General features: G+C 42.1%; 1 long non-coding RNA gene across 1 annotated transcript; it reads left to right on the top strand.

Moving 5' to 3' along the window:
* The first annotated feature begins 40,274 nt into the window (after positions 1-40,274).
* Positions 40,275-44,998, top strand: LOC116550669. Its single transcript, XR_004268527.1, has 3 exons — positions 40,275-41,952; positions 44,183-44,282; positions 44,448-44,998. It is a non-coding gene; the product is annotated as an uncharacterized LOC116550669 (long non-coding RNA).
* The last annotated feature ends 27,091 nt before the right edge of the window (positions 44,999-72,089 follow it).

The raw sequence follows: 72,089 nt of genomic DNA, 5'->3' as shown, positions 1-72,089 counted from the left end.
AACCATTACCAGGTACTGCCACCTCCAATTTCATAAAGACATAAAACATAAATTATTCAAGTACTTCATGTACACTAGCAAGCAGTGTCCCAAGCCAGCACCCTCAGGCCTCCGTGACATCACTCCAATTGTCCCTCAATTCACCTTCCAAGAAGCAACTCCACATCCCCTATTTCCTAAAACCTTTCTGTGCCAGCACCAGAAGCCATGCCTCATTCTTCTGTATGCATCCCCACCTGGGGTTCTAGGTGATAGTCAAGTGTTTTGCATTGGTTCCTGTTATTTGAATTGTCCCATCTCCCCACATAAATGATTATTCTTCCGAGGTCAGAGACTGTCTTCATCTATTGATATCCTCCTTCAGAGCACATAGGAGAGTTCCAAAAATATTACAAGCACCACTTACACCCACATAGACAGTCATCTCTTTTACCAGGGAAATGAGTTCCAGGACCCCCTGAGGATGCTCAAATCCTAAAGTTGGCCCCCTGGAGCACAAGGAGATGAAAAGTCAGCCCAGTATATCTGTGGGTTCCACGTGCTGCAAATACAGTACCTTACTTCCCTTGTGCAGTTGGTTGAATCCATGAACGTGGAACCTAGGGATGCAGAGGGACACCTGTAGTGAATCCTACTCTGATATAATCTATTTATTTAGCTGATAGAATGTGGGATGAGGACAAAGAGAAGGCTTGACTCTTGAGTTCATGGTTTCGGGTGGATGGTGGCATGGTGGACCAAGACAAGCCTTAGAGGAGGAATGCACTTAGACAGGGAAGACAATGCACTTGGACAGGTAGGAAACAGAATGTGTTTATTTCTATAATACAATGTGTGAACTGAGCACCAGACAAGCACCAGATTGCCACAGGAACTTCCTGAGGAGCCCTAGACTCTTCACTCCCAGCCTCACAAGAGTGACCCTGGAGGAGCAATGCACCATTGCAATGTCATTTCCATGTTCACCTTTTTTAATATGAATGACCCTGGCTAGCCTTTGTTCTGCTGGCTGTACCTGTCCCTAGAGGAGATGAAGGCAAAGCAGATGAACTCAGGGTTCGGGACTGAAACTCCATCAGCCCTTTGGGTCAATGGAAATCTTTTATGTTATGACGGTGACACAGGCTCATGTCTTCTTTCACTTAATTCCAGAAGCTGTCGTCTTCATGAGGCAGAACTCCATTTAGGGTCTAACCCCAAACCCTGTGGCTGTGGGGCCAGAAAGCACATGAGCAGAATAAGGGGTCTCTGTTGAGCAGACTGTGCACCGCAAGTGTCCGTAGTTACACGTGCCATGTCCTTACCCCAATGGATCCCAACCCTGCTGTCTGGGGGGAAAGCTAATTTTAAGATTTATACTAGGAATGCATACATGAAAAGAGGATTTGATCTTTTTTGGCATATCTGGTTTGTAGCTATGTGTCTGCACTGGATTGTTAATAATATCAGAAACAGATCTGAACCACCTGGAGATGTGTCTGTCTTGTCAGCACTGTCTGGAAATAGCTGTCAGGCCCGCACCAGCCAAGGCTCTCAAAGAAAGGAGAGGAGAGAGGTTACATGTTCTAACAGAAGTTATAGAAACCTATCGGTTCAAGAAGAAAGACCAAGCTGCAAAGACAGGGCTGGAAAACGAGCTGTCAGTGCTTGAGCAGTAGCCAAAATACCTGGAAACCTCAGAGAAGGAGGCCAGGACCAGTGCATAGTCCAGAGTAGTGACGGCAAATGTTCATCCAACCTTGGAGCATTTGTTTACCCATATCCTGCCTACTGCCTGACTACTGTCTACAGCTGTGGGCTCTGTGTAATTAAAGGCCACTTAGTACAATCCCCGTCTGAGGCTGACACACACCTACACTCACACACAAACTGCAGTAGACACAAGTGCCCTTCCATATTCCTGTGACCCTTCTCTTTTCAGTGCCTCTGGCCCCAATTCCAAATTCCAGCACCTGCACCTCTTTGTCAAAAGGCTTTCTCTGGCCACCAGAGCCCGATCTTCTCATAGACATTGTGGGTTAGAACTGACAGGAAATTAATGACTCCAGGACCAGCTCTTACTCAGTAACTGATGGGAGTTTGTAGGTAAACACACCCTGAGGTAGTAAAAATCTGAAATTCATATTCAATGCTGTTTACGCGAGTCCCCTGAGGGGGTGAGGCTCCAGTTTCTCACAAAAATAACTTGCTGAACTTGAATTCTTGCTTCAGAATCTGTTTCTGGGGAAACCTAAACTTGGATATTTGTATGTATATTACACACACACAAACACACACGCGCACACACACTGCTATTATAGAAAGTTTCAAATTGTACAACACCCTTTACTTATACTTACATTAACTTTGTTATTGTTCCTATCATTCCAATTTTTAAAATGAGGAAACCATCTCACAGAGGCTAATATAGATCATCAAAAGCCATACAGGAGACTCAAAGCCACTACTAGCTGCTATCAATGCTTCTGGCTTTTCTACTGCACCTGTGCTACCCCAGTGGAGGGCAAATCAGCAAAAGGACACACTTCCAAAGAGCTCACTTTTCGTCAGTGTGTCTCTTAGTGAAAGCTAAAACTGCTGGAATGGCAGAGCCAATGTAACTCTGGGGGTGAATTGATCCCTATCCATCTCCCACAAAGTCTCTCATTATCTCCTGGCACATGCTGCAAAGAATAGTAGGAGTTCAATAGATACATGATATATGGAAAGATGGATGGATGGATCATGAATGGGTGGATGGATGGATAGATGGACGAATGGACAGACAGATGAATGAATACATGGATGAATGGATGAAGAATGAGTGGAGGAATACATTAATGGATGAGGATGGATGGATAGATAAATGGATGGATGGATGAATTAATGGATGGGGATAAATGAAAGAATGATAAGTGGGTAGATGGATGAATGAATAAGTGGATCTATGGGTGGATTAATGGATGGGAATAGATGAATGGATGAATAATAAATGGGTGAAGAGATGGATAGGTGAATGAATGGATGCAAGGAGGAATGAATGGATGAAAATATGGATGGATGGATGGATGATGAATGGGTGGATGGATGGATAGATGAATGAACAAACAGATGGATGGGTACATAGATGAGTGGATGATGAATGAGTAGATGGATAGATGAATGGATGGGGATGGATGGATGGGGATAAACGAATGGATGAATGATAAATGGGTAGATGGATGAGTGAATAAGTGAATAGATGGATGAATGGATGGATGAATGAATGGGATAGATGAATGAATGAATGATAAATGGGTGGATAAATGAATGATCGAGTAGATAAATTAATGGATGAATGAATGGATGCAAGGAGGAATAAATGGATGAAAAGATGGATGGATGGATGGATGGATGGATGGATGGATGGATGGATGATGATGAATAGATCAATGACTATATCAGTCCACAATAAATGTCTGAGCCTATTGTAGCCTTAACCTTAGCAAGAACAAGGCTGAAGTTACAACTGAAATGTGATTTACATATAACTTTTGCTTATTTTATTGTCTATTATAAGCATCAAACACATCTGAGATGGTGTGTATGAAAATGTCATCTACTAATGATTTCATAACAGAAACAGTTTGAGAAAAACAAGTCAATTACTCACCAGAGGTGGGGTTTATTCTTATGTTTTAGGGAGAATGAAAACCACCTGGAAAGCTTATAAGCTTGTTAAAAATACTAATTTCCCTACCATTGATACAAGAGTCTAATTCCATGGAACTCCTTGGAATTATGTAATATCCTTGGGTAATTCACAGGGGTCGTGATGTCCTGAGCTGAGATGAAGGCATCCCCTTCAAAGAGGCATTTTCTTCCCTCCTCTAGATTACTGTCAGGATTCATCTTATTGCATCAGCATCACAAGTACACAAGTGGCTTGAAGAGGGAGTCAGAAGCGGGATATAAAAGGCATCAACCCCACCCTGGATATGCACTGAAAGTGTTATGGGCAAAATAACATAAACATCCTAGGAGGAGATAGGGGCCTAAAAACTGAACGCCAGACCCAGCATATACATCTTTTGTAATGCAGGCAACAGAACACTGGCCTCACCTTTGCTTGAACACATTCTGTTACAGGAAGTTCTCTACCTCCTGTAACTGTTCATTCGTTTTTTAATAGTTCGGCTACAAAGTTCTTAGTGGTTCTATTTCTGTTCACTGAAGCTATAAGGATGAGGTCAAGTCCCCGTGTGCCATGATACCCAGTGGAATATATAGGGATAAATGGCTTGTCGGTTCTAAGATAGGCACCCTTCTTATTTCTTCAAGTATCCATGCTATAGGGTTTGATGAACTCTTAAGCATCTGGTCGACACCTCTTGACCTATCGTTGTTTATCAATGTTTCTCTGAGGATGTGTTACTAAAGTTATTCTTCCAGCTGTACTCTAATAAAAGTAGATAGGGGCTATCACACCCTTTATTATGGACAATCCACATCCATCATCACCTTCTAGAATCACATTAGCTGATCTGGTAGTCACATCCTATTAAGCCAAAACTCAATTAAAACCTCTAGAGTCTTTTGTCACTGGAAACTTCTCTGTGTGTGGCCATTGATCCAGTTATCAGCACTCTGAATGAAGCCATTCAACCATGTTGTGAATTATCTGACTCTTCATCCTGCATTTTGGCATCTCTCCATGTACTCCACGTAGAAATAAATGCAATGCATCTTCAGCCTTTCTCTGTTCACTAGACCTGGGTAGAGCTATCAAAATCAACTGTCTCACCCCTGCTCCTGGAGGCATACCATCATGATTTTAGAGGAGAGACACTGGCATGGTATGTGGTAATAGTATCCTCATAAAGACACACCAGGTAACACTTTATTTCCTGAGAGTAGATGTATAAATAATTGTTCTTGTCATTTCAAAAATGACCACTTCCTGTGATGATACAGGGTAATGAAGAAACACAGGGCTCTCTCAGCATACTCAAGAAATGAAACTTCAGTCTGAAAGTCTGCTGTTTTTTTAAAAAAGAGTTTAATCCACTTACATTTATTCTGATTATTGATCATTAATTTGGATATATTTTTGCTATAATTTCCCTTTTTCTTTTTCCTTTCCTGCCTTCTGCTCTGTTTTAATTCTGTTTTTCTTCTCTTCTTTTGGAATTATTTTATACTTTCATTAATATGATATTAAGCATAATTTACTATTATTTTTTATAATCTGAAGCTAATCAACATCTCTACTATCTTCACAGATAAAGATTTTAGACCTCTTTAACTTGCACCCAAATTCGGCTTTTCTACCATCTGTGATATTATTGTTCAGTATCTTAATCATTTTCATTTTTAAAAACTCTTCAAATATTATTGATATTGGTATTATTCTTATAGTAGATTTGCAAAATGTTTCCCCCAGTTTCTTAACTGTCCTTGCTGCTTGCTGTCCACTGAGTCCTTCCAGCTTCCATCTCCTTCTTTTAACATTTCATTACTGCATTTGACCTTTCAGGGAGTGAGTCTCTAAGTCTTTGCATGTCTAAAAGTATCTTTGTTTTACCTTCATTCATTATGGAGCGAGGAGTGAAACTATTTTATTGAGAGGTTTTTGAGGAGACTGAAAAGAGGGGAAATGAGGAGCCTCCTTTCCAGAGGCTCTTCAGGCAACTCAGGCTCAAATCTGCTGGGGAAAGTTCTACTGCCTCTTGAGTGATCATTTAACTGAATACAGATGTGAAATTGAGAGTTTTTTTCCCTTACTGTTTAGAAAATAATATTCAATTGCCATCTGACATTTGTCTTGGCCAACAAGAAGTGTGCCATTGGTCTGAGTGCTGCTCCTTTTTTAGGTACGCTTTTTAAAGATTTTCATGTCATCTTGCATATTCTGTGGTTTCACTACAGTGTGTTAGGTGTGGGTTAATAATATGTATCCTTCTCAAGGTTTAGGATGCTGCTGAAAACTGGTCTAATGATTTTTAACTATGGAAATTCTCCACCAGTTTTTTAAAATATTGTCTCTCCCACTCGTTGCCTACATTCCTTCTGGAAATCCTGTTAGCTGTATTTCGGAGCTTCTTATTTTTATCAGTTCAATTTATCTTGTATTTGTGTATTTTTTATCTCTTGGAGCTGTAGTCCAAGTGGATTTTTCAGCTTATCTTCAGAAATATTTCTCCAATTGCATTAGCAATCTTTTGTTTCTTTTTCAAACCCACCTGCTTTTCCTTCATCTTATGCTATAAAATCTATTCCTCATGTTGTCACTTTGAACATCTACATCACGCTTATTTTCAGTTCCGTAGACTTTACTCTCATCTGCAGTTCTTGTGGAAGCTTTCGTTTGTTGTATCTGTTGGCTGTCTCTCTCAGGGGTGAATGCCTTTGTGTGTTTGTAATGCCGATAGTTACTTGCGGGAAATAAGAATGCACCGGTTTGCACAGTGTGCATGATGTAAGCTTGCCTCTGTTGTATGTTGGCTCCTGAAGAAATTCCGCCTATATGACCTGGGTTACGGGGCTGATCCCATGGGAGAGTTTAACTTTGGCTTCTGCAGGCCCCGTGGAGTCCACCAGCTCCAGATGATTTTTACATCATCTCTGTGCTAAACTAAACTGTTTTTTGTTTGCTTTGTTTTTATTTTTGAGACAGTCTTGCTCTGTCATTCAGGCTACAGTGCAGTGATGCAATCTCGGCTGATTGCAGCTGCCACCTCCCACCTTCCAGGTTCAAGCAATTCTCCTGCCTCAGCCTCTCGAGTAGCTGGGATTACAGGCACACACCATCATGGCTGGCTGATTTTTGTATTTATAGTAGAGACGGGGTTTCACCGTGTTGGCCAGGCTAGTCTTGAACTCCTGACCTCAGGTGATCCACCTGCCTTGGCCTCCCAAAGTGGTGGAATTACAGGCGTGAGCCACCGCGCCCAGCCTAAATTGGTTTTTAATGAGATGTCTTGGCTTGAGTCTGGCTATGTGCATTTAGTCTCATACTCACACATTGTGGAAGTTTGTGCATTCTGATTTCCCTCAAGTAACTCTTTTTCTGCCCAAGATATGGAATACAAAGCCCACATCTGGGGCTGGTGGGTGGAGCTTTTAATTCCCCATCTCAATGACAGGACAATCTTTATTGCTGGAAGTTCAGTCCCACCTCCTACCACTCAAGGATCTTGTAGCTTAGACTCCTTGTCAGCACAGTTATAGCCCAGATTCATGGTAGATGCCTTAACCCAGAGTCCCCGGGCCTTCTTCTACTCCAGCTCTGCCTTCCTGTTTCGGCACCTGGAGATCTTTCCTTTCCAGCCCTCCAGCTCATCTGTGGATTTTCATGTTTTTGTTATTTATGTAGTAGAAGGGGACTTTACCAATTATCTCAGTTGGCCATCTTTATCAGAAGTCTAGAGGAACTTTGGAACTTTAGAGGAATTAGTTCACAGGCAATGCTTTCCCCTCAGCCTTTAATTGGATGTTTTTCCAGCTATTCATCTCTGCATCCAAGTCCTACAAGAGCAAGCAAGTGCCTCTGTAATACTGCATCTAAGTCCTACAAGAGCAAGCAAGTGCCTTTGTAACAAGACAAAAAAAAATAAAAAAGACAAAATATTCACTAAGGCAAAAGCCTAACCTTACAGAAACTGCTCTGAAACAGAAAGCAAGTTTCGATGTGCTCAGTGAGCACTAGTCTTGGTATTTTCTATGTGTAAAATGTTAGTTAAGCAAAAGGAAAGATTCTGCCTTTGTGCCCTCAGCCCAAAAGCAAAAGAACTCATGTCATAGCAAGCACCATTTTTCTTCTAAATATAATTTGGAGAACAGGGCTCTTTCTTTGCAATTGCTCTCCTTCACCCCAACTCTGGTCAGAAACTCCGAGCAGTGGTGTGTGTATGCAAAGCTGAATGAGCCTGAAGTCAAGCTGTTCAATAATGTACAATAGAAATGTTAACTGCAGTATTGATTTTTTATTATGTTTCTATTGCCTGTTTAATTTTATTTTCCTTGCAGGAAATTTTTTAATCAAAAATCCAGTTATTGAAGAGTCCTGTAAGGCAACAGATGCTGGTGAGATTGGAGGAAGCACAGGCATTAAGCCTCTCCTGGTTATTCCCCTCTTCCACCTTCACCCACCCACAGTGAGAGTTCAAAACTGAAAGCTCCTCCAACTGAGAGTAAATGCATGTGACCTTCAGTTTCAGAGAGGTTAACCTACTCTGATTAACTTTGCCATGTTATTCCATTAAATAAAAACAGTTTTGACACCCAGAGACTAAAGCATCCTAGAGATAATACAATAACCCTATGCAATCATTTCAAATTGGATTGTAATAATTCATTTAGATGACCATACATATTTGTTATATGTAATATGAAACATCGCAAAATGAAATCAATAGAAATGTTTCTTGTTAATGAAGATATACTGGGCTGTTATGTGTGGGTTGTGGACTCAATACCCACAGAAATCTTATTTGTATTATAAATTTCAGGGTATCCTGAGAGTTACAAATGAAGATAGCATTTCTTAAAGAAGCGATGGCTGGTCATTTAGAAAATTATATCATAAATTTTACGTCATTTCTTGGTCTTTCAAGGTCTTTGCACAGCAACATAGTCTTATGATTTAGGTAAAAAATCTAGCTGAGTGATTACATTCAACTATTTGCAAATGGACTTTTGCCCAAACTTTCATTTTTAAATTCCAGATTTAAAAATAACTTAACTTTGGTAAGTCTCAAGATTTTACCTCATAACATTTTAATACACATTGTAGAATATTTTATTCCTCTTAACATAAAAACTGGAGACACAGAGGCAGCAATAGGTAGGTATAGGCATAGGTTATAGATATTGGTATAGGTATAAATATATAACTATATACATAGGTACAAGCCAATTAATGAGACTATGATGGGGTTTCACTGGAATGCTACCTTTAACTTCACATATGAAATATAACATAATAAATAGTAGACTGTATGTGTTTATTTATTTATATAAATAAAATAAGATTTTTAAATTTTGCATTAAGTAAACTCATATCATGTTTTAAAGGCACATTTTAATAAGTTCTTCTGCATTTTGAATGATATTACCGTGAGAATTCACTATGGTAAATATCTGCAGCAGGAACATACCACTGGAATTCTCAATTTTAAAGAACTGCAAATTTACTTTTAAATAAAGCCAATTCTTAACCTGCCTTCACTGATTCAATAATTTCATCTGAAATCTAGTTCTACCTGCCTCCCTCATGAGCCTGCTGGATTTGGGTGGTGCCCGTTCCACATCCACTAAAGGGCTGTGCACATGGAGGAGGACTGGGCTTGCCTTTATCTTTATCTCCTGATTTCTCAGTCTCTTAAATATTTTGAGACTCAGGTCTTCAGGCTGTGTTGCCCTCTAACTTTCCTGTGTTCTGTTTTCTACCCTCCTCTCCTTAATTCACTCACATTCACTACAGACTTTGGTTTCGGTGTTTGGATCCTGAAGTGTCCACATGTACAAGTCACCGCTCCTTGGGTTTCTTCACACGCTTTCTACAAACCACACCTGAAACTTTCACCAACAGGAGCTGCTCTGCCTCTGCCACTGGAAACTCTGAGATTCTCTTTGTTTTCATCCCCTACTTCACTGGCTCTCACCTGTGCTTCCTATCTGTTACGAGGGGTCTTCAAAAAGTTTCTAGAAAATGCATACTATGAGAAATCTATGGATGGATTTCAAACCATATTTTGCGCTGAAATAAACTGATACTAACATGTTACAGCATGTCTGAGCAGAATCAGGTTTGGGACACTAAGAATAAGATATCATTTTGAAAAAAGTCCCTTTCAGAGCAATATGAATTCTGCTAAAATTGAAGCAAGAACAAACATTAAATTTATGGTGAATGTTGGTGGAAGAATGGTAAAATCTTCCATTCTTTACAAAAAGTTTATGAAGACAATACCACCAAAGAAATCATCAGTTTACATATGGATAACTTGTTTCAGGGAGGAGTGAGACAACATTGAAGAGGAAGCCCACAGCAGCAAATTATTCACACCCAACTGCAAAAAAATAAAATTAAATTAATCTTGTTCAGGCCCTAATTGCAAAGAAGTGACAATTAACAGCAGAAACAACAGCCAACACTATGGACATCTCAAATGGTTCCACTTTTAAACAAAAAAAATTAAATTTTGTTCAAAATTTTGAACAAACAATTAAACATAAGCAAGCTTTCCAATCAATGAGTGCCAAAACTATGGTGCTCAGATCAGCTGCAGCAGACCAGAGCAGAAAATTGGAAATTTTTTTTCAGTGGAAATTTTAAACAAGTGGGATCAAGATCCTGAAACGTTTCTTCAAAGAATTGTTACAAAAGAGGAAACATGGCTTTATACATACAATCCTGAATGCAAAGCAGAATCAAAGCAATGGCTACCAACAAGTGGACATGGTCCAGTCAAAGCAAGAGTGCACCAGTGAAGAGCAAGGGTCATAGCAACAGTTTTTGAGATGCTGAAGGCATTTCGCTTGTTGACTTTCTGAAGGGCCAAAGAGCAATGATATCTGCTTATTATGAGACTGTTTTGAGAAAGTTGGCCAAGGTTTTGGCAAAAATAAATTAAAAATCAGAGAAAGCATCACCAGACAGTCCTTCTCCACCACAACAATGCTCATGCTCACCAAACACGGACAATTCTGGGAGAGTTTTACTGGGAAATCATTAGGCATCCACCTTATAATACTGCTTTGGTCCTTTCTGGCTTCCTTTTGTTTTCTAATCTTAAACACATCTGTAAAATACACCCATTTATCTTCAGTTAATAATGTAAACAAGAGGGCAGCAACATGGTTACATTCCCAGGACCCTCGGTTCTTTAGGAATAGACTGAATGTCTGGTATCATCACTTTAAATAGAATCTTGAATTTGATGGAGCTTATGTTGAGAAATAAGGTTTTTATTTTTACTTTTATCTCTTAATTTCATTTTTTCATGACCTTTTTTGAAGTTCTCTCACATTTCCACCTTTTCAAGGGCTATTTTGTATCACAGATATCCAGAATCTCACCCTTTCTCCTGGCTCTGCCCTTATCCTGACAACATGTCCAAGCTCTACCTTAAAAAACAAAGGCAATTCCCTGGGCTCCCATTTCCATCTCTCTCATTCCCTTCTCAGTGAAATTTCTTGAATAAATAGCTTACACTTCTCTCTGCTTCTGACCCTCCCTCTCACTGCTCAGTTTTACCACCACCACATAAAACTGCTCTGGCCAAAGTTCCCAGTGTCTCATTAATTTCCAAATGCTATTGAATATCCCTCTCTGTATTTATCTCTGTCCCCTGTGGCTATGAATTCCCATTTTTGTAACATTTTCACTCCATGAACTCCCAACTCCATGAAACGTTTCTCTTTTTTCCATCTGTTCTTTTTTTTTTTTTTTTTTTTTTTGAGTTTAAATGAACTCTTTAAAACGTTCGCAAGAGCAGAGAACAGTGTGTTCATTTCTGTCTTACTTTCTCATCGTCTGTTGTCTTACTTTCTTACCCTCTATAATCGCCCTTGGTAACCTCGACCACTGTTTTCTGCCCTCTACCCTTAACAGTGTTCACTGCAGGGCCATCCCCACATCTGATCTGTGGGTCTCCCTAGCCTGCTCCTTCCGGCCACCCCCACTGCGTGTGCCACTGGCTGTTCCACACAGCTGACCTTTTTGCCACCCACCAGCCTGCTCTCCTCCTTCATTGTTTGTGCTGACCAAGTCAGAACCATATTCGCCCTTCTCGCAAAGTCCTGTGATTGCATCTTGGAAATGTCTTTACACTCTGTCCCCTTCTCCTACCTGCCCCCACAAATCCCTCTGAACATGGCTTTAATTCAGGTTTTTGTCCTCCTCATTGCCTTTGGTGTAACTTTCTCCTCATTAGCCTGCTCTCTACAGTCTTACCCCACCACCCTCCATTTCATTCTCTACCCATTGCTGCACACATCTTTTTTCTTTTTAAAATTAAAATCCTGTCATGTCCTTCCATACTTAGAAGACACTGGGGACCCTTCCTGAACTCACCATAAAATCCAGACTGTAACATAGGATACCAGCTCCTACTTAATTCCTGCCTCCCTCTCACAAACCCTCTGTTGCTCCAGGCTAGACCACCTGCCCTTCCCAGAATGCCATGCTCAGGTCCTCCCTTGGCCACAGGGCTAGCTCTGTCTTCCTTCAGGGCTCCTCGAGTATGCTTCCTTCTCTGGGTGGCTTTGCCCGTGTCTCAGGTCTGGGATGATACTGCCCCTTGGCACACACCTCTGCCATTGCTCTTACTACGCTGCAGCTACTGTTGGCATATTTGTCTCCCTGGCCCATCTGTGCAAGTTCAGAAAGCAGGGACTGTTCTGACCAGAATTTAGTGCATTTCCCGCATCTAGTAACTGCTCAATAAGTACCCGACATATCCTGACTCACACACTCGTTCATATGCATAGAGATGGTATACTGGGACTTACTAGAAAATCAGCAACACAGCAAAGGATTGTAAAAAACCCACTAAGGACACAGTGTTCAGGATAACTTAAACATTTCAATTCAAGAGCCATACTTTAAAGCAAGTCAAAAGAAGTTAGCATCGTAAATTACTCCCATGTCCTCTAAAGCTATTACTTGGTAACCCATAGGTAATCAAATGTTCACTTGAAAGGTTGAATCCTTGTCTAATCACAGAAAACTGGAGCCTGATTTCTATCCATGAGGTGATGTGCCAATGACAAACCTTTATACCAGAGCATGACTCTGAAATTGTTCACACTGTGTTGCTGTGTGACTATGGAAAGAAATGGGGACTTGGCTATTTAGGGGAGAAGGAGGAAGAAGGGCAGGATCTACATCTAAGAGCCCCTGCCCCTAACTGGCTAAGAATGAGAGTTAAGCCAACTACCTTATCCCTAGAGTCTGGAGAAGCAAAGGCTTCTCTTTCCCCATCAAAGAAGATATATTTACATCCCCCTACTAACTTGCCAATTAGAGTAACTGCATCACACTAAGAAAACTTGTTTCCTTTTCTTTGATTAATAAGCTCAAGCTTATAATGTATTAAAAGTGAATCGATTATTGTGTATTCTCTAGAGATAGATTCCCATGCAACCTGGTTATTCTTTCTTTCTTCCCCCAACAAGTCAAATTCTCTGCTCTTTTCTTCCATGTTTAGTATCCCAGGAGTCTAGCTCCAGAAATGTCACCAATGAGCCTCCTTGCTCTGAGGCTTCTAGTTGGGCTCAGCCAATGGGAGGCACTGTGAGGAGATTGGGAGTGGAGGGAAAGGCCAGGGCACTTATTCCGGCCACATCCTCTGTGCCAACCCTCAGTTTTGCCCCTGGCTGCGCTTTTCTGCCTGTAGCCCCAAGTGCCATCAGGAGAGGCCTTTCCCATCGATCTCATGTACTCACTCTGTCCCTTCAGGCCCCAGGGCGCTAACAGGTTTCACTGATGCTCCCCACTGGGCTCACCACCACCTTGATTCCTTTACCCCTTGACCTCTGAAATAGTTTCTTCAACAAACTCCTGGAATGAGCCATCTCTTTCCTGCCAGGAATCTGCTGGGGAAATCCTCCCAAGTGACTTCCCATTCCATGAGTCTCACTGTAGAAGCCACACACACACAGCAAGATAGTAGCCCTTCATGCCGTGGTCCATGGACAAGCAGATTTTTACCATGGTCTGTATTAGCCCTGAAGTCCCTTCCCTCTTTGTTTTAGTCAGAGTGCTCCTGAGAAAGAAAACCAACAGGATGGTTTAGGAAATTGGTTTATGCAACTGTGGGGGCTGGCAAGTCTAAAATCCTAAGGCAAGCCAACGGGCTTAGGTAAGAGTTGATGTTGCCGTCTTGAGTTCAAAAGCTAGAAACGCAGGCAGAATTTCAATGTTGCAGTCTGAAGACAGAATTTCTTCCTCTTCAGGGAATCTTGGTCTTTGTTCTTATGAACAAAGACTCTTTATAGAAGGAAATATGCTTTACCTAAAGTCAATTGATGTAAATGTTAACTATATCTAAAATATAACTTCACAACAACATCTGGACTCATGTTTAACCAAACAACTATTCTCTAGCCAGCTAACACATAAAATTAATGATTATACCCATCCACTACATGGATTCAGTTCCCTTTGGGGCAAGGAGGTTTCTCTTTTCTTCAAAAGCTAATAAGGGCTTGGAATTCACTTATGCTGATACAGTTTGTTCTCACTTGTGTTCTCTGACACGGGAGGTAAGGAAAAGAAATGCCTAATTAAACAACAAAAACAACCACCTTCATACCACTGAAGGAAACCACCCAAAACGCCATCAGAGTCTGCACAGAGTGTGACCCTGTCTTTTTCCTTTTTTTTCCTCTTTTTTTTCTTATTGACACTGATTGTCTTGTGCTTGCAACTGCCCAAGAAATTTAGAAATATAGGCAATAGAATTAGAAGGAGTTTGAACTATGACCCCAGAGATCAAACCCTGACAACTCAGTATGTTAAACTGTATTAAAATGTATAGCTTTGAAGGAAGGGATCAATATGTTTTTCTCTGTTTGTGAAGAGCCTGCACCAAATGATATTGAGAAACAAGCAGACCAAGAACACAAACGCAGCTGGAGGATTTCCACAGCTTGGGCTCACTCAACTTGTCTATCTCCATCCAAAGGGAAAATGTGATGTGCTTCCAGAAAGAACAGCTGAGATATTTGCTCAGTGGTTTATCTGCAAACCAAGAAAGCAGTTTCTAGTTGCTTATGACTTTAAAAACACCACTCCCACTTTGGGCCTGACCCAAGATGCTATTTTAACTTATAGTGAAATATGACTGAAAACCCAGCTTCTCTTAGCCTGTGTTCCACGGGAGGTCCAGTAGGAGACTGAAGGGTTTTCAGTGGCTGTTGTCCTCTGCTTGTTGTCACAACTCCCACCAAGGTCCCTCTCCCCAAGGTCCACCCTTCCTCCCCCACCCCTTCAGAACTAAGGGAAGCACCAACTTCCCAAAAGCCCCTGACTGCATTTTCATCCCTTCTTATGAAACCTAATCAACAGTTTCATAGATAATTTTTTGGATAAACATAGAAATAGAAATTGACCATTCTGGTCTTAAAGCTTGAAACGTACATTTATTTTTGTTTTTGTTTTTTGAGATGGAGTCTCTCTCTGTCACCTAGGCTGGAGTGAAATGGTGTGGTCTTGGCTCACTGCAACCTCTGCCTCCCTGGTTCAAGTGATTCTCCTGCCTCAGCCTCCCAAGTAGCTGGGATTATAGGCATCTGCCACCATGCCCCACTAATATTTGTATTTTTAGTAGAGACAGGATTTCACCATATTGGCCAGGCTGGTCTCAAACTCCTTACCTCATGATCCACCCACCTTGGCCTCCCAAAGTGCTGGGATTGCACGCATGAGCCACCGTGCCCAGCCAAAACTTACATTTGTTTCATCTGAGTTCCTTCTTCAGAAAATGACCTTCAGTCCTCTCAAAGAAGTATTAAAGGGCCAGGCGTAGTGGCTCATGCCTGTAACCCCAGAACTTTGGGAGGCCAAAGCAGATGGATCACTTGAGGCCAGGAGTTCAAGAACAGGCTGACCAACATGGTCAAACCCTGTCTCTACAGAAAATATAAAAATTAGCCAGGCATGGTAGAGCATGCCTATAATCCCAACCACTCTGGAGGTTGAGGCACAAGAATCGCTTGAGCCTGGGAGGCAGAGGTTGTAGTGAGCTGAGGTCATACCATTGTACTTGTCTGGGTAGCAGAGTGAGACTCTGTCTCCAAAAAAAAAAGAGTATCAAAGAACAGAAAAACAACAGATTATCGCATACAGACAATGAGATGTGGGGGCCCTCATTCATCATGACTGCTTCCTAGTTTCTATTTTCTTACACATTGTTTCATTTCTCATCTGCTATATAGACCCCTAGCTTTAGTCTCTCAGGGAGATGAATTTGAGACCGAGCTCCCTCCTCCTCAGCTGCAGCACCTGATTAAAGCCTTCTTTCTTGGCAACACTTGTCACCTCAGTGATTGGCTTTCTGTGCAGCGAGCAGCAGGGCCTAGACCAAACCCCTGGTGTTTCAATAACATTTGCAACCAACAGATGAGAAACCACATGCCAAAAATGAAAAACCACTTAAATCCTGGGAGAAAAATCAGTGCCATTAATCCAAGAAATCTTTGTACCATCTTCCCACAAAAATTACTCTTTAAAACAGTTCACAAGGAGTTATGGGGTGGCTTTTTCATAGTGTCCTCTCCAAATCATGATGTCATTTCCTTTTCACTTGCTCTTGTCTCTACCTGCATTATTTTCTTTTTTTTTTTTTTTAAGACTGCTTTCTGACTCTGTGGTCATCTTCCTTTTTTACTATTCTCCCTCCCTTTCTCTCTCTCTCTCTCTCTCTCTCTCTCTCTCTCTCTCTCTCTCTCCCTCTCTCCAGAGAAGCATGCTTTCTTAATGGAAAAGGCTACTCAAATGCAGAGGACCTCTTTACCATGTATATCTGTTGCAATATCACCAACTGGGGTATCCAATTATAACAAAAGGAATTCAACAGAATTATTATCCTAATAGAGGTAACACTCCTCCAATAAACATCCACATGAGCCCAAGACCTAGATTCTCTCATCCTTGCACCAGAAAAAATGACGTTTTTAATAAGAAGCAAACATAAGGAAGCCGCCAGATGTATTAAATGCAAGTGGTTTGCTTTCGGGCTGTAATTCCTTAGATAAATAGATCTCAAAACGTCCTTCTGGAATTCCAGAGCTTTCCTTTCTCTGTGTAAGGTTTCCTTTTGTTATAAAGATGGCTCTGCACGGTTTTCAGCTTGCTCGGTCATTTTTATGGTTTCACACCACCAGGGAAAACGAGGACAGCCTGTACCTACAGTGTTGGGGCCATCATGAGAACAAGATGGACTTTTCTTTCCTCCCTTTATGAAATCTCTGCAAGCACTTGCTAGAAAGGAGCCAACAGGAGAGAGATGTTGGAAACACAGGGAGAAATGCTAAAGAGCACTTTGGAACAGATACTTTTCCTTCTCTTCATGCAGAGAAGCCATCCACTGCACATTGCCGGATAATGGCTTGTGCAAATCGCCATCACTGGGGAGATCATGGCTACTGGGTCCAGATGGCTTAGATGCAGCCAGCAGGACTCAAAGATTAATATTTTTCTTTCACAAAGAGGATACCGGGATTCTGATAAGGGATTTCTCCAGTGATACACAGCTGGTGGGGACAGTCAGTGGCTGGCACATCCCCCTCAAGACCTGACAGCAGTGTGAGTTAGGGACCCCACCTCTGCCCTGAATGTCAGTCATTCTTGGGTTGCAGCTCCCAGACTCCACACTGACATGGTTGCTTTATTCTCTGCCTGCCCGTCCAGGCTGTGAGCCACTAAAGTGGGAGCAGGTGTCCTTCTCTCCTGAGGACCCTTTGGCCTACCGCAGGGCCTGGCTCAGCAAAGGCAAAAGCGAGTAGTCCAGGAATGGGTCTCTGCCCCAGCTAAATCTGGGCATCTGTCTGACCCTGTACCCATGACTTCTGTAAGCCAAAGGCGTCTGTAGATCCCTCTGTGCCCTGTCCCCTGAAAACCTGGCTTCTTAGCAAGGAAGGGTATTCCTTGCTAAACCCCTACAGTGTGCTCTTCCCTGGATTGTTGCTCCTGGGGCATCCCTTCAATTCTCAGCAGCCAGAAATGCATTCCTCATGCTCATTCCACACCTGCCTCCACCCTTCAGAAGGGAGACTTGGCCACAGCCACAGCCACGGCTGATGTGAGGAAGGTTCAAGCCCATCAGGGCATGCTCCTCACACTCACACATCATTGACGGATGCCTTCTCTGGGTACCCTATGCCATCGGCCTCACACTGACTCTGTCCTGTGCCCTTGCTCCTTTAGCATTTGGAACGTACAGTAGCTTTGGAGCTGCTGCGCCTCCTCCTTCCCCTTCCACCCTGGTACACGTCTGTAACCACCTTCTCATGTATGTTCCCACAAATGCCACTCAAGGGCACCTTGGGCACAGGGCAGACTCCATCCCACAGTCCCCCAAGGTCTGCCTCCTGATTCATTCTTTTTCCGATCACTTAATCCCTCTACCTGGAGAATTTAATAACATTCTGCACAGAGCATTTACTTTTCCAGTGTTACTGCTTCTCTCAGCACCTGTTGAGGAAAGCCCTTCTCCATTGGACCACAGCTGAGCAAATCCCTCAGCAGAGACTTTATCTGACTTGCCAAGAGCAACCCAGCCATTCGGTGACACTCAAGCATAGAGATCCCACAGCAAAATCTCCTCTCAACTATGGGCACCTTCTCTGGTCTCATGGAAACAAGAACAGCCTTGGTAGAAAGAACAACATTACATAGCAGGGGCACATTGTGCAGGATATATGTATAGTCCGATGCTTAAAACTACTGTCATTAGAGTTAGACTGACCTAGTTTTAATCCCATTCATCTGTGTTTTTAGCTGCATAACTTCATGCACGTTAGTTAACCTCTCGGGCTCCTAGTTTTCTTATCTGTTGCATGGGATAAATAACAAAACTTCCAAAACTGAGAAGATAAATAACAAAAGTGCTTAATACTGAGTCCAGAATAAATCAAGTGGCAATTATCATGGTTAATTTAAAGAAAATAACCATATAACTGAGTTTACCTAATTAAAATAGAAACAGGAACTGGATGACAGGTACAGCAAAAGCTACCTCTTCCCTGTCATCCCTCCTGGACCCCCATGTCTCCTTCCTCTGCTCTTCCTGTTGACACTGCTCCTCTAAGACTCCCTCCCATCCTGCAGCCTCTGCAACTTCTCCCATATTTACTTTCTTGAGGATCTCAAGTGCTTCAAGGTTTTGATTATTTTTTGTAATTGCTGATTAAGTTGCACATAGAGGATCTCCTTCCTCTTCCTAGTTTCCATGTCCTGTCCATGTCAGTGTTTCCCAAAATTGTCTGATCATGAAACTCATGGGGGTAGGGAGAGGACTTGTTTTCAAATCTCTGAATCTCAGGTTTGCTATGAGTGCAGGAATCTGCAAGTTGAAGAGGCCTCCTGGAGCAAGCCCACCGTCAGGCAAGGCTGAGATTAAACAACCCGTTGACCCCAGCAATCATGGTTTCCAAACCCCAAACCAAGGTGCATGACTGACAAAGGAATTTGCACTATTTTCTTTTGTAGTAGCAAGCAGAGGGTAAGAAAATATGGAGCCCCAAATGCCAGAATGTCATATTTCTACAGCTTATGAAGACAGCAGAACACATTAGATCTTTAGAAATAGGTGAACTTTAGAAATATGGGATCTGTAGAAATATGTGATGTTCGTATGGCCACCATATCTGCAGGATACTTCTGAGAATCACGTGATTTAACACTACATGTGCTTATCATTAATTAGAACACCTTTGGCTACAAATGGTATGCTACAACAATACAGACACTGCTACTTATTTAGCAATATGTCTAAAAGTAGGTGGTCCCAGGGGCATGTGGGGCAGCTCAGCAGTGCCACTGATGCAGGACCTAGCATCTTGTGATCTTCCTGCCCTGTGTTTCTCACCATGCTGGCTTTTCAACTCAAGGCTGTGACACAAATGGGGGCCGTGGTTCCAGCACCATCCCATCATTTCACAAACATTTTCAGTTCTGGAAGAAGTACCAAGCCAACTTGCTGTATTTTCTTTTTTTAAATACTTGGCAGACAGGGAGGAGGTCAGATTCTCCCTAAAAGCATTTGCCCTCATGCCTTCATGGGTAGAACTGAGTCACAGGTCCACCACTGCAACACTCACTAGCAAAAGGGAATGGGATTACTTAGTTGCTTTAACCTAATCATGGTTCATCCCCCAAAGCTCATCTCCACTGAGTTTATTTCTAGAATAACCATGGAAAGGAGGAAGAAATGACTCTTAAATGGGAAACCAGTGGAGTCTAAGAAAATGCACATTATCATACAGCCAGAACTCAAACTTTTGTAAGTCTCAATTTCCAGAGCCCTTATGCCAACTAATTCCAACTACATCCAACTTCACTTCCAAACAAACCCCTGGATGCTTGCTGGACTTCCATCAAAGCAAAGTTAGTGTTGCATTTGTACTAGATTGCTTTGTTACATCCAGACCCTTAATAAAAACAAACTAAACCCAAACACCTATGAATGCACCACAGAGAGCCCAGTGGCCTCAGGGTTCAGCAGGGTGGCAGTGAGGAGTTCTAGCAGAAGCTTCTCCCATCTGAGTGTGGACCCTCAGCTGACAAGGCTGGTCTTGGCTGTGCTGTTCCATTTGTACAAAGATCCTGATAGACTCATCCATCTTTAGATTGTGGCAGCTGGGAGTCAGCATAGATTTTCTATCCCAAATATTTTTTTAAATCTTCTTTAAAAAAGCGTTTAGTAGATACATCATTATAAATACTCTCTATATGTTAATTATTGAATAAGTGTTTATATTATTAACTCTTATCCCTTTCCACAAGTGATTTGGAGAAGCTTTTAAAAATATAGTCATTCTGAATAAGACTAGTGGATTGTATCAATGTCAGTTTCCTGGTTGTGATACTGTATCATACTTATGCAAGATGGTATCATTGGGGGACCCTGGGTAACAGATAAAGCAGTTCTCTCTGTATTATATTTACCAACTAGTGTGAATCTACAGCTGTCTCCAAATAAGCAAGCTAAACCTTAAAAAATAATCAAAAGAAAAAAAATACATTCATCATCTCAAACATATATCATTTCTTTGTGTTTGGAACATTCAACATCTTGCTTCTAGCTATTGGAAACTATATATTACTGTTAAGTGTAGTTGAAATCCTACAGTGGATAGAACACTAAAACTTACCCCTTCTATCTAGATGGATACGCTAATTACCCTGATCTGATCGCTGTAACATTACATACATTGAAACATCACTGTATACCCCAAAAACAGGTACAATTATATGTCAATTTAAAACAAATTTGAAAAAAAATTTAATTAAAAAAATTAAATACTAAACTATAAATAAGCATATCACAGCAAAAGGGAAAGTGGGTAGCAAAATGGTAAATCTGGGAGTTAGAGAAAAGCAGAGAAATGCAAGCCCACAGCTCTCTCCAGTTGCTAGCAGTGACCTAAAAGTCTGACCTAAGCTTCCTATCCTGGTGGCCAAAGATGGAATCAGTTACAAGGATCACAGTGTTTATAAAGTATTTTTTAAGCCAGGGTTGGTGCAGGTGGCAGCAGTTATGGTACTGAAGGAATTTCCTCCTTAGATCTCTTTGCAGTTATGTTGTATAACTTATACAGCAACACTCCTACAAGAGATAACATAGAAAAATTCATAGAACTATTTTGTAAATGTTCTTTAATATATACACATAGTGGAACTCCTTGATATAAATTCTAGTGGGGAAAAAAAGCAATTTTCTAAAGGGCCAGTTAATTTCATCAATGGGTAATGAAAGAAAGTATCGTGATGTCATTTGGCCACCTTTCTGCTGTCATTACCTCATGATCACTGATGAACATTTTCAACCTGACACTGTGAAATACACGTCCTTCAGGAGCAGTGGGCAAAGGCATCTCTTCAGTACATTTTCTCGTGTCTTCCTTTTAAGTAAAATTCCACTACTTACAGGCAACCCCCAAATCCCCCCACTCCTGGCTTCATCTCCCTCAATGGCATGTCCAGTGCTGCTCCCTGGCTGCATGACCCCAAATGCAACTTATATTCAAGGGACCAGTTACAACACTGGGGAACCTCTACAAGTGCCTGACCCAAGAAGCCACTCCAAAGAGCACGTAAGGAGCAGCTGAGGCTGCAGTGGTTCTGGGCGCACTGCCAAGCTCCTTCTCACTTGTCAGCAAAGGCAAATTTGGGATTTTTTTTTTTTTTAAGCCAAGTGTTTCTGTGCTGGGTGTTACATTGCTTCAGATAGGCAGAAATCCAACCTCTCCTCTGGAGCACAAGCTGGAGAAATCAGAAGTTTAAGAAACACCTTAAATGGCTCCATATATACACTCAGACAATGCTGGTTGGTGCAGATCAAAAGGCAAAGAATTCAAACACATGGTCCCTAACCTCACAGAGTTGATTATCTGTCCAAAGCAAGGGCAGATAAAATTCTTGGAGAAGCAACACAGAACTGAATCAAATGAAAAGGAAAATGCTATAAACTCAAGATTTACATGCTAGGTTTAAAGGCACAATCTAAGAAATATACCCAGGAAGTGGACTTTAAATGGGGTCTTGAAAAGAGGGCTTATACAGATTGTCAGAGAAGAAATAGTGTTCCCCACGTGAATCACAGCTGGGAAAAAGAAAATGATGGTGAGAATTTAAATTCATCCTAGGGGGATAGGGCATTGATTGACGTGGTTGGCATAGCAAGGCCATCATGGAAATACATGGGAGAGAACCTTAGAGAGGGAGGACCAGCTAACAAAAGTATAAATACTACACAGTGGCATTTAGAGGATTCAGAAAGAATGACTTCAGCAGGTACATGCTGGCTAGCCTAACCAAAAGCAAAGACAACCGAATGTCTCATGCATAAAAGGCTCTCTGCCTAAATTATTTTTGATCTATTGGCACATCTTTTATGATCTACTAAAAAATTAATTTTTTCATTCATCTATTGTATTCAACAAGCAAAAGCTGCAAGCCCAGATTATTAATGATGTCAGATCTTGTATTACTAAAACAAATGCATAACAGTCCCATTTCTGATGACAAAAGGAGAGTCATTTGTTTCAATCATGGAGGACAATCTTATTAACCATCGCCAACCTACTGCCAAGCTGGCTGCTCACCAATGCACAGCTACGGAACAAATGGAATCCAGAGGACTGTCAATCTTCAGATAGTGTCACTGTCCTCAAAATAATAAACTTAAGGGGAGATAAATCTGTTATGACTTGAACACTTTTGCTTCCTAACTCTGGAGTCCTCAAGTTCAGCAATTTCAGAACTCTTTCATGTGGCAATAAGGCTGTTTGGCAAATGTTAGTGAGAATGGCTGAACTGTGCTTGCCTGCATATAAACCTTATACACACTCCTATCAACTGACTTAGCCTTTCAGGAAAGGAAGTTAGGGAAATAAAAAGCCCTAGTAATATGCATGCCTCTTGACCCAATAAATCTATTTCTCAGTCTAAGGAAATAATCCAGAATATAGAAAAGACATTACACCTAAGAATGTGCATCATATTGTTGTTTCCTATGATGGTCAAAAAACAAAAATTGAGCCAACCCATTTTCCAATAGAATGGGCATGATTTAATAATGCCCCAGGCCTGGAAAGAAATATTTATGGTGTAATGTTACATATACCCTGTGTAGTATGATTTCAAGTATGTGAATAAGATTCCCAGAATGAAAAATAATCAAGAAAATCACCAAAATTCTGACAATAGTTTTTGTTTGATTATTGAGATTTTATGTATCTGTTTATGTTCTTCTTTGCTCTTTGCTATATTTTCAAAATTTTCTCAATGATCATGTATCACTTTTAAAAGTAAATAGAACTCTCAAAATATTTCTGAACAAGACCCACCTGGAAGGTCTTTGAGCTGGGAGGTACCAGGAGGAGTGAAGGGCAAAGGTAAGGACAAAAAACAAGATGAGAGAGTAGTTTCTGATACCCCAGAAGGAGAAACGTGTTCCAGGATTACCAAAAGGAGCTTGGAAGGATATTGAGGGAATGAGGATAGGGTTAGGGTATTTCCAGGATCCCAGAAAAGCCCCAGCTCCTACCACCCAGATGCCCTTGAGGTAGGAGAGATTAAATTAAAAAAAAAAAAAAAAAAGCAGGTTTAGAAGGACCCAAAAAGAAGAAGGGTTTATGTTCCAATTCTTATTTAAATTCTGGGAGACTACTTGGGGGAGAGGCCCCACAGTAACATGAGGTGAGCCCGGTAAAGTAGAAATGTCAGAGTAGGATCTGGAGGCCCTGAAATAGCCACCAGGCCCAGATGTCCACAGCCTGAGAAGTAAGGCATAGAAAGATCCAGAAGTTCCCATGAGCCTCAGTGTTAGGCCAATGGACTAAAGAGGCATAGAGTGTGGTCAAGGAGGGACCAAGTAATGACACTAATAACCAAGTATGCTACAGAAGCCTCAGACAAAGCCAGCAGATGCTGCAACACACCCAAGACCAGAAGGGTCTACTATGTTTTGTCCTGTTTACCCACAGAGCTTCAAGCACACAGTTAAGTAAATTATACTGTTAGCTAACAGCTAATGGCATACCATCACTTAATGGTGCAATCTCCTCATTAGTTTCTGATTGATTAATTGCCTTTTATTCCTATTCCCATAACCATCTCTCTCTCCTGCCATGCGCATGCACACCATTGTGTCTTACTAATTTGGATGTATCCTTCAGATGTATTTTCATTTGAATAAATGATAGTATGCTAAGCAATGATGTTCTTACTTTCTCCACTCATCACTCTGTTTCTAAGGTCTAGTCATTCCGATGTGTGTATGCCTACTTTGGTTTCTGTATAGTTTTTCTTAATTTATGAAACATTTCCTGCAGCAACAAACACCTCAGATTCAGTTGACTCTACCTCAGGCACTTCTGCAATGGATATTCTTTTGCACATTTTCTTATGGACCACTCTGAGAATTTCTCTGATATTTATCACCTGGACTGGAATTTAAGAGACACACCTGCTCAACCGAAGGCTTGTTCCTTGCTTTTAAACATAGGTCATATGTCTTCACTTCTATCAGCAATACTTGAAAGTTGCAGTTTTCCCAACTCCACACTCAGGCATACACACACATATATACACAGCCCTGCAAGAGACACAGAGCGCATTTCCCAGGTGCCACTTCAAGGAAGGACTTGCTGCCCAGCTGCAGGGAGTATGGTCAATAGGCAGCCTCCAGGTATCAGGAGCTGCAGGGTCTGCCTTGACTGCAGAACTGCACAACACTTAGTCTTTAACCTCCTGGAGTTGATGATCTGACTAATGCCAAATACAGATTGGCCCCAGGTTTCACCCCTCCCAGGGCAGCTTGCTGCTGGGAGTATAAAGGGCCAGCTATTTTGGTCAGGTGCTGCAACCCTCAAGAGCAACCTCCACTTCAGCTCCTTCTGGGTTGAGTGAGACTTTTTCCTGCTACATCACATCTCGACTTCTCCTGCCAGTCTTCAATCCTCCTCACTCCCTTCTCAGCTCATTCCAAATAAACATCTTAGGCCAAACTTTGTTTCACTGTTGGCTCGTATGTGCTCTGGGGGAGCCCAACCTGCAATGGCACTGCTCAGCTTCTGAATGCTGCCAATCCACTGTATAGAACTACAAACCACTGCTCAACAAAATAAGAGAGGACACAAACAGATGGAAAAACATTCCAAGTTCATGGTTAGGAAGAATCAACATTGTGAAAATGGGCATACTGACAAAAGTAATTTATAGATTCAGTGCTATCCCCATCCAGCTACCATGGACTTACTTCACAGAATTAGAAAAAAACTACTTTAAATTTCATATGGAACCAAAAAAAGGGCCCATATAGCCAAGACAATCCTAGGCAAAAAGAACAAAGCTGGAGGTATCATGTTATCTGACTTCAAACTATACTACAAGGCTACAGTAACCAAAACAGCATGCTACTGGTGTCAAAACAGAGATATAGACCAATAGAATAGAACAGAGGCCTCAGAAATAATGCCACACATCTACAACCATCTAATCTTTTACAAACCTGACAAAAACAAGCAATCAGGAAAGGATTCCCTATTTAATAAATGGTGCTGGGAAAACTGGCTAGCCATATGCAGAAAACTGAAACTAGACCCCTTCCTTACACCTTATACAAAAATTAACTCAAGATGAATTAAAGAATTAAATGTAAGACCTAAAACCATAAAAATCCTAGAAGAAAACACAGGCAATGCCATTCAGGACACAAGCATGGGCAAAGACTTCATGACTAAAACACCAAAAGCAATGGCAACAAAAGCCAAAATTGACAAATGGGATCTAATTAAACTAAAGAGCTTCTGAACAACAAAAGAAACTACCAACAAAGTGAGCAGGCAACCTACAGGATAGGTGAAAATGTTTACAATCTATCCACCTGACAAAGGGCTAATATCCAGAATCTTCAAGGAACTTAAACAAATTTACAAGAAAAAAACAAACAACCCAATGAAAAATGATATGAACAGACACATCTCTAAAGAACACATTTATGCAGCCAACAAATGTGAAGAAAAGTTCATCATCACTGCTCATTAGAGAAATGCAAATTAAAACCACACTGAGATACCATCTCATGGCAGTTAGAATGGCGATCACTAAAAAGTTAGGAGACAACAGATGCTGGAGAGGATGTGGAGAAATAGAAAGACTGTTACACTGTTGGTGGAGCGTAAATTAGTTCAACTTTGTAGAAGATAGTGTGGCAATTCCTCAAGGACATATAACCAGAAATACCATTTTGACCCAGCAATCCCATTACTGGGTATATACCCAAAGGATTATAAATCATTCTACTATAAAGACATATGCACATGTATATTTACTGCAGCACTATTCACAATAGCAAAAACTTGGAACCAACCCAAATGCCCATCAATAATAGACTGGATAAAGAAAATGTGGCACATATGCGCCGTGGAATACTAGGTAGCCATTAAAAAGGATGAGTTAATGTCCTTTACAGGGACATGGATGAAGCTGGAAACCATCATTCTCAACAAATTAACACAGAAACAGAAAATCAAACACCACATGAGAACTCACTCATAAATGGGAGTTGAACAATGAGAATACATGGACACAGGGAGAGAAACATCACACACCAGAGCCAGTTGGGGGATGGGGGGCAAGAGGCGGGATAGCATTAGAAGAAATACCTAACGTAGATGATGGGTTGATGAGTGCAGCAAACCACCATAGAACGTACGTACCTATGTAACAAACCTGCACATTCTTCACATGTATCCAAGAACTTAAAGTATAATAGAAAGAAAGAGGGAAAGAGAGACGGGAGGGAGGGAGGGAAAGGAAGGAAGGAAAAGGAGAGAACAAGAGAGAGAAAGGAAAAATGAAAAGAAATCTTGCCTATTTCCTATAGTGCAAGGCAGGCAACAGCTTCCCTAAGCCCTTCTAATCATTTGTCAAATTCACCTGAAAAAATCCCACACCTTGATGATTGAATTTTCCATTCCTGGATAAAGAATGTCAAGAGATCCAATGTTTGTTTTTCTACTGTTTGTAGAAAAACAGCGGGGAGGTATGGCTTTTTCTACCCTGCAGTGCTCTCTGTTATGGCATGTGGTTGGTGTCCCAGTGTACATTTGAACAAATGATTGGTTACTTCATATGTATCTGTATATTACAGTTCTACAAAAAGGAAAATATTATAATGCTGTTGAATTATTGAACATATCTAATTAAGCAATCTACCGGTCGTTGAACATTTAGGTCAGTCCAGCTTTTCCTTGCTATAAACAACCTAAGGATGATAGAACCAAAAGTTTAACTCAAATGCAGTCAGAAGAAATGAACAGTTTATCCTCATCATAATATGTATCAAATTTTAGTTCTATAGCAAAAACGGAAAACTGTTTTCTTTACTGATGACGGGAAAGAACAAAAAGATAACATCCCCTTGTGGTTCAGAGTGAGACTGAAACCTGAAAAGGGAAGGGAAGGAGAATCCCCTAAAAACAGGTGAAGGGATCCCTCCTCTCCCTTTCTCTCCTCTTGTTGATTCTCCTTCTTGGCCTGCTCTGCCTACTCCAGAGTCAGGGACTTGCGTGTTCCCCACAGAGACTTGCACCAAGCTGCCATCTGGCTGTGGCCTGGCCCAGTGGGCACTAATTATCCTCAGTCAGCAGATCTGGCATCTCCTTCCTGGCATGTGTCCCCTCAGTCCCTGCACAGTATTTAATGATGTAAACCACACTTTTCTTCTGAAATGGCGCCCTCCTCTCCTGGCTTCTAGGATAACTCTTTCTAAGATCACTCTCTGTTCTTCCCATCGTCAAATGCTGCTGTTCACCACAATGCCTTCCGTGACTTTCTTGACAGCTTTTCCAGGAGAAATTCCATCTTTCATAGGGCCAAACCTTACCCAAGTGATGATAACTCTGACTGAATTCTCGATAGAGGTCCAGGACAAAATTTTCAGTTTCTAATTGTATGTTCATCTTGCATTTTAAAAATGTAAATACATTCCTTTCTGTCCTGATTCCACTAAAAAGAAAAAAAAAATTTTTGACCCCTTTGCCAAGTTCTTTCAATTAATGTTACCATATTATCCCATTCATTTGGGTTTGAAAACTCACAGCCATCTTTAACTCTGCTTTATTCCTATACCTAATCAACCACCATCTTCTGTCAGTTCTATTTCCCAAAAAGGGTCGCATTTTGATTATTTGAGGCTGAATTAAACATGGTTGAGGCTGAGCAGTGAGCTGAGACCCCTTTTACCTCTCCAGCTGTGAGCATTTCTTGGCCAATTGTCAAGCAGAGAAGCAAGAACCACGAAAGCAGAAAAGCTGCCTTGGATGTAAGCAGGCACAAAAGATCAGAACTGTTAGGCCTCCCTTTCTCAGCCTCCTGCCTCCACCCCAAGTCACATATGCTCCCAAGCTTGATCCATTCCCAAAGTGAATGATCGGCATTCATCCACTAACCAGAAACATGTCCCAGCTGTCTTCTGTGTCCCACCATTAGAAAATCAAAAAAAGCTGACTGTAGCTCTGATTTAGTTGTAATTGGGAATTAATATCTTCTTCTTCACTACCAATTTCTCCCAGTTAATGGAATATGAGTGGTAATTCTAGAATCTTTTATCTCCTTTCCCACTACCATAGCCCCTATTCAAATCTTCAGCATCTCATACTAGATGATTGAGAAATAGCCTATTATTCCTCTGCTTAGAGTCACATTCCAATTCAGCTCCCACCTTGCATTATTCTCACGTATAACCTTCATCATATTGTTTCTCAGTCAAAAGCTTCGATGGTCAAGTACTGAACATTGCTTATATATCATTTACATTGCTAGTATTCCTACTATAACAAGTTCTCACTTATTCAGAATCCATTTAAAATGAAGTACAAAACACACACAAACTGACATAACCCAAGTGCCCACCAATAAGGAATTGTTAAATAAATTCTAGTACATTCATGACATGGGATAATAGGAAGTCATCCATGATATGGAATAATAGGAAGTCATTTGAAAGAATGAGATGATGGCATACAAACATATCTACCACATATGTTCCTTGTTTTGATGTTTTATAGTCAAAGAAAAAATTAGGAAGATCACACATGAAATTTACAACCTGTAGCCACCTGAGGAGTGAGATTAAGGGAAAAGAGGGCTTCTATGTTTATTTTGTAATTGTTTCATAAGAGAGTCTGTGTTCTTAAAATGAGCAGGATCAGCACATCAGCAGGATGCCCCTTTCTGTGCAGCTGGCAAGGGGGGATCTCCACCCCATACACTGTCTTAAAATGTGTTACAGCATGCAGGTATTATTTTTAAATATCTAAAGCCAGTAAAATTTTATAAATGCATTTGCTATCTAAGAGCTTCATTTAGAAATTGTTATCATTATATTTTTATTTGGGGTACATTAACATATGTGTATGTATAAACCTAAGATTTAATACTATAATGTACTCACTAGACTGTGCTCATTAAAAGCAGAATTTCTATAGTCGATTTGCTCTTGTATTTTCCCAGAATGCTTCCCAGAATTTGTATAGTGCCTGGCATATTAGAAGAGACGTGTGTGTGTGTGTGTGTGTGTGTGTGTGTGTGTGTGTGTGTGTGTGATTGGCTACAAATTTCTCTAACATGATGGAACCCGGCACTGTGATTCTAGAATCATTTCTTTATTGCTGTACATAAGCCATACATATGACAGTAGTTTTGCATATTTGCAAATGCAAATATATACACAACCAAATGAGAAAATGATCTGCATGTTGTCGTGTGCTGACAAACCTCTCTTGATCACTGCTATGGGCACTCAAAATCACCAAGTATTATGAAAAGGACAAGAGCCATTCCATAGGGAATAGACAATTAGGTTTGGAACAACGTGCACAGGCTGGCTTTAACTGGTTCTCGTGAGTCAGGACCATTCCATTTTGGGAATTAAACACATCAGCAGGATACCCCTTTCTGTGCAGCTGACAAGGGGGAGCTCCACCCCATACACTGAGGGAGAGGGTCCCTAGAATCTTCTGGGGAGTGGGGAAACAAATTCCAAGCCCCAAACAACCTGATTGAAAAAGGAGTGTTTTTATATACACGTGTCTCCAAAATCCAGCCAGTAAATGATAAACGTGAGCCGGTGTTTAACTAAATGTTAAAAATCTCAGGCAAAAGCAATTCTAGAAAGGAACAACAACAACAACAAAAAAGCCAGCTCAGCCTTTGCCCCATGGCCTCGATTTCTCTCCCAAACCCCGGGTAGCTGAGAGGGAGAAAGCCTAGAAACAGAATCGAACACGTCTAATCTCTTTTACAACAATGTTCTTATTTTAACCCATGTCATCAGGGGAAATGGCTGAAAACAGTGACAAACATAACATCAATAAACATAATAATAATTGATTTTCCGGAGATGAAAAATTTGAAATTAGTGGCTATTTCCCCCTAGAGCATGGGTTGATTAATTTAATGTTCATCTTAGTCTTTCAAAGACATCCTCTTATGCTGACCTGCTCTGCCAGACTTTGTGATGGGTTTTTTGTGGTTTAGGACCCAGTGGTTAAAGTATATTGCACAGTTCTGCAGTTTTAAAGAGAATCCTGATAGTTTAAGGATGACCGCAGCCAACAACAGCAACTACAAAAGTTAAGACACATCAAGCAATTAAGTTTCCAGAGACTGCAACTGCAGTTTTTTGTACAGGATATAAGTTCAGTGGCTGCACCACTCAACATTTTTCTAGCTTAAGTTTTCAAGGAACAGATTTTGAGAGATACAACCTCTGTTTCCCCAGATCACCCAACTTTCACTTAATTCAGAATCTCAACACAGAGCAAGGTGAATTTCAAGTGACTGTTTTTCTTCCTCTCTCCTTTCTTTCTCACCCTTTTCCTCTTCCTTTCTTACTCATCTTTCTCCCCTTCCCTCCCTCCCTCCTTTCCTCCTTCTTTTCTTTATTCCTTGTCATCTCTAAACCGTTTCAAAGTTTGATTGTCGTATTTATCCTGAAAGAGAAGTGAAATAAGCATTATTATCCCTTCTTACAGATAAATGAAGTGAGACACAGAGAGGTTTATTGACTTTCCAGACTTTCTTGTGACTGAATAAACAGCCCCGGGAAAGAAGTTGAACCTCCTGAGTTCCGCCTAGCGCTTCTTCTACAAGTAGCTAGCCCCAGAGAATGTCAGGGAGAACTCCAGCCAATCCCATCACTCACAGCTCCGTCCAACATCCCTGCGAGCACAGATTGGCTCTTGCATGGAGTCATCATCAGGGTGTGCAGACACCTTCACCTCTTGTCCCTTCCCAAATGCCACATCACTAGGAATATGTACTTAACATCTTGAACATCTAAGTGTAAACTGGCTTCCACATATTTAGGAACTAGGAATGCCTCAACCTCTTTATCAGACCTCATCTGCACAGGTGAGCCTAAACCCCTTGTTTTGGAAATGTTTGATATAGCTCCTGGCACTGGGAGACTGGTCCCTTTCCTTTAGGGCTTCCCTTACTTTTTCTGGGGCCATTGCTATGCAGTGTAATTTATCTTGTCTTGAGCCCCTAAGACACTCAGCCTAGCATCCTTGTTCCCGTAAATCTACCAGGGGACAGTGGTTCCCACTGTCTCCAATGCATGCACTTTGACCTCACTCATCTTTCTGCACCATCCCATGGTTTCTACAATTGGATCCAGGAGGTATAAGATACCTTCTGTGAAGACACATTTAGCCTCCAATTAAAGCATTTGTAATTATTTCCCAGGGCAGTTATTAATCTACAAACTTAACTCATGCCCAGTGGATTTACCTAAGGAAAGTAAACAGGAGATGAATTAAAGGCTTTCATGAATGCAAACAGCCTTCCCTGTGACACTTTGCACAGAATAACTCTCCCTAAACAAGGGTGAAAGTGAGATGGCAGCACTGTTAAGTCATCTAAAGGCCAAGCTTCCTAGGTCAGGTCAGTATCAGGCATTAAAGGACTCTTGTAAATAAATGAAGCCATTTCTCTAAGAAATAAGAAAAAAAAATCACTTTTAAATGCTTAAGAATGCATTGTGTCAACATACTTTCATTAAGATATAGCTTTCTAAACCATATCAGAAACAAAGGGAAGCAAATTTCTTCCTTTCCTTTCCAAACTTCTGCCTTCTAGAGCAGTTGAGGCAGAGCAATGCTGGGAATATAAGAAAATCACAGAAACAGTGGGGAGGGCAGAGCTGGGGAATCAAGTTAGAGCAGCAGACACAGCCTGTGTCACTGAGCCGTGGTCCCCTGCACAGGCCATTTATAACCTGGTCTTTAATTTTGTTTATCTTTGTGGACATTCACAGAAGCATTTTGCTTTCCAGAAGTTGGGCCCCCATAATCATTATGTGTCTTTGGAGAAAATGGGATTATGCAGTTTAATTGCTCTTCTCAGAAAGTCAACGTTGTAATAGATCGCTCTTCACTGACCTTCTCCAGGTGGGGCTTCTGGGTTTTTACATTTTCCCCTTGGTCTTGGAGTTATAAGAAAAAGCAGTAAAGGTGAGCTCCTTGGTACTAAAGCTCAAACACAAGCAGAAAGGAAGCAGAGAAGGCTTACCTTCTTCTTTAGGGTTTGAGATTGAAAACCTCTAGCTGTCCTAGGAATGAGCACCTGTTTATGGAAGTAAATGCAAATTGTAGAGGTTTCCAACTTGTGTGCGCCTGCTAGAGCCACCATAATAAAGTACCGCAGCCTGGGAGGCCTGAACCACATTCATTTCATCCCGGAGGCTGGAAGTCTGAGATCCAGGTATCCTTCCGAGGCTGTGGGAAGGTTCAATTCCAGGCCCTCTGTCCTTGGACTGTAAATGCCATTTTCTCCCGGTTTTCACACTGTCTTCCCTCTCTCCATGTCTATCGCTGTATCCAAATTTCCCCTTTTACCTTTTGGTGAGGACACCAATCACTAGTTAGGGCTCACCCTAATGATGTCCTCTTAACTGATGACCTCTGTAAATATCCTATTTTCAAATAAGGTCACGTTTTGAGGTACTAGGAATTAGGCCTTCCCATGTGTGAATTTGACAGGGAATCATTCCACTCGCAACACAGATCAATTAAACCATCCCTGGTTTCAGAGGGAGGACAGTTTGGGGTGAAGAGGACTCTCTTCCCCAGTTTGCAGCAGCTGTGGCTTTCCTGTCTATCTCCTGTGTGTGATTTCCCCTCTGCAGTCAGCTTTCAGCTCTGGAGGGCAATGACCAAGGTTCTCTTTAGGTACACAGAGGTGAGTTGTTCTGGTAAGACTGAGGAAGATCCAAGAAGACCCCTGGACATGCCAGTGGACTCTAAACATTTTGCTTGGCTAAGTTCTGATGTGATGTCCCTGACTGCAGGTGTGGCATGACAGAAGCCAATGGGTGAGTACAGGAGGGAACAGTCAACAAAGACAGCCATCGGGACAGCAATTGAGACTTGGAGAGGCCAGGCATGGTGGCTGACGCCTGTAATCCCAGCACTTTGGGAAGCTGAGGTGGGTGGATCACCTGTTGTCAGTAGCTCCAGACCAGCCTGGCCAACATGGTGAAACCCTGTCTCTACTAAAAATACAAAAATTAGCTAGGCATGGTGGTGCACACCTGTAATCCCAGCTACTTGGGAGGATGAGGCAGGAGTAAGGCTTGAACCCAAGAGGTAGTTGTTGCAGTGAGCTGAGATCGTGCCAGGGTGACAGAGTGAGACTCCACCCTACACCCTCCCCCCGGCCAAAAAAAAAAAAAAAAAAGAGAGAGATACCCCTCTGTGGCTTCAGCCCTTCATCTAACCCCAGGCTTAGCTAACACCACCCTCCCTGCCCTTCCTCCTCCTTCCTTCTCCCTAGACAAAAGCTTCTCCTTGGCTGCACACATTTACCAGACTTCCTGAAATTCTGCCCTGAGGCTGTGTCTCAGTGTTTTCCTAAGTGTAAAAGTTTCTTATGCCTGCTGCACTACATTACCACAAACTTAGTTACTTAAAACAATACAAATTTATTGTCATATAATTTCAGAATCCAGAAGTCTGAAATGGGTCTCTCTGGGCTAAAATCATATTATCAGCAGGGCTGCATTCCTTTCTGGAGGATTTAGAAGAGACCCTATTTCCTTGCCTCTTCCAGCTTCTAGAGACCACCTGCATTCCTTGGCTTGTGGTCCCTTCTTTCACTGCAATGCCAGCAGAATAGATGTTCACGTTTCTCTCTAACACTGGCCTCCTCCTTCCACTTATGAGGGCCCCTGTGATGACTTCCATCTGCTACTTTAATTCCCACCTTCCTATGTATTATAAAATATCCACAGGTTCTGGGATTAGGGTGTGGACATCTTTTTAGAAGGTGGGGGAAGCATTATTCTGCCAGCCATGCTAAGCAAGACAAACTCCTCCCTACAAGGTATTCCAATGACAACTGTTATGAGAATAAGCTGTTTATGTCATGACATAAGTACTGAACATTTCCACTGGGGTTTTGTTTGTCATTATTCCTTTTGTTTTGGTTTGGTTTTTTGAAACAGGGTCTCACTCTGTCATCCAGGCTGGAGTGCAGTGGTGCGAACTTGGCTCACTGCAACCTCTGTTTCCAGGGTCAAGTGATCCTCCCACCTTAGCCTCCCAAGTACCTGGGACTACAGATGCACATCACCATGCCTGACTAATTTTTGTATTTTTTATAGAGATGTGGTTTCACCATGTTGCCCAGACTGGTCTCGAACTCCTGGGCCCAAGTGATTCACCCATCTCGGCCTCCCAAAGTGCTGGGATTACAGGTCTGAGCCTACTGGGGTTTTTGAACGAAAACAGAACCTGGGTAAGGACAGTTTGGAATTCAGTGGGCCAAAACGTGAAGGAAGAATCAGTGAATGAGAAAGTAAATACAGATAAGACACGTGTGTCAACTGTTTTTAGGGAAGTACATAGGTTAGTAATTTTAGCGAGTAGAGCAAGCACCAGGGAGGTGTAAGAGCATTTGATTTAAAGTCTTAATTATAGATTGCATAATCTCCATGTCCAAAGAATCAAAATTCCTAGCTCCAGGGATCCTCTTTTCAGTCCACTTGCCAATCAGCTTTCTGGAGCCATTTGGCACAGGACAGCCCAGACCCCCCTGCTAGCTAGGTTGCACAGTCTCCCAAGGGTCTTGCCAGGGAGTTGGATCTCTATAAAGTACTCCCAAATCAATCAACTCCCTTTAGCCAATATCTGTGCTGAGCCTCATGGTGCAGCACTCTTGGGATCTAGCCTATGCACACTCTACATGCTCTGCTGATTCATGTTGCCTGGGTCTCACAGTGCTTTTCTTCAATTATGGGGTCCAGGACAGCCTCCGTTGGGGCATACTGTGCTAGAACTCTAGTGATAGGTCTCAGGGGCAAAAAGGGGTGAGGTAGGCACAGACTGAGGGGACGATTCCCACTGTCTTGCAGAGATGTCTCTGTACTGTCTCCAAGTTAGAGGGGAGTTCTAGCTCTTTCCAAGAGGTGTGGGCTCCTTTTGCAACTTAGAGGGCTCAGGAGGACCCAGGAGGACACAGGGATTCAAGATTTTAATGGCATCAACACAGATTCCTCTACCCAAGCAGAGCTGGGGATGAGGTGAGGTAAGGGGGGCATCTAGGGGATGAAATTTCAGGACTCACATACTCCCTGGGCATGCATGGACCTGAGAGTGAACACCTTAAATTTTGCACCATGGGCCCCTCACTTGCCTCGGCCTGGCTGCTGCCTTGCATCTAGGTGTCAGGTCCTGTTTTCTTCCAACCAGGAACCTAATTTTGGCAAAAATTACTGGCCTTGCTTTAAATCTAACATACTTCAGCAAGGACCCCAAAGGACTGCATAAATTGGCTATTAGGATGGAGCCTCAAAGCATGAGAAAAGTGATGTCTGATCTTAGTGAGGTTTCGATCCCAGAGTTACTGGGAGCACATGGCAGCTGGAGGGAACAAGCTGGAGAGGAGATACCACAAAAGACTCACAGAAAACCCACCAGATCATTATATTCCATGGAAATCCCCTGAAGAAACCATCTGGATCCTGGAAGACAATGGTAGGCCACTCAGACTCAACTAAGAAGCAGCCACTTGTTCCTTCTATGCCTGACATGGTATTTTTGTTGAAGAGATGAATAGTCTCAGGTACATGCTATGCAACCATTGATCTGGCGAAGCCATTCCTTTCCAATTCTATCAAAAAACAAGATCGGAAACTATTTGCAATGAAATAGAAAGAATAAAAAATATTCCTTTACAGTTTTGTCCTAGGACTATGTTAACTCTTGCACCATTGGTCATATTACAGTCTGTGGAGACCTAGACATTTCTATACCTGGGAATCCTATAGAATGTCACATTAATATGCAATATTGATGACATCATTCTAATCAGGCCAAATGAGCAAGAATTGACTAGTACATTGCAGACCTTAGTAAGATACATGTTCCAGAAGATAAGAGATACAGCCCATGAAGATTCAGAGGCTTGCTACATCAATAAAATCTTTAGGAGTCCAGTGGTCAAGGGGTATGCCAGTGGGTATGCCAGGGCACCTCATCCAAAGCAAAGGATAAAATATTGCATCTTGCATGTCTCACCATAAAGAAGAAAGCCCAAAGGTGAATCCAAGGACCAACTTATAATATTCTCCATTAGCAATGATCATTCTACCATGAGCAGGAGAGGAGATTACCAACAGTGCTAAGTTTTCTGTGTAAATAAACATTTGTCAAAGCTCTCCAAAGAACGTTAGCAACAAGAAAGAACAGAAAACACAAAATTTGATCAAATTTCCAAGCTAGTATATCAGTCAGCTATTCCTGCATAACAAGCCACACTAAAACTTAGTGGCTTAAGACACCTGCCATTTGCTTAGCTTATGATTCAGTCAGCAACTTGATCTGAGCTCAGCTGGATGCGTACCATGATTTTGCCTGGACTCATTCATCTACCTTTGCTCAGCTGCAGAGTGAGCTAAGGATTGGCTTGTTTAAGGTGGCTTCAGCTAGAACATCTTACCTTGGCTTTATGTGTTTGTTTAGCCCCAGCAGGCTACTCTGTAGTACCTTATTCACAAGACATCTGGGCAGGGTTCTGAGAAAGAATAGTCACATCTAAGACCTCTTGAGGTCTCATGCTAGGCTCAGAAAGGGCACACCATGACTTCTACTGTATTCTTTTGGCCAATGCAAGTCATGGGCGAGTCCAGATTCGAAGGTAGAGGAAATAGACTCCACCTCCTGAAGGAAGAGTTGCAAAGTCACATTATAAGGAACATGGATACAGGGGAAAGTGAAGGGTTGTGGCAGTTTTTGCAGCCTATTAATCTGCTAGATTCTATATGAATTAACATTTGTGGAAACTTCCAAAGAGCAGCCCCTAAGAGGGTGAGAGAAGTAAAGAGCCTGATCAAATTTCTGGACCGGTCTTTTCAAGGCAAGAGTCAGAAATTTCTCAACAGATCTGAGGACCCTCCTTAGAAACACAGCAGGACAATGTAGCCCCGGCCAAGCCCTGGCCTCTCTCTGTATTCAATCCCACACTCTGAAGTGACACCTCTGTGCGTCCCCTGTCCTCTTTTATAGTCAACTTAGAAATGGCTCTATCACTTCTACCTTCAGAACAGAGCAAATCTTTAAATGTACTGAAAAAGGTGGATAATATATTCAAGACAATAGGAACAAATTTCTATAATCTGCCTGTCACCCTCCTGCATGATTTTTATGACATTTTTTGCTTCAAAGGAAAATAAAAATAAGGAAGTAATCTGACATATAAACTGCACTTAATGCTAGTAAGTCTTCACACACAAAGAAAGAAACAATAAGAGAAACCCCTAAAAATATTGAGGTCGGGAGCCAAATGCAGCATATGTTTTTGAGAATCTAATCTTTACAGTGTATCTCCCAGACAGCTGTCAGAGTGAATTCAGTGGTGGGGTGGACGAGGTGATGAGACGTGGTACTATGTAAAGCTGCACCCTAGGTTTCGCCATTGATGCGTCAGCCATCACCCTTCCCTTTTGCAAACTGGCATTTAATGAAGCAAAGCACAATTTCTTAAACCCCAGCTCCTGTTTTTACTTCTATTTGCAAAGTTCTTTTCTCTGTGCTGACTTTTTCTGATTTTTCTTTGTCTGCTCTTTTTTCTTTTTCTTTTTCCTTCCCTATTAAGGAACAAGGATTTTCAGGCTTGCTTTCTTATCAAGCTAAAAGTCTGAAGAATCAGACCTTTTGGTTTCCCTTTTCCATTTCAAGAAATGATGAGGTCAAGAAGATTTGTAATGTAGCAGGGGTGCTGTGTTACCCAATCACAGCTTCAAGAACAGGAATTTGGAAGGAAAAAAAAAGGAAATGATAAGGCATCTCCCTGTTCCAATGCCTTTAAAATGCAGATTTAAGAAAAGGTGCTAGGGAGTCAAGCAGGAGGAACTAAAAGAGCTTTCGATTTCAAAACACTGAGCTCAGAGCTTGAAGAGAATTTAGAGACCTTCTGGCTGCAAACCAATCTGATCTCTCTAAATTTAAGCACATCCATTCTTGGGCTCAAGAAAACATTCCACAAGAGTGCCTACCCTGAAGACAAGTCTTGTACAGGGATCAATAAGATACTCTAAATCAAACTTGCCCTAATGAGCCTTATCTATCAAAACAAAAGACTAAACAATGGGAGGCAGCATGGCATGATGGTTAAGAGCACAGATGCAAGACGTCATGGGTTTGAATCCTGGCTCTACCAGTGTTATGGGTTGAATGTGTTCTCACCCTCCAAAGCCCACATGTTGAAGTCCTAATCCCTAGCACCTCAGAATGTGACATTATTTGGAGATAGGGTCTTTACAGAGGGTAATCAAATAAAAATGAGGTCATTAGGGTGGACCTTAATGCAATATATCTGGTGTTCTTATAAAAATTTTTTTAAAAAGAATTTGGACATATAAACAAGCACACAGGGATACTGCCCTGTGAAGATAAAGACAGAGATTGAGGTGATATGTCTAAAAGCCAAGGAATGCAAAAGATTGCAGCAACTCCCAGAAGCTTGGGTAGAGCCAGGAACAGATCCTCCCTCACAGCCTCAGAAGGAACCACCCCTGCTGACCCCTTGATCTCAGACCTCTGGACTCCAGAGCTGTGAGAAAATAAATCGCTGTTGTTTAAGGCACCTAGTCTGTGCTACTTTGTCTTGGCAGCCCTGGTGAGATCACGCAGCCAGGGACCATCTATCTGTGTGACTCTGGCATGGTTTCTCCTTGCCCTGTCTGTAACATGTAGATGACAGTAACGTCTAAGTCAGAGGGTCGTTAGGAACACTAATTAAATAAATTAATATGTGCAAGTGTTTCAAATAGAAGTTGACACAAAGAAAGAGGTATATGAATGTATTGGTTTGTTCTCACGATGCTATTAGGACATACCCAGTTTAGATAGGAATTTATAAAGGAAAGAGGTTTAATTGACCCACAGTTCCACAAGGCTGGGGAGGCCTCAGGAAACTTACAATCATGGGGGAAGGGAAAGCAAATATGTCCTTCTCCTGCAACAGTAAGGAGGAGTGCAGAGGAAAAGTGGGGAGAAGCCCCTTATAAAACCGTCAGATTCATGAGAACCCACTCACTATCACAGGAACAGCAACATGGGGGTAACCACCCCCATGATTCAGTTACCTCCCACCAGGTCCCTCCCATGATACATGGGGATTATGGGAACTACAATTTAAGATGAGATGTGGGTGGGGACACAGGCAAACCATATCAATGAATATTTGTTAAATAAAAAAAATTAACATCAATATCTGCATGCGTCGTTATAGGTATTACTAGTGAATTTGCCTGAGTCTTCAGCCAGTGTGATATTAGAGGGAAAATAAGAAATCCTTTGGAAAGCCAAAATGCCATTACTTATAAGCATTGTCTACAAATTGTTATCATCAGCGCTATGTTGTTTTGTTTTTCTCTCAACCGTGTGGATCTGGCAGTACCCAGGCCTTTAGGATTCTAATAAATTATTAATCCAGGAGTTAATAATTCATGGTAATTGGTGGTATAAGCCACTTTCTCTGGCAAATTTGTGAGCAAAGGTCACAACTTTTTAACAGCAAGGGTAGAACCTCTTCTGAGTTTTTTTTCCCTCCCCCATGGTCTATCACAGAAATATTAAGATATGAAAGAAAAACTTTAACCAGGGCTGGGAAAGCAAGATAATTCCAAGGATAAAAGTATAGACTGTCAGCCATACTTCCTGGCCAAGCACTGCCTCCATAGCCCCACTGGAGGAAAAGGAGGTCTCCAGGAAATTCAGGGGACTCCAGCCCCACAGGAGCCCACCCAAGAAGGATATGGCCATGCAGGTTTGTAAACCTTTGACAAGACAACTTATAATAATTAAACATGTCGACTCGTTGATCAAAAAAAATTTTTTTTCAGAAAACAAAAGAAGGCCTTTGAGAGATTAGCTCACCAGTGGGATTTTTCACAAAGAATGATAATTTTTCTAAATTACAAGGCACAGACTTAAGAATAGAGAACACCCATTCATACAGGATGACAGCCACAGAATGCTAAGCAAACCCCTTCCACCACTGACTTCTTTGATTTTAATTAGTGTGTGTGTGCTCTTTTTATTTCCAGAAAGAATTTCAGGTAATTCCTGAGCGCAGGCCACAGAAGGCAAGAAATAAAAGACTTCTTACCTGGACTAATGTGCATTTACTTTCCAACTCATGGATTCGCCCCTAGATCTGTGAAGCAGCCACAAGTGGCCTGGATGTTCGGGGTGTTTTATACCTTTTTTGGCCTTAATACTTATTTGCAAGGTTTGTGTCAATTTACAGGCTGATGTGATGATTTCGAAAATAAGATTATTCCTAGTAGCTTGTTTCAGTCTTGATTAAAAGATAGATGTAAAATATGCAAAGAATGATGTCTGAAGACTTAAAGATAAAATTTACATGGAAGCCACTAGTTTGAAGAGTTTCAATCAGCTCCTCCAGCTCTTGTTTTTCTAAAGAAAATTTGAATAGCATATGCTTTTCATTGTGCTCCTTTTCAGCCATTTACATATTGGGGAAATGTATATTTGGCAGCCGGTCCTATTTTTAGGAGTCCTGGAAACTTGCCCTTTGAAAATGTTTTCATTTTTGGCACATATGTGTGTCTTAAACAGAATGAAAACACAAAGCCAAAAAGAAAAATATGTACAAAAAGGAATGATTTTTCCAGCCCTGTGTAGCACAATAAGAAAGCAATCATTCAGTTGTGACTTTAAAAATGGATTCTTGCCTGGATTTTCCAACAATTTCCTTCTAAATGAGCGTTTTTCTGCAGAACTGAACTAATGTAAAGAGACAAGTTGTTTCAGTGCCAGAACTGAACAAGCCAAAAAAAAAAAAAAAAAAAAAGGATGGAGGCTATATTTTCATAGGAGGAACTTAAAATAATACCCACTCTGTTTCTCTGCAGCTTCTCGGGTCAATTCAGAAGAAGGTGCCATATGCCCATTGCGTGACTTGAAGCGTGTTCTCCCAGCCTGACTCTTGGTCACCACTCGTTCTGTTATTTGCAGTCAGTAACAAAGATTCATCCTTGTGTCCGTCATGCAGCAAGGAGAATCTTTGTCACTTAGTGTAATTAACAGCTGGATCTCGCAAGGCAAGGTGGGAGAAGGAAGCTGTTCGTGCATAGACTCGGATAAATTCAGGGCAGGCTTTGCGGATCCTTTCTGCCTTTTGACCAATTAAGATGCCAGAGCTCAAGCAGAGGAGGAAATATGGTAAGCAAAGTGTTTTCTCTGGGGCCGTGTGTGTTATACCCCCAAGCCCTGTAACTGTAGTTCAGGAGAGTTCTCTAACTTTCCCTATCAAGCCAAATGACCGTCAAGGACTCTCCTCTACATGTACATCCTATTCCAGGGTATTTCATCCTTCCCACTTTTCTTTCACCATATTGTCTTCACCAACCTCTAGATAGATACCACGATAGGATAAAAATTAAAAAGAGCCGCCTAATGTTTGATGAGTGCCTACCCTGGACTATGTGTTTTAATCACTCAGCAAGCTTTCAGAGAATGTGTAATGGACCCTGTTTTCAAAATGAGAGGACTGAAAAGAGGTTTGAAGAGGCTAGTGCTGAGGTTAGGCTCAGGAAACGAAGATGGAAACAGACAAATCAGGACCACATCGAGGGCTCTCTACCTCCGAGATTCTTCGCTCACTTTTCCCTGTATTGTGGTGTTTTCTTTCAGTTTCATTTTTTAAAAATAGAAATGGGGTCTTGCTATGTTTCCCAGGCTGGTCTTGAACTCCTGGCCTCAAGGCAATTCTCCTGTCTGGGAGAATTCTCCATGGTGCTGGAATTACAGGCATGAGCCACTGCACCCAGCCTCCTTAACTTTCTGAACTCCTACTTTTTTATTTTTGTGACCCTGCTTTTTTCTTCCTCCTTCTCTAAGAAAATGTCTGGATTGATTCCACTTGTACCTGGAGACCTTTAAACCCCTGTCTTCCATACCTGAGCAAATCCAATTTAACTCTCAAAGTTTCAGAGAGCTCCTAAATATTAATAGTTCCTCACCATCATCTCACTTGCAATCTGTGAATCTCAGAGTTCCCTTTCCAGAGGTCATTTTGTGCCTTTAGTTAGCAAACGCATACAAATCCTAGGATCCATGAGATTTTTTTTCCTTCTATTTCTGACCAAGGAGAAAGCAAACATGTACTGCTGCATTTGCCATCCCAGGTCCGTAATCTTTCTGATCTTTCATCACCTTTAACAATCTCATCTCATGTATCTTTTCCTAGGCTCATCCCTCAGATAGTTGGGTGATTTCCCCAGGCTTCCTCTCACCTCCCTGCTCATGGGTATACTGGCTAGGAATGTCCAGCCTCGTTCATGAGGGGGTTGAGTCTCCTTTCCCTGCCCTGTTGCTTTCCACAGGGGAACCACATCCTCCCTGACTCCCTGCCCCTCCCCAAGAGCCAGGACTCCCCATCGCCTTCCTCTGAGCAGAAGTGTTCATCCACCCTCCTCCCCGCTCAGCCCCCCATCCATAGCACTGTTTCTAAACCTCCAGCTCCCTCTCCCTCATCCAATCTGTGTTAGTCTGTTTTCACACTGTCCATAAAGACATACCTGAGACTGGGCAATCTACAAAAGAAGGAGGTTTAATTGGACTCACAGTTCCACGTGGCTGGGAAGACCTCACAATCATGGCGGAAGGCAAAGAGGGGCAAAACATATCTTACACGAATGGCAGCAAAGAGAGAGACTGTACAGAGAAACTCCTGTTTTTAAAACCATCAGATCCCCCAGAATGCAATCACCTCCCACCGGGTTCCTCCCTTGATATGTGAGAATTGCGGGAGTTACAATTCAAGACGAGATTCGGGTGGGGACACAGCCAAACTGTATCACCATCTTTTCAAGGACACTTTTCCACACATCTCACAGGGTCAGCTCCTGTCCTACCCAGCTGAACAGCCATCCTAGGCCTCCAAAGTATTTCCAGCCAATGTTCATAGCTCTCTTTATCCAACTTGGGAACTCCCCACTGCCCCCAAAACCTACCTGCTTCAGGATAGGCTGCAGCAGTGACAATTTTGGAGGCCAGCACCTCCACAGTTTGCTCTGATTTACGGTGTACCCACTTGTGCTCTGCCTAAGCTCCTGAGGATAGGGGCTCCTGTTAGTCTTCGTGGCACTACGTGTATAATAAATCATAATGCTACAAGTGGGCATTCACTTCTAATTCTTTAAATATATAGGAAGCACAGTCATTCCTTCCAAGTCCATGAAAGCGCCTTGCCCACAACATGTATTATTTTTCAATCCAAGGTACAATGCTGAAAGTTCAGACCAGCATGGCAAGCTGTGAAGGCACAATTTAAATTCCTACCACACCACAACTATTTTTGGCTACTGTGTTCCTAAGTATTTAAAGTCAGTGAACATTCCCTTCTTCCCACCCAACCCCGCTCACATGACACCACCAATTTTGCCTTCAGGAAAACCCAAATGCAGATTCCTGTGACATTAAGTGGACAAGATGAAGAGTTAGCTCCTGCTGTAATCCTGCTATCATCAATCTGTGGAATCTACCAGAAAGTAAGCTAAAATTTATGAACCCAGGGAACTGAGGCAGGGTTGTCCTCAAGCCCATCTGTCTGGCCCAGACCTCTCTGCAAGTTCCAGACTGAACTGCCTGCCAGATGTCCACCAAGATAAAACATGTCACTACTTCAGGCCAATTTCTTTGCTTTCTCTCCACAGGTGAAACCAGGCAGAGACTTGGGAGTTAATCCCAGACTCCTTCCCCTAAATGATCCCTCCCACACCCTCCAAGTCGTGTCCACATCCTGCTGAGCAGATCATGTAAAGTCACCTGAGCCTGTCCTCTGCTCTCTGTCCCCAGCACATCCTCTCCAGTGTAGAATTAGGAATGGCATTACAGTCCCTTCACTGTCTTTTACCTGCGCCCCAGAAGTATTTACCCTTCAGCAACTCTGTTGCTCACACCATCAACAGAGCTCTGGACCTGAGAGATGGATGTGGGGGTGACTGGAAATTCAGTTCTCAGTGCCGCCCTGTCACTCACTCTCCACCTCGGCATTCACAGCTTACCAAAGACCGACGCAGCCTTCTGGTAGACCCATAAATGGAGGCTACCAGGACCACAGCAGAAGCTGGTTCACATCCTGTGGTGGCACACAAGGTTTTCCAAGGCCCAGTTTCCACTGCATTTTAATTTGAGCAATACTGGACTGCCTGGAGGTCCCCAAACCCACCAGCCTTTGCACGTGTGCTCCCAGCAAAATGCTCTGTCCCACATCCCCTCAGCTCCACACAACTCCTCCCAGACACTCAGAGGAGAATCTATTTACAGATTTTGCTTGCTCAGATGAGACAGCCCCTAGGATAGCTTTCTGACTTCAACTACCTCCTCCTTATCCCTGTCTTAATCTGCTCTGGCTGCCGTAGCAAACACCACAGACCCAATAGCTTAAACATCAGACATTTGTCTTCTCATAGTTCTGGAGGTCGGAAGTCTAAGATCAGGTTCCAGCAAGGTTCAGATCCTGGTAGAGCCTCTCTTTCTGGCTGGTAAATGGCAGGCTCTCACCATGTCCTCAGGTAACCTTTCCTTAGAGCTGTCCACACAGAGGGACATCTCTTTCGAATCTCTCTGGTGTCTTTTTGTTGTTCTTTTTTTTTTTCTTTGTTTTTAGACAGAGTCTTGCTCTGTTGCCAGACTGAAGTGCAGTGGAACGGTCTCGGCTCACTGCCACCTCCGCCTCCTGGGTTCAAGCTATTCCCCTGCCTCAGCCCCCAGAGTAGCTGGGACTACGGGCACATGCCACCACACCCGGCTAATTTATTTTAGTAGAGAAGGGGTTTTACCATGTTGGCCAGGATAGTCTCGATCTCCTGACCTCATGATTCACTCACCTTGGCCTCCCAAAGTGCTGGGATTATAGGCATGAGCCACCGTGCCTGGCCCTTTTTTTTTTTTTTTAACTGGTAACCAATTTATTAAAATAGTTGACTTTAAGCATCTGCAATGGTGGCTTCAACCTCAACTCCAGGCTCCATTCTGATAGAAGTCATCTGCTTAGCAATCTCAGAAGGGCTGTGTGAGTCAATGAGTGGATTCTCCTCTGGAAACAATCCCATGTCTTAGAACCTTCACCTCAAGGAGTTTTTCTTGTAGTAATTCTCAAAGTCTTGGTAGGCATTCTGGTCCTTTCACTTTGCAATTCTCTTCCTTTGCTCCTCTGATCACATAAGCACGCATTTCTCCAGGGTTTTTATGTGGCAACTCATTCACATGATTCGAATTCAGCAACTCTCCACCTCCAGCTCCAGGGGTGTTTTTCCGGGATCTTTAAAAGCCATGGCTGCAGCGTGGCTTCCTGACCGACTTGTTCATTGGTGAGAGCAAAGAGTGGGGAATCTGGAGCAGGAGCGGGTGGACCACAGTGCCGCAGCATTACAACCGTGTCGTCCTCAAAAAGCTGTTCTTTTCTTTTCCATAGGTTATTGGGGAACAGGTGGTGGTACGTTACATGAGTAGGTTCTTTAGTTGTGATTTGTGAGATTCTGATGTACCCATCATCCGAGCAGTTTACACTGCACTCAATTTGTAGCCTTTTACCCCTCACCCCCTTCCCACCTTTTCCCTGTGAGTCCCCAAAGTCCATCGTGTCGTTCTTATGCCTTTGCATCCTCATAGCTTAGCCCCCACTTATGAGTGAGAACATACAATGTTTGGTTTTCTGCTCCTGAGTTACTTCACTTTTAGTCTCTGATCTCATCCAGCTTGCTGCGAATGCCATTAATTCATTCTGTTTTATGGCTGAGTAATATTCTTTCTCTTCTTAGAAGGCCACCAATCCTATCAGAGTAGGACCCCACCCTGATGACCACATTAAACCTTAATTACCTCCTAAAAGCCCTATATCCAAACACAGGAATTCACAGCTTCAACACAGGAATTCTGAAGAACACGATTTGGTCCATAGCAACCTACACCCCAAATTCCGTCATAGAACAAAACACATGACCTGCATACAGAAGAAAAATGACTTTCCTCCACTTGACTACTCTACAGATTAGTTTGTTGAGTGTTTTAATATAAAAGTTATTATTTGCAATTTATCTTACTATAATTGCATGACATTCCATTATTATTTTTTGATAAGTAGAAATGCAATATGTTTGCATGTGTGTGTTTTCATTGGTGTCTTATGAAACTATCTGGCTGTTTTTTACCTAAATGTGTTCATTTTGTAGAGTTAAATCTAATATACGTATGTGTGTAATTGATCCTTATACATTGATCAACCAGATAAACCTGTAAATTAACTTTTATTTGCTATGGGCATTATTTGTTCCACAAAAATTCTAACAAAAATGGTCAAAAAACAACCCACATGATTATGTAAACAACAAACTATATTTTATGAAACTACAGAAGTTTCACTGTTGCCATCAATCTGTGAGTCACAGCAGGAAAAGGAATTGATGGGCTGATAAGGATCCACTTCACCTGCTTTGAAGGAGCCACACCTCTCCTCTTTCATGAATTATAAAAATTGAGAGACAAAAGTTGCCATTCTGGAAATGGCTGGATGCTGTTAGCTGTCATGTGACAAGTGAGGTTTTATTTATCTTTAGCTCACAGTTCCCTCTCACATACATACTGAAAGACTGAAAAGAATGCTGGGGATCACTAAACACGACTGGTTATATGGTATCTAACTACGTCTTCAATGTTTACTAAGACTAAAATTTAATCTTTAATCTCAATTGCATTACACATCATGAATAATGTGATCCTGTATTCCAGCTCCTGATCCCTTATGAAGTCAGTCTATAAAATAATCAGATTAATTTATAAAAGTTACCCAGGAAAAATGGTTTGATGACTATGGTTGCATCTCACTTGCTTAACTTATTCAGTGTTTTAAGCTTAATTTCCACAAGAGGTTGGAGCTGCTAAGAGTTGTTTGTTATGAAGCTGCAAAAAGACCATACTTAGGTGTTTCCACACCAAACCAGACTGTGAGCCCTAGAAATGGACATGAGAGGTCTTACAAGACCCTCTTCTCCTTTATGGCCATTTCCTAAAGCTAATATCAAAAGTCTGCATTGCCCATGAGTTGAGCCATCCTATGCATACAAAATGGCCACGTAGATGGATTACATAAATGCTGCCATTCCTTCCTAATAAAATGAGTTTGTGCACTGAAAGTCATCAATTCATCCACATTATATCACAGAGGACTAATTTCTGCAGCTCGAGAACTGGAAAACCTCAGCGTTTTTCAGAGAGACCAGAAACGCTATCCTACAGCCTTCCCTGCCCCACCCTACCCTTCTCCTTGCCCACAGCCACTGACGAGTCAGTGGTAAAAGATTCTGTCTTCACCTCAACTTGGATTTCATTTTTACTCTCCACTCCCTTAGAGTTGAGGTTCTAGAATATTCCTTGCTTTTCAGACCACCTGCAACTTGATCCAAGATTCAAATACCAGTTTCCCTGTTTTTCTTTTTCTTATTCTTGGAAACATATTCTTTGCTAGAGCAGGTAACCATGAACTCCACACATCCCAAATTTATTTTTGTTTTTTTCTTGTAGAGACAGGGTCTCTCTATGTTTCCAAGGCTGGACTTGAACAGTAGGCCCAAGTGGTCATTCCACTTAAGCTTCCCAAGTAGCTGGGACTAAAGATGACTCTACACCTTCTGAGGAAGAAGCTAGCATCCTCCCCACACAGCCCATTTTTTCGGGCCTATTATAGTTCTATTCTTTTTATAAATGATTAACTGATAATGGATTCAAGAAACATGTAGACTTTGAACGGTTGTAAAGGCACCCTTCCCTTCACCCTCCTCCGTCTCCCCTCCATACACTCACCGTATTTTCCAGAGCCTGCTCTCCTCAGCTACCTCAGTCCAATTTACCACATGTCGGCTTCTGAAGAAAGCCAATGTGTGGAAGCCAACGTGTGGTAAATTACTAATTGCTAACTGAAGTATATTTCATTTTGCATAGTAACAATTACGAGCAGTATTTCCTACGTTCTTAGCAGTCAGAGAAGTGGTCCTGCGAATGACTGCCACTCCTCTCTACCTCCTTTTCCCCTCCTCTGCCACACAGGCACGCATCCCTTTCTGTTTATGGAATTCATAAACACATGTAGCAAGCTGAGTCTAAAAAGTCTCTGGTCCCACCTAAATTCTGTTATAGAGAGTGGAAGAAACAGCCAAATAAGCTATTACCAACAAACAGAGGCACCTCAAACCTTCATATTGTTTCCTATTTCTTTGCTCAAGCCATTGGAAGAGATTTTACGTGTTTTCTCTCCAGTACAGTTGACTCTTGTGCAACATGGATGTGAACTATGCAGGTTCAGGGATACATAGACTATTTTTCAGTAAAAGTTACAATGAATGTGCCTCCTCTCCTGGTTCCCTTTCCATCTTCCCCATCTCTGCTTCCTCTGCCCCCTTGAGACACCAAGGCCAACCCCTCCCCTTCCTCCTCCTTATCAGATTACCCCACATGAAGATGATGAAGATGAAGGCCTTTATGATGATCACTTCCACTCCATGAATAGTAATATGTTTCCTCCACCTTTTGCTTAATAACATTTTCTTTTCTCTAGCTTTATTGTGAGAATGCAGTATATAATATATACAACATACAAAATATGTGGTAATTGACTGTCTGTGTTATCAGCAAGGCTTCTGGCCCACAGTAGGCTATTGGTGAAGTTTCTGAGGAACAGGCTATTGGTTAAGTCACACATGGATTTTCAACTGCATTGCAGGGGCGGGGATGTCAGCACCCCTAACCACCACATTGTTCAAGGATCAACTGTAATTTCTTTGCTGTACCCTAAATTTGAGAGGCACTTACAACAGCTGATAGAATTTTTCCTGTGTAAAAATAGAATTTGTCTGAGAAAACTCAAACCTGGGATAGTCCAGATTCAATCTGAATTCCTAAAGGGTATGCTTTCCCATCTGTACACCAAAAGATTTCCCTATAATTCCATTTTGCTGGTGCCTGCACATTTTTTCACATTAAACTTGAGGAAGGAAGAGAACACTCGTCCTTGAGAAGTTTACAGCAACAGAAGCACCAGAATGGAAGCATTAGATAACTTAGAAAAATTAAACACTTCTAAACAGCACCCCAAAAAAGTAAACCATTTTTAAGAGATGAACATTTTATTTTTTAATTATACCATTAAATATCATAAATAGATCAAGTTTGTTTGCTCCTGTTACTAAGAGCAAGAAAGGAAGACTGGCCAGGCACAGTGGCTTACGCTTGTAATCCCAGCACTTTGGGAGGCCAAGGCAGGTGGATCACAAGGTCAAGAGACTGAGACCATCCTAGCCAACCCTGCCTTTACTACAAATACAAAAATGTTTTAACATCGTGAAACCCTGTCTTTACTGCAAATACAAAAATTAGCCAGGCATTGTGGTGCACACCTGTAGTCTCAGCTACTCAGGAGGCTAAGGCAGGAGAATCACTTGAACTCAGAAGGCAGAGGTTGCAATGAGCTGAGATCGTACCACTGCACTCCAGGCTGGTGACAGAGCAAGACCCCATTTCAAAACAACAACAATAAAAAATTTACATATCTATATATGTTAACTCATTTAATTTTAACGGAAACACCTTAGAGTGAAGATCTTGCAGCTCACTAGGAATTTCCTTGTGGGCGAAATATGGGGAAGGCATGTAGCTCTTCATCTTGTAGTCATCTTATTTAGGAACCAAAAAGAGGGAGGCAGATTTGCGTGCCCCATTCTCAACTTGACTTTTCCCTTTGGCTCAATGAGTTTGGGGTCCCAAGATTTAATTTGCTTGCACAATATCATTCTATTCTAAACCACTGAAATGTCTTAGCTCGTTTAATCCTCATAACAACCTTGTAAGAGAAGTATATGCTTATTTCCAATTTATAAAACAAATGAAGAAATCAAAGCCCAAACAGAATAAGTAACTTGCCCAAGGTCCCGCAACTGGTAAGCCACTGAATTTGAACCCAGGAAATTTGACCTCAAAGCCCACATTCTTAATTACCACACTCAACTTCTCAACGGTACCATCCTAGGAGCCAGACTTCAGTCTTCATCTGTTAGCCAGTCGGAACAATTCAAATGATCCCAGTTGACTGGCTGGGATGTCACTCTAGATACAGTATTGTCTTTGTTTACAAGCCCATTATCTAAGTTTCATAAAGCAAACCCCTATTGAAAAGTCTGACTCTGTGGTTGCTATTAAATTTCTAGGTCCATGTTCGGCATGTGTTCTTTTCACCCCTGTCAAATGAACTGGATAGACTAAGCAACTAATCGATTTTCTCCATAAAATCTTCAACCATGTTCTCATAACCCAAAATGATTTCTCCCCTCTCAATCCGTTGTGCATCATCAGGTGGCGTTTGGCTTCCAGCACAATAAAAAATGTGCCATTTCCATGTGCCTAATCCCTGGGTGGCATGATCTGAGACCTGTTTGGCTGGCTTGGCTCATGTTTCACAGAGCTTCTGATCAAGAAGCCTATCTTCCCCTCTCTGGGAAGCAGGAGACCTATGGTAGGCTTTCATGGAAAATGAGCAACTACTTATCTCATGGGCTTCCTTGTTTCAGAAGAATGTCCCACAGCTATAATAGAAAGGCCGCTTAGCAGAGACTATCGATGTAGGCATAGTAATAGTCTCATAGCAACAGTGAGGGGGCAGTGGCTAACTGTTTACTGAGTATCAGGTCCGACTTCACGTACTTTACCTCGCCACATCCCTATGATGTAAGTATGGTTGTATCCCATTTTACAGACAAGAAGGCTGAGGCACAAAATAAGACAGGTATTTTGGCCACTGGAAAGTCAGATTTTGCAGCTGCCTTGTATTGGTCAGATAGTCTAACCACTGTGGCAAACAACCCCACGTCTCAGCAGTGTCGCCTAGTGAAGATTTATGCCCCACTCGTACCACAGTCGGATGAGATACCCAGCAGCAGCCTTCCACAAGGTGATTCAGAAACCCCAGGCCCTCCCTCCTAGAGGCGCCATCATCTTCTGGTCTTTGGAGTTCTCCTTGGACCATGTTCAGTTGTCAGAGAATAAGGAGGCCTGAATTATGGTCTCCTGTGTCATCAAGCGAAAAATAAACAGCTTGATGAACACGTGGCTTGCTCTCAAAGCAATCTTAGAAGCATGGTCAGGTAGGGACAGAGGATAGAGAGCAAGAGAAGAACTAGCCCCTGACCACCTCTCCAGTATGGATGCCAGCTTCCCTCCCTCCCCATGCAGAGAGCCAGCATTCACACAAAGTGGATTGTGACTTCTCGTGTTTTAAAGAACAATCAGTCCTCTGAGTCTTCCAGGCCAGAGTCTTCCTCCACAACTAAACTCAGGAGTCGGGTGGAGTAAAGGCCAGAGGTATGTGAACTTTCCCTGACTCACCTGGGCTTTGGCCGGAAATAAGACAAGTACTGATACCTGATGTGGCTGTGACCTGGGCAAGGCATTGTTTCAGATGATGCGGTTCCTGAGTGCTTAGGCATGGCTCAGCCAGCCTGAGCCTCACTCTTGTTCCCACCACACCTTATTTGTTTGTTAAGTCACAAAACTTTCATGAAGTTAAGTCAGGCATAGCACGGCTCATCTGACTACAGCTATAAGCCTCCAGGAAGAGTGCTGGCACTAGGACAGACACTTGTCGATGGCTGACTACCTCCCTCCTTGCCATTCAATTATGTCCTGTTTGTTCTGAATTGTATTTGATTCCTCCATCAGAATTTCCTTTCCAGTTATGGATAGTGAAGAAATATCTTATCAAACGTCAGATCCAGGACATTCAAACTCTCATGTGTCCAGAAGACAAACCCTCTTGTTGCCTTTAAAATACCTCTCGGCCGGGCATGGTGGCTCATACCTGTAATCCCAGCACTTTGAGAGGCCGAGGTGGGCCGACCATCTGAGGTCAGGAGTTCGAGACCAGCCTGGCCAACTTGGTGAACCCCGGTCTCTACTAAAAATACAAAAATTAGCCAGGTGTGGTGGTGATGGTGGGTGCCTATAACCCCAGCTACTCGAGAGGCTGAGGCAGGGAGTATTCTTGAGCCCGGGAGGTAGAGGTTGCAGGAAGCTGAGATCACGCCATTGCACTCCAACCTGGGCAACAAGAGTGAGACTCTGTCTCATAAATAAATAAATAACCTCTCAAAAGATCTCAACTTGGCCTATTTTTATTGTTTCAGGAGACGTGTCTAGTAATGCTACTATCCAAACACATCAATGATGTAGCATCATTAATTCAATGTTTCTTAAAAATTACTTTTGAGTCAACATAACTTCTTCCTTGACCATTCTGTTTCTTGATATCCTTATCCCTACCTGGTGTCAAAACCCATCTGCGAGCACAATTAGATAAGGCTTCTCATCGTTCTCAGGGTACATAAAGTCCCTCTCCTTCCTTTCCTTCCCTCCCTCTCCCTATGCCTTTCTCTGTCTCTTTTTCTACCTACCTCGTCTCTACCCTTCCTCCTTCCGGAAGCTTTCAAATACAAATTGAGAAAGAATAAAACCTCCCAAACAAAACTATACAAGCAAATCCATTAGGCATTTTCTTCATTCTGTATGAAAATCATTAGGTAAGTGTGACCTGAGAGAATTAGAGAAAATAAATAGGAGCAGCTAGAAACCAATGCATCTGGAATAGGCAACAAATAAAGAAGAGATGAGATTTTTAGTACAAGGAGCTGAATGAGACCACTGAAAGTTGATGTAACAGGAGCCACATCAGGACTAACCACCTTTAAAATAAACTAATCCTGCAGTTTAGGAACTAGAAACTACAGCTGACAGTATCCAGCTCACGTCACTGTGCTGAGTGCCTACCAAAATGACGCGTGGTGTTTCCAAGTTTAATGCACGCTATTTACAATAGCAAAGACATGGAATCAGCCTAAGTGCCCAGCAATGGATGAATGGATGAAGAAACGGTGGTATACATACAAAGTGGAATACTATTTGGCCATGAAAAAGAATAAAATCCTGTCACTTGCAGTAATGCAGTAACATGGATGAAACTGGAAGTCATTATGTCAAGTGAAATAATCCAGGAACAGAAAGACGAATATTGCATGTCCTTTCTCATACGTGGGAGCTAAGAAAAGTTGAGCACACGGAGGTAGAGAAGGGAATGATAGATACCAGAGACTAGGAAGGGTCTGTGGGTGGGAGGTGGGGGGGATTAAGAGGGGCAGGTTAATGGGTACAAACATACAGTTAGACAGAAGGAATACGTGCTCGTGTTCCATAGCAGAGTAGGGTGACTACAGTTAACAACAATATATTGTATGTTTCAAAATAACTAGAAGAGAGAATTTAAAATGTTCCCAACACACAGAAATGAGAAATATTTGGGTGATGAATATACTGAAAACCCTGACTTGATCATTTCACGTTCTATGCATGTCATAAAATTTCACATGCACCCATAAATATGTACAAATATAAAATATTGATAAAATCAAATGAGTGCCATGTTACACATTGGGATTGGAGAGCTAAATTGGATGTGATCTCTGCCCTTGAGGAGGGAGTCAGACTAAGGCTTCCCCTACAAGATGGTCAACGTGATGACAGACGTGCAGGAAGAACAGAGGACTGGACTTTAATGTCTCGAGTACAGGAATAAGATTTGGTGCATGTAAGAGGAAACAGCCAGCCTCAGGTGTAAGCAGAGTAGAAGACAAGAAAGAAATAATTAGCGGAGGGTTTGCCGAGATGTCACGGGGGACATATGTGGATAGACCAAAGGCCGGGGGAATGTGTGGAAGGAAGAGTCTGGCCTGATGTAACTCAGAAGCCACACAAGAGGCAAGGAACAGGCGAACTTTCACCTGCAGACTGTCTGATGCATTCTTCACTCCTCGGTGATAACTCTGTGGAGGAGTACCCCTCTCGGAATGTAGAGGAGACCATGAGAAATGCTACCCAGGATGAAGTTCTGATTAACCAAGATAAACCATCTCTGGGGTAGCAGAAGTGGCAGAAATACAGATGAAAGCGTCTGCATCACCTTGGAGTTTTACAGCCAGGCAAGAGAGTGAATTTGAAAAAGTCAGAAAAAAAAAAAATTACGGTATGGGCTCATGCCTGTAATCTCAGCACTTTGGGAGGCCGAGGCAGACAGACCACTTGAAGTCAGGAGCTGGAGACCATCCTGGCCAATATGGTGAAACCCCCCTGCTCCCTAAAAATACAGAAATTAGCTGGGCATAGTGGCACACACTTGTAATCCCCAGCTACTCCAGAGGCTGAGGCCCAAGAATCACTTGAACCTGGGAGGCAGAGGTTGCAGTAAGCTGAGATCACACCACTGCTCTCCAGCCTGGGTGACAGAGTGAGACTCCAGCTTAAAAAAAAAAAAAAAATTACATAGACTTCCGTGGGCAAAGTTATAAGAAAAGAAGACAATTCAAGAGGAATTCAAGGCTCTAAAAAAGTAAAATTGATTGTAGTGATACAGTCAGAAATAATTCCTGTATGATTACTTTAAAAAATCCTGCATTAAAAACATTTTAGAAATTATTAATACAAAAAGTTGTAAAAATGAAATTCAAATCACTCACAATTTGATTAACCAGAAATCATTTTTTTCTACAATAAATAGATTTAAATTGGAAAATAATATAAATAATACATCCTACTTTTCTTTCACTTAGTGTAAGAGTATCTGCTATTAATTTAGTTTTGTTTTTTTTTTTTTTTAGTGCGACTTCTCAAAAAAATAACAGATCCTAGTGAGATTGTGGAGAAAAGGGAACCTTTATACTCTGCTGGTGATAGTTTAAATTAGTTCAATCATTGTGGTAAAGAGTATGGTAATTCTTCAAAGTGGAACTACCATTCAACCCAGCAATCCCATTACTGGGTATACACCCAGAGGAATATAAGGCATTCTACCATAAAGACACATGCATGCCAATGTTCACTGTGGCACTGTTCACAATAGCAAACTTATGTAATCAACCTAAATGCCCATCAATAACAGACTGAATAAAGAAAATGTGGTGCATATCCACCATGGAATATTATGTAGCCATAAAAAAGGAATAAGATCGTGTCTTTTGCAGGATGGAGCTGGATGCAGCTGGAGGCTATTATCCTTAGCAAAGCAGTGCAGGAACAGAAAAGCAAATGCTGTATGTTCTCACTTATAAGTGGGAGTTAAATCATGAGAACTTATAAGTGGGAGTTAAATGATGAGAACTTATGAACACAAAAAAGGAAACAACAGACACTAGGGTCTACTTGAGGGGGAGGGCGGAAGAAGGAAGAGGAGAAGAAAAGATAACTATTGGATAGTGAGCTTAATACCTGGGTGACATTATAATGTATATAACAAACTCCCATGACACATGTTTATCCATGTAATAAACCTTCACATGTGCCCCTAAACCTAAAATAAAAATTTTTAAAAAAGAAAACGTGATTTTTCACAGCTGTGAAAGGTGTCCATTATATAGGTGTTAGACAATGATTTTAGCACTTCCTTATTGCTGGAAATAAGTCATTAATAATTTGTTGACATGATAAATAACACCATGATGAACATCTTCAAGGCCTTTGCTATTCCTTCACAACAAGATGGGCTTCTCCTTGGCTCCTATATGAATATGGATTGCTGATGTTCTTACTTGAACTGCTGTAAAAATATTCCTGGCTAACTAAGGCACTTGTCTAAGGAAACTACTACAGAGCTTACTTTTCAGTTATCTTTGATAATAGAGGGGAAAGGAGATGAAAACACGCACTATTTCATCTACTTTCTGCTTGGCCTGAAAATGCATGGGAACAATTCCAGAGAATTCCCAGACATCGTGGGTGGCTTTGAGGGGCTATTTTTACAATAACTAATTTTGTTCTTTTTGTGTGTATGCCAATCAGAAGTTCGGCCCGTGAGTCTTCCCCCACCCTCCTCATCCTAGTCTCCATAAAACGGATTACTTTTTGTTTATCCATGCCACACACATGGGAAGGGAGAAATACACAGGAGCTGGAAATGCAACTTTGTCTGAGCCTTGCAAGTTGTTCACGAAATTACAAAACTAAGGGAAGGAACAAAAACACTGTTGGAAGAGAAGCCAGAAGTCTGAGCTGAAGCGTTGGCTTGTGTGTTACAGCAGAAACCTGCATGTGGTTGGTGGATAGAGAAGACAGTAGCCATGGGGTCAAGAGGACAGATGGGTATGGGCAGTCCAGGAAGCCGAGCCTGTGGTCAGTGGCCTGCGGGGAAGCTGAGACTCTTTTTGTCCACAGTTGAGTAAATTTGCTGTTAGAAGAAACTTCTTTGAGGCAGCTTGAGGTCTTCATGGAAAATGTAGCCTATCTCTAAGGAATAATGTCTATGATGGTTCTCACAAAATCTGCAGTGAATTGCTGAGCATCCTTAAAGGCTGGTATCCTGTACTACCTGCCAAGGGTAAAGCCAGTGGACTCACAGCAAGTGGATCCTGTGTATCTCACAGATCTCAGAAACAGCTGATTCTTTAGAGCCTTGTTGAAATGAAAATACTCCCAGGGGTCTTGCAACTAGGCTGCATTGCTCACCGCTCAGATGGGAGCATTCCATGAGCAAAGGAGACACACAGCTTTACGATGGCTCCAGCTGCGAGGAACTGCATTTTTCTGAGAGCCAGATGTGTTTCTCCAGATAACACATTGTCCTCCCTACTGGAAGTTCCAGAGAACTCCAGGAGGAGAAGGAAGGAGAGGCTTTAAAAATGTCTAGCCATGCAGTGAGTCACCAAGCAGCTCTTTGACTTGTTGTTCTCTCTTTTCCAATGTCAACAAGGTCACTGTGAACAGAAGAACACCCATCGGGGGCCCATGGAGACGGGAGCATCCCAGGGAGCATGAATAGGCTCCTGGCTGGGGCCGGGGAGGAGGATGTTGGTGAAATGAAGGAGCTCAAGTAGCAGCCTGCTCTTGGCAGGAGCTGCTGCTAATTTTCCTTGGCTGGCTCTGACTACCTGTCTGAAAGCAATGCAATGCAGGAAGGAAATTTTTCAAGAGATTAAACTATTATTGTTTCCTGTGTGGCTGTCTTCGCCAGTGTATGAAAAAAAAAATGAGAAAAAAAAAAAAGCTTTAAGGGCACTTGAAAAGAGATTTGTCTGAATAGCAGGGTGGTTGTGATTCATCCCCTGCCTCCAGTCGGGATTTGGCCAATTTCCTCAGGAAAGTGGTTGATTAGGACCCATGGATTTATCCGTGGCCTAAATATAAGATGTCATAAAGGTGATTAATGGTAAGCTCACCATCAGAGGGAGTTAAGAGTTTATAAAAAGCTATTTTTAACGGGTTGGAAAAGGAAAAAAATTCATTTGTCCTGTCGCCAACATGTTTCAATAGTTAAAAACCTCTTTGTAGGCCCCGATAATTCATGCTACCAACCGTTAAAGGTCGTTGTATTTTCTGACTTTACAAGTTTGTTTGAAAAGTTGATTCACTATGTTTGGCTGTTTATATAAAAGCAATGAGGGGGAAGGAAAAGAACACGTTATTTCCCCCGCGATTAGCGATTGCTGCACAGTGACACTTAAGCACAAGAGCCCTGTTCCTTCTTCCCACCCTGCCTCAGGGGAGAGAAGGGGCCTTTCTGTTTACGCTCCTGCCACATAAATAGCAATTGATGGAGGCTGTCCCAAGACGGTGCTCAGAGCCCAAGCAAAATTAGCCCGAGGTTCCCAAATCAGGGGAAATTGCAGTAGCTCAAAAACTGGAAGATGGCATCGATGGCTCCTAGCAGTGTCCAGCGTGGTTCATTTCGGTTACATCACCCAGAGATGCTCCAAAATGTTACTTTATTCTGACGGTAATTTCATGAACAGAGCCTCCCTTTAAAATATGACATCTTCTTCCCAGTCACAAACTAATGATCTTTGTTTGAGGGAACATATCTGATCCACCTGTTCATAGGAAAGCTGAGTTTCCTATAAAGTACCTTCCAAATTATGTAAAATGAGCATTTAATATTGGCAGAAGAATATGGTTACACACTAATGAATAGTTGCTCAGTATAAAAGGTTGTCACTGCTGTCTAGACATTTGGATGTTTAATGGATGGTGGAAACATAAACTCATAGATTCATTCTTCAATGCATATGATGTGGGAAAGGGCTAATTATTGAAATACAATCAATTGCTATCAATGATTTTGAGTTACTAGCAAAAATAGATAAAATATGCTTTTTTTTTCCCAGGCTAGAGTGCAGTGGCACAATCATCACTCATTGCAGCCTCCAACTCCTGGGCTCACATGATCCTCCCACCTTGGCCTCCTCCCAAAGTGCTGAGATTACAGGAATGAGCCACCATGCCAGCCAAGGTAAGATACTTACTTATGATTCTCACAATATTTTGAAAGATGATCCCAATCAACTTGATGCAGTACCAGGATATTCCTTGATTCATTCATAAACATTATAGGACACTCTAATGTGCCAAGTATACTCAGGACTAGAGAGGCAAACACGAGTAAGACATCAATGAGCCCCACAGGAAGCCTGGCAGATAAAGAAGTCTCTTACAACAGAGGGAGATAAGAGATATCGTAATATATATGTATGCACTTCTTCTCTGGAGGTCAGAGAGAGGTAAAACTTTTTCTTCTAGAGTGCCAAAAGCAGAGATAATAAGAGCAATAACCAGCTAACCAGAAGCTTCTGTTTTAGGGTACAACACAGAAGCTGCAGGAATGGCTTTTTCTCATATCTCCTTGTCCTGAATTGACTCTGACCACCATACCTAGCTGCAAAGGAGGCTGGGAAAAGTAGTCTCTCTCTGAGCAGCCATTGCCCCTGAAGGACGGTGTTTCTATTACCAAAAGGAAGAAAAGGAAGACAACTCTGAAGAACAGGTAGCAGTTTTTGCACATGTCACTTTAAACCATTGCCATGTAGGAGTCAAAGAGGAACCATAACATCAGAAAGCAGCCATCAGCACGACAGTTTCTGTCGAGTATGCAAGGCACAAGGCCATGTGCTGTACAGCCTGCAACAAACGGTAAGGCATTTTCTCATTATTTTGTATTAAAATTGTTTATAATTATATTTAATGTTTTATAACGTATAAATACTTATAATGTTTCATTTATTTCCTCATAAAAACAGAGAGCAATTACAAGCTCCATGAGCTTTGTTCAAAAAGTCATAGAGAATTTAAGAGCAAGGAGAAGAAAAGGAGACGAAATAAGCTTTGAGTCAGCAGACTCACGGAAAGGTAGCAAAAGCAAGGAAGATCATCCCAAATCAGAGTTAGCTGCTGTGATGTACTGCTTCCTCAGTCATCTGTGAGCCCTGCCAGAGGAGGTTGTATTTTATTTATCTTTGTGCCCTGAGCACCCAGTAGGGCTCATTTCCTGGCATTTGATTATGTTAAAGTGAGGGAAAGAATACTTTATTTGGCTTTTAAATAATGAATAGAATACACTAAGAGCTATCACAGAAGGGTCATTTGATCTTGACCTCACAATCACAGGGTCTCAAGTTTTAACTTTCAAGACACATATATGACATATATTGATGGCAAGCATAGTTGAAAGATGATGATATTCATCATATAACTTTGATTTCCTGTGTTATTACCAGGCCACACCACGTGTTATACACATAAATTGTTTTTTATAAACAGTATGAACATCTTGTGCCCAACACCATTATCCTGAGCTGAACAATTTGTCTTTAGGTTAAAAAAAAATGTTTGGGCCAGGTGCAGTGGCTCACACCTGTAATCTCAACACGTTGCATGGATGACTTGAGGTCAGAAGTTCAAGACCAACCTGGTCAACATGGTGAAACTCCTTGTCTACTAAAAATACAAAAACTTAGCTGTGTGTGGTGGCAGGCACCTGTAATCCCGCTTACTCAGGAGGCTGAGTGCAATGGCGCGATCTTGGCTCGCTGCAACCTCCACCTCCTGGGTTCAAGGGATTCTCCTGTCTCAGCCCCCTCGAGTAGCTGGGATTACGTCCATGCACCACCACGCCCAGCTAATTTTTTTGTATTTTTAGTAGAGGCCAGGTTTTGTCATGTTGGCCAGGCTGGTCTTGAACTCCTGACCTCAGGTGATCTACCCTCCTTGGCCCCCCAAATTGCTGGGATTACAGGCCTGAGCTACTGTGCCTGGCCACTTCATCTATGCTCTTAAGTATAGCTGCTGTGATTCGCTGCTTCCTCAGTCATCTGTGAGCCCTGCCAGAGGAGGTTGTATTTTATTTCAGGTACTGTATTTCAGTACCCTGAAAGCCCTCTCTTCTTTTGTCCCATTTAGATTTGTTAACTGGGCTTCCCTCCCTTTCCCAGGTGAAGTCACTAGGTTCTGGCAATTCCCTGGTGCTTTCCATCCTTCATAACTGCCTCTCTAAGGCTCAGTACTCTCAATGGGCCTCAGGATAGTCAGGCTGGGACCCTAGCTTCTGGCTCAAAAGCAGGTAAACAAGGAAACAAACAAAGAAAGTTTAGATGGATACCGTCCCCAGTTTCCTCCCTCCCCCAGGGGTGCCTGTTTAAACATTACAGTGTTTGGGGGACACCTACAACACTCCCCACTTAAACTGGATAAATGTTTATCTATTGGATCCACCTAATTGTATCAAAATTCCAAATCTCATACAAAGAACTTAAATGCAAGCAATCTCTAAATGGATTTTCTAAAAACGTGATATTTTTTGTTTCATCCTAACCCCCAGGGTTCATTCTAATAAGAAAGATCTATAAAAACAACACAGTGGTAGCCAGGCATGATGGCTCTCACCTGCAATCCCAGCACTTTGGGAGGCCAAGGCAGGTGGATCATGAGGTCAAGAGATTGAGGCCATCCTGGCCAACATGATGAAACCCCATCTCTACTAAAAATACAAAAATTAGCTGGGTGTGGCGGTGCGTGTCTGTAGTCCCAGCTACTTGGGAGGTTGAAGCAGGAGAATTGCTTGAACCTGGAAAGCAGGGGTTGCAGTGAGCCAAGATTGTGCCACTGCACTCACTCCAGCCTGGTGACAAGGTGAGACTCCGTCTCAAAAAGAAAAACAAACAAACACACACACAGACACACACACACACACAATGGCAAAAACAGTGATCCTTCTTCAAGCCTAAGTTTCAGTTCAGCACATGTATCAGTGATATTGACATGAGAAACAGATTTTGTAAAACTGCGATTCAGTTTTGCAAAATCTGGGCTCACTCACCCTTCCCAATTACACTTTTCCTCTCCATGACAATGTCTACCTGTGTCTTCCGTGAACGACTGCTGAGGTGCAGGGATGACTTCCAGCCCTTCAATTCCACCCTCAACCTTTCCCCTGGGCCTGCAACTCACATGCCACTGCCTGTGAGGAGCTGACACTTGGGGAGCTCAACCTTGGGCACTTCAACCTCAGCCCATCCAAATCTATGCTCATCATCTCACTCCAGACCTGCTCTTCCTTCAAGTTTCCTGGTTCAGTTAGAGACATTATCACCTTTTTTACTCTAGCTAAACATCAGGGCACCCACTGCCCCATATCTGATCACCTACAAATCTCATTGATTCTGTCTCCTGTGTTCTCAAATCCACACACTGATTATTACCTCATCCAGGCAACTCTGATTCCTCTTCTGGACAATAACCTACTAACTGGCCCTTCTGCATCCATTCTTGTCCCTGAATTACTCATTCTTCCCCCTGCAGCCAAAAGTACTTAAATATTCTTGTCCTCGTTCATTCAATAAATACTTATGAAGTATGTGTCACAAGCTAGGGCACCATGCCAAGTATAGTATATAGTGGTGAGCAAAGGAGCTGTAGCTCTCATCCGCATGGAGTAGACATGAATCTGATTGTGTCATCTTCTTGATTAGTATCTATAGCTTGAAGAAGATAGCCCCCAAAGATGTTCACGTCCTCATGTAAAGGGGGCACAAGGTAAATCTTTCAAGCAGCCACCAAAAGCTGCAAAAGGCAAGAAAAAAGTATCCTCCTGTAGAACTTCCTGAAAGAATGTAGCTCTGACAACACCTTGATCTCAGCCCACTGAGACACGGGTTGGACTTAGAAACTCTAGAAGTATGCTGTTTTAAGCCACAAAGTATATGGTAATGTACTAGGACAGCCATAGAAAACTAAGATGTTAGTTTCTTAATATTCATAGTATCAAAACAGCACAGTATCCGTCAATAGCTTCCCAGTGCCTTTAGGATAAAGCAGAATCCTTAGCAAGGATTTGCAGGGCTCTTGTGAACTGTTCTGCCAGCCACAGCCTCACCAGACCACTCTCATTTCCTCTGTCCACTGCCAGAAAGCTAAACTTCTTTCAGCTCTCAAAGGGGCTCTTCTCTCTGAGCTGGAACAAACTCTTCCCACTTCCTTGAGCCCTCCTCCCTTCCTCCCTGCTCTGTCTGCTGCACACCTACTCCCAACTTCAACCTCCAAGTTAAAGACCATCTTGTCAAAGTGGCCTTACACCCCTCAGCCTGTTCATGTTAGAGGTGCCCAGGCTCCCTGTACTTTCCTGTTCACACCTGTGCCTCTGTCTTTTAATGTCTCTAATCCCCACTTGATTAAAAACTAGAAGACAGAGGCTAGGATTCTCTTATTCACCATGTGAATGCCTACCATGGTGGGCACTCAATACAAATTTTCAAAATGAATGAATGCACTGATGAATATGGGACAAAAGGTAAGTTTCTCTTTCATCGAAAGCACAGTTCCCATTGTGTGCATCTGGCCACTTGCCACACTCAAACAGTGGCTTTATCATCCAAAATCATTTTGATATCTTAAATTCTGATGGCTTTACATAAACACAAGAAAAAAAACTTCCAATATTATGCATCTTCTTATTTTTTACAAATTACACTTTTGAGTTTTTATCTGGAGACATTTTCTCACCTTCTAGCAGCACCTAAAACTTGCCAGCTACACTTCCTGGGACTCTGTATTCATTCATTTCAAGCAGACTACCAGTCATTAAACACAATATGAGCAGTGGTGGGCAATATCTAAATAGCCATTGGCCAATGGCCCCTTAGAATTACTTTACTCCTCTGGGAAGATGGCACTTCCAACCTCCCATGGCCAAGGGCTCACATGGAGCGTCTGCTGTGGTGAAGAAAAGTGCATTCGAGGAAGTGGGCTCCTCCCATTGAGTCCATCAGCACCTCCTCCAGCGGGAACTTTACCTCCTTTCTGAGGACTCTTCTTCCTTCCCCCACTACACCTGTGAATATAAGGTGATGCCCCTTTGTGGCCACACTTCAGACCAACTACGACTGCTCCCTGGAAAATTTAAACCTGAGAAAGAGCTACTGCTCTCTCGCATTTCCAACAATATGCACCAAAGAAGCTAACAGAAGAAATGCAATCCAGGAGAAAGTGAGAAAGGAAGGAAGAAACCAAGGCAGAGAAGGAGAGGATTATATCTGAAGTTCACTCCTGAGGTTAGGAGTGATCCAATTTCATCCTTGGGTTCCATTAAGCAGCCCAACATCCATTTAGCCCATTCTCCTTTTTGCCTAAGCTATTTAAGTTGTGTTTTCATCATTTATAACTAATATGTTATAAACCTTTGTAAACTCTTGTAAACCACAGGGAAAAGCGAGTCCATCTGTGGCTGTATAGGAGCTGGCAACCTATGCAAAGTGAACCATGTTCCAGATAGCAGCATACTCTCTCTCAGAGAATGGAAGATCATCATTTATCCATTTTACTGTAGTAAATGCAGAACTTACTACATGCATAGTTGTTGCCAGAGGGATTAGGTGGGTCTTCAGATGCCAGAGAGAATCTAGCCCCACTTGGAGTTCCCAGTTCTTAACATCATAGTGAGAAAGAATCCAGGGACGACTCAGAATGAAGTAAAAAGCAAGATGAAAGTGCACACTTCACTGCAAAGCAAAAGTACACTCTCAAGAGTGGTGGGAGTGCAGGTGTACTTGGTAGACTGAGTCATGCACAACAGCGTTGGAGTTTCATTAGAGGTGGAATAATGAGATCTTCTAGGAAAATGGTGGGGAGTTTTTCAAATTGAGGTGCCACACTTTATTTTATTTTATTTTAGATGGAGTCTTGCTCTGTCTCACAGGATGCAGTGCAGTGGCACAATCTTGGCTTATAGCAACCTCCACCTCCCGGATTCAAGGAATTCTCCTACCTCAGTCTCCTGAGTAGCTGGGATTATAGGCACCCGCCACCACATGCAGCTAATTTTCATGTTTTTAGTAGAGACAGGGTTTCGTCATGTTGGCCAGGCTGATCTCAAACCCCTGACCTCTGGTGATCTGCCCTCCTCAACCTCCCACAGTGCTGGGATTGCAGACATGAGCCACTGCACCTGGCCACCACCCATTTTTATACTAAAATGCTCAGCCCTGGGTCATGTTCAATGATGGGTATGTGATTTAGTGTGGTAATGAGCATATAATTCGGTGTGAGGTAGGGCATGGGAGCAATCCAATGCCATGTTGGACCTAGCCAGGTTCAACCACCTTAGCCCTCACCCTGTCTGTGAGAGTCTAATAAGCCCAAGCTCATCTTTGTCCTTGCAGCTAATTCTAACAGCTCTTTTCTTGCTGCTCTGTGAAACTGCTGCTCGATATTTTCCCACTTCTCCAGTGATCACCCAGCATTCCCATTTCATGGGTGTTCCTTTAATGAGGAATAATCATTAGATATTCTGGAAAAGGAGGGAATTTCAGGGATCCCTGTTTACCAACCCGTCTCCCTTATTTGGGTTTGCCCAGAAGAGTCATGGACCTGTCACCCTGACCAGGGTTTTGGCCATTTTTTTCTCCCTTATGTTGGGTTTTCTGTTATCCTGTAGCTTCTTTGGCTATTAAAAATGTGTTTCAATTGTCTAAGCTAGAACTAAGTATAATATGATAATGCCCGAAAAGTAGAGTGTTGGAGATGGAAAAGACAGATGCAGATAATAATTATAACAATACATCTGTGGTGCACATGTGTAACACACACATCTAAACCGAGTTGATGCAGAGGCAAGGTAGAGAGATGATGCCTCCAGGCTTGAAGCCCATCCTGACAGTTTCTGTTGCAGAAAAAGTCCTCGAGTTAAATGAAGGAATGAAAATGAGATGAGAAGAGAGATGGCAGCGCTGATTCTCCTTCTTCTCTTCTAGCCTTAACATTCTGCACCCCATTTCCTTGTTATTTACTTTCGAGGAAAACTTGAAGCAATTTTAAATAGCCAAGTTTTCCTCGCTTACCCCGCACATGAGGATGTGACCCTGGGCAGCCCAGGACAATAGCTCCGAATCCCGTGCCTTCCAGTGCCTTAGAGAAACACACACTGGATCACCGTGGATACAAAGGGAAAATAGCAGGATTGAGAGCAGGTCCAGACTGTCATAGTCTCAAGGCTCTGCTTCTAAGATGTGCAGAATCACACAGGGAACCACTGCGGGACCCTAAGGCTTCACGACACTCCTGACCCGGAAGCCAAACTTTCCTCCTAATCAGACTCAGGTCACTTCCTGTAGCCACTCTCAGCATTCAAGTGCAGTTCCCACTACAGAAGCATCTCTCGCTAGAGCAACTGAGAGCATAGCCCTCCTCAGAACATGAGACTCTGAGGACTAGTTCACTCCTCAGATGTGTGGGTCTCAGGCACAACATTGTCTGTGTGCCCCCCATGCACACACCTCTTTTTTTAATTTTGGTGTGTCTCAAAGACAAATTTAACCTCAATGGCACCTCTGAAGAAGAAAAAAGTCACAAGTGGAATGAGTGGAAGTAGGAAAAAACTGGAATACAAATGGTAGCTCATAGATGCATGAATGAGCCCTAAATTAATTTTCACATTAGCTGCAGCACCATGCATTAGTGGGGTTACAACCATCTCCCAGCAGCAATATGGGGCTCCCCACTGCCTCCCCAGGGCAATAACATCTATTTACCATGACAAAAAGATCTGTCTCAAACAAGGAGCTAGTTTGGATGTCAGTTGCTTTCCAATATCAATGTGAGAACATTATAGTGGACTAAGAGTTGATTTCAGCTCATTGTTCTACCCAACCCTTCACAGAGTCATTTGAAACAGAAAAATTGAGCAGGTAAATGTTGGGATAGAAAAAAATATTAACAAAACTTCAAGTGGAAAATGCATTTATTAAATTAATTGCTTAGGAAAATGATAGAAAAGGTGGGAAGAGATAAAGGACATTTCCCTAGATACAAAATGTCTTAGAGACCTGGAGCAGGACTCTGAAGCCTAAAATAACTGTCGATTCCCTGGGTTCTGTGACTTTTAGCAGAAGCTAACTTTTCTGGCTCAGAGTGTATTACTGAACTCCAGTGTGAAATATTGAAAGAAAATGACTACAGAGGAGCTATTTAGACTTTCTTGGCAAAAGCCAGGTTAGAGGAGAGGAGGGAAAGGGCTGTTTATCTTGACAGAGGATTTCCTTACCAGAACATGGAAAACATTCTTTTTGTCAAATATGGTTAATAGGCGCCCAGCAATACAAAGAGTAGTTTCAGTAGCTTAACATCAACATGGGGTAACTGGGAAAGCTGACCGTGCCCCAGCAGATGGAACATGTGCTAACTCACGGCCATGTCTTGGATGGGGACAGTGTTGTTGATGAGTGCATAGGAAAAATATCATTACCTAGTACACATTCCACCAAGGGAAATGTTGTCACCTACTTAGTAGGTAATGTAGACATGCCCAACCAAAAATGAGGCAAGCGGCAATATTAACACATCCACAAAATGCCTTGAAAGACCCGGCTGCCTTTTCAAATAGGTAGAACTTCACACGAGGATGCCCTCACATGTACAACTTCCCTATTCTGTTGGTAATGACTAACTTTTTGTAGCATTGCAACCAACTCCCTCGCTAAGCTCTGTGAGTATTTCCCTTGAAGGTTGGGGCCTCTGAACAGAACATCTGCAATGAGAGCAGAATGGAGTAATGGAAACATCTTGAATTTTAGACTTGGTTATGTAGCTTCTAGCCCTGAGTCTGCCACTAAGTAACTGGGCTTTCTAAAACAATTCAGAGGTCTCTCTGGGCCACATTTCCTAAAACAGTTCAATTCCAACCTGTAAAAAGACGGTCACAGAGCTAGAAACCTTCTTAAAGGTTATATATGTTAGAGATAAACCCCTGGGCTAACCCTCTAGTTTCAAGTCAAATGTCAACGTTAAGCTTTGATTTTGTTTGCAATGACATCCAACAATTTCATTTCATTCTTTAGGTTTCAGAGTTAGCTCAAGAAACTTTTATATGTGGTTCATCGTATTTGTTCTCTCCTCTATCCACACCTCTTAATACACAGTTTTCTGTATCTTCTCTCTACATTACCCCAAATTAAATAAATAAATAAAAGAATTTTGGCCAAGTGCTGTGGTTCACTCCTGTAATCTCAGCACTTTGGGAGACCAAGGCAGGCTGATCATGAGGTCAGGAGATCAAGATCATCTTGGCCAACATGATGAAACCACCTCTCTACTAAAATACAAAAAATTAGCCAGCCATGGTGGTGTGCACTTGTAGTCCCAGCTACTTGGGAGGTTGGGACAGGAGAATCGTTTGAACCCAGGAGGCGGAGGTTGCAGTGAGCCAAGATCGCACCACTGTACTCCAGCCTGGCAACAGGGCAAGACTCTGTCTCTAAATAAATAAATAAATAAATATTGTTCTCAAATCCTTTGACATTCTAATTACCTAAAATGCTCTTCTTTTATACCTGAGGGGGTTTTTTGTGTGTGTGTGTGTGTTTTTTTTAAAGGCTCATTACTACTTCTTACTTGAGAATTATGCAAATTTGGGAGAGCTTTTATATTTTTTTTCTGCAAATAAGAATATTGTGAGGTTTTGTCCTCTAGAGGTCTTGTAGACACTGTTTGATGCTTTAAGACTCCTGCCACCACCTGAACAAGCCCCTAATAGCTACTGAAAGATGAGAGACTTTTGGCAGTAAACCCATTACCACAGCCTCTAACCAACCAACCACGAATCAAGTGAATGAAGCTATCTGGGATTGGCCAGCACAAGCTGACCCACAAAATGACCACAGACTCACAAGCAAGCCCAGCCCAGACCAGATGAGCTCAAACCAGAGCAAAAGAACCATGAGTTAACCTAGCAGAATCATGAGGTAACCAAATTGTTGTTGTTTGAAGCCATTTGATTTTGTGATTGTTTCTTATGCAGTAAATACTAATACACCTAGTTTGTTTTTCACAAAGGCTAGTCTAAGCATCATTCTGCATTATGTTTTATTTATTTAGAGATAGGGTTTTGCTATATTGCCCAGGGTGGTCTTGAACTGCTGATCTCAAGCAAGCCCTGTACCTCAACCTCCCAAAGTATAAGATTACAGACATGAGTCACCACACCCCGCCTGCATTATGTTTTAGATAATATAAAATAAGTAGTATGTTCTTAGTAAACCCCTTCTATCTTACCTTTTCTTTGCCCTCACCACACAGCACTCTGCAGATACTGCCGTTTTCTGCCAGCCTCAGTCTTTCTGTCCCAAGGGAAACTATTTAATAAAATCTATTTGAAAAAATACCTGAACAGAAAGAGTATTTTCAGATGTATTATCTCATTAAATTTCATTTGATTTTCACAACAACCCATGAAGTGATAAACATCATTCCCATTTTACAGATAAGGAAACTGCAGTTCAGAAAGGAAAAAGCTTGTCCATGGCCATTAAACTAGTAAGCAGTCTCTCAACTCCAAACTTTATAGTTCCCTACCCATGGCACTCCCACCTCAAGTTTCTCTCCATCTAAGAAATTAGCATTTCAGGCCAGGCACAGTGGCTCACACCTGTAATCCCAGCACTTTGGGAGGAAAGGCGGGTAGATCACGAGGTCAGGCAGGCGGATCAGAATGCTCAGATCAAGACTATTCTGGCCAACATGGTAAAACCCCGCCTCTACTAAAAATACAAAAATTAGCTGGGCATGGTGGTGTGTACCTGGTGTCCCAGCTACTTGGGAGGCTGAGGCAGGAGAATCACTTGAACCAAGGAGGCAGGGGTTGCAATGAGCCAAGATCATGCCACTGCACTTCAGCCTGGTGACAGACTGAGACTCTGTCTCAAAAAAAAAAAAAAAAAAAGATATCGGTATTTTAAAAGAGAAGAATTTGTACTCCTGGAGGAAAGGCTCCTTGACACCAACCCTATTGAAAAGTCAAACATTAATAGTAGATTACAGAAAACATTTTTGAGAGGTCATTCCTGATTTCCTCAAATTACAATTTATATTCCTCAAATGTAAAAGAGTACAAGCTCCTCCGTCAGAAACCCAAAGAAAAGAATCAATGTAAGCAGTACACCCTTTAGTTACACACTCAGAATATGATTGTGCACCACTGTTTGATTGAAGGATAACTTAAGAACATTTCTTTAACGATGTCATTATTGCCTCCAGCTAATGAGTGTTAGCCTTAGCCTCAAAAGTGTGTGGATCAAAGTGTGGATCTAGGACCAACAGCATCAGCTCCATCTGGAAACGCGTTGAAATTACCAGCTCTAAGGACCCGCCCAAGACCTGCTGAATCAAACCTCTGGAGGTGGGGTTGAGCTATGTGTTTATTTTATTTTATTGTACTTCAGGTTCTGGGATACATGTGAATAACATGCAGGACTGTTGCATAGGTACATTCATGGCAAAGTGGTTTTCTGCCTCCATCCCCCTGTCACCTATATCTGACATTTCTCCCCATGTTACCTCTCCCCACCCTCCCCACCCACCGTTTTCCCTCTCCTAAACCCCCCCCAACAGACCCCAGTGTGTGATGCTCCCCTCCCAGTGTCCATGCGCTCTCATTGTTCCACATCCGCCTATAAGTGAGAACATGCGGTATTTGATTTTTCTGTTCTTATGTCAGTTTGCTGAGAATGATGGTTTCCAGGTTCATCCATGTCCCTACAAAGGACACAAACTCATCATTTTTTATGGTTGCATAGTATTCCATGGTGTATATGTGCTATGTGTTTTTTAACAAGCCCTCTACATCACTACAATGCATGCTCGGAAGTGAGGAGTGAGAATCCCATGGCAACTGCTCAATCCACTGATTTCCTAGAGTAGGGGTTGGTAAACTGCAGCCCATGGGCCAAGTCCAGCCAGCCACTTGTTTTTATTTAAAAAAAAAAAAAAAAAAAAAAAAGTTTTATTGGAACACAGAAGTCAGTCTGCTTCTGTATTGCTTATGACTGCTTCCACACCACAAGAACAGAGTTAAGAAGTTGGGACTGAGACCATATGGCCCAAAACACCAAAAATAGTTACAACCAGGCTTTTTACAGAAAGAGGAAATAGTTACAATCTGGCCCTTTACAGAAAGAGGTCGACTCTGTAAAGGGCCATATTGTAACTATTTTTGGTTTTGGAGATTGACTACATTCAGGTGCAATGGATAAAGATATAGGTTTTATATTCAGACAATATAAGGTTATTCTGGAGGTTTTATATTCAGACAATATAAGGTTTAATGCCAACCTTTGTCATTTACTAACTGGGCTACCATGAGAAGTTTCTTAACTGCTCTGAGTAGGACTGCATTTCTTCCTCCTCTACACACTGGAGAAGTAAATTTGCAAGGTTGTTGAAAGAATGAAATGAGATTGTATATATAAAGGGCTGAACAAGGCATGTGGTGCAGATTCAATGACTGGCTTTGAACTCATCTCTATAAATAAATAAAGTGTCTATCTGTTTCCTTAAGGCATCATGTGAACAACTGGAAAGCTGTGCATTTGGAGTGGATGCTGGGATGTACCCCCCAGATCCTCTTCAATAAAGGACCCATCCCAGTTGCAGTCAGTGGTGTCCACAGAAGCCATCAACTCCCAGGGCCTGTAGGAGTGGGGTCAGAGGCCTCAGTCATGCCCTTCCTGATTGATTAGTAAGGAGCATAAAGGCCTGGACATCTCAGCTCCAGTGAGGAAAAACCTGAGGTTCATTTGAGCTCTAGAGTCCCCTGCAGGGGTTGACTGAGGCTGCAATTCAACTTCTTTCCTGCCCACTCATGCCCCCAATCAACACGTGTTGCATTAATCCCGAGGACTCTCCCCAGTGAACATCCTGCATGCCAAGGTCTGACTGCTTAGTGAACCCAACCGTGACATCTCAAGACTTGGAGCAAATGTCCAGAACTGTCTGACATAAAATAACATGATATTCCCATGGCAACAATCCTCAAAGACAAAGGTCTAGGCAAGTGAGGAGAGGCTTCTGAGAATGTCCACTGGAGGGTGCTGTCTTCGGTGGACCAAGTTATATTTCCTTGGTGGTGGTAGTTGCGATAAGCAAAGCTTGAGTTCCCTCGTGCACCGATTACAGAGATGTTT

This window comes from Sapajus apella, unplaced genomic scaffold (genome assembly GCF_009761245.1).
Source record: "Sapajus apella isolate SASKATOON/1434 unplaced genomic scaffold, GSC_monkey_1.0 scaffold8, whole genome shotgun sequence".
Taxonomy (NCBI): domain Eukaryota; kingdom Metazoa; phylum Chordata; class Mammalia; order Primates; family Cebidae; genus Sapajus; species Sapajus apella.
Note: the sequence above shows the minus strand (reverse complement) of the source record. Positions and strands in the feature narration are given on the sequence as shown.